Below are 72,089 nucleotides of genomic sequence, written 5' to 3'. Positions count from 1 at the left end.
AAGAATCAAAAATCATGATTTTTTTCCTGTAAGGAGATTTTTTATCATGTTCTCCATACAACATTTTCCAGGAAAAGAATATTCCTACAACCTCTTAGTGAAACAAGCAAACAAACAAATGCCAGAATGGCTTGACAAGAATTTTGTGATTTGTGCCAAACTCAGCTAGTATTAAATTTGATATTAAGAAGTATAAGCTGCAAATTCCTATGCTTATGAACTTGAGATCATTCCCTGGTCCAGTCTAAATACAACTTTGTTTACACTGATTTAGTAGCCTTATGAGATTGCCTGGTTGCTTTCCTGAGTTCCCTCAGCAGGTGAAATTACTTGCTGAGCTGCACAAAATCATGCTGGGAAATAACTGTTCCATGTAGATCTTGACAGTATTTATTTAATGTTATGTTACTGTTTGAAAATAAAAAGCAATAATATTTAAAATGTAGTCAATCTGATGATGACCCATAAAAACAGAAGAAAAGGCTGGGTAACAAATGAAACTATAAGTTACATGCTGGTTTTGATGTCATTGTTTCTGCCCCTACAGCAGCAGCTCCCTTTGAGGTTTTGAAAACCACAAACAGTATGTTAGTTTAATATGTTTTTTTTTTCTGAGTAATAGGTCTCTCTCAAAGCACTAGCATGCTCTCATTACAGCCTATGTACTCGGAACAGCTGAAGGTAGTGCTTTTAAATTACAGAGGCAGGAGATCTCTGAGAAAATTCAGGTACCAGACACGATAACTACATCTGAGGGTCACATAAAAAATCTCAGAGGATTAGCAGAGCTTCTTTTTGCTATAAAGATAATTATATGAAATTCATGTTCATTGAATTTTTACCTGAATAATAATGGACATTTTAATTTTCTGTGATCATTTGAAACTGTTTTAGCATTTATACATTCACTTCAAAACTGCCATCAATTGCAAGCATAATGCTTTGTTAGTACAGTGCAGCTGTCAGCGCAGCTATCAGACTTCAGGCAGTCATTGGGTGTCTGGAGTACATTGCAAAGCAACATAGCCTCTTTGCACTGGTGGCACCACACTCTTCACACCTTCCTTTTACCTGCAAAACAGGCAGCCTCTCCTTCCAAAAGCTGCTGCTGGTGTTGCCAAGGCCAATACCTCCTCCGTCATCTTGGGAGTTCAGCACAAGCTAAAAGTTCAAATATGTGCTCAAATATGTGAAGATCCCAAAAGCATTTACAGCTTGTTCTGACCCTTGTGTTTTCACAGCTACACTCTTATCAATATCCAAATATCTTTTTGGAAACCAGCTTGGGTATGTGGGTAAAAGCTAAAGTAATTACTCTAACCAAAGGGTAATGTCACTTATAACCAGAGAGTGTCCTTAGGAGCTGCACATCTCTCCAAGATGTGTCTAAAGAATGGTCCAAATACTTGGCTTGCTGACTTCTCTATGCCCCTGAGGAATGAAGCTTGTTATGCATTGTTTGTGCTAAAGTAGCCAATTCAAGCATAGAACGTTTAATGAAAACTTCCTTGCTCACAAGTGCTTAAAATTAGAAGCAGAGTAAAAGAGGTTGGAAGTCTTGCTCAATGTCAGAGGTGCTGAGAGCAGCTAGGTCTCTTCCCACATCATCTACCCACATGGAGGGGTATTGGCCATTTTCAATTGAAAATGGCCAAGACCATTTCCAGTTGAAAAGCCAGTTGTTTTTCATACATTTTCAGTTGTCAGACTTAGTTCAGGTAAGCGTTTGTTTTCTATGGCAGAGGGAGTTGACAGGCTTATTAGAAAATTAGCAAAAGTAAATTGGAATTAGACATTTAAAAATCTAAAGAACTTCTTATGTTGCACCTTGAAGATGACAAGAAAAGATGATGTTAATAATCTGACAGCATGAAGGAAGACCCTTCCTACTTATTTACTTAAGGATACAAGTATTAGGTTTTGATGTCAAACTTTTTGTTAAAAACTAATTTATATTTCATAATATTTTATTTTACAGTTCTAGGTTTAGTTAACAATATCTTCTGAGACTGAAATTGTAGAAGGTGTGCAATTATGTCAGTGATATCTATAAGTTCTCTTTTATAAGTTTCTTTTTAAAAAGCTAAATCCAAGATACCAGTGTCAGTACTGATTTTCATTCTAGGTCTATCTTCCTTTCTTTCTAGGAAAGCACTTCTTTCTTCATAGAAGCTTTGCTAAATCATTCATTAGCTGCTACTTCAGACCAGCACATGAAGCAGTCAGTGGGATATAAGAACAGAGAGGGTGCCAAAAGGGCTATAAAATGCTTAGGGCATCAGCCTTGCCTCTGCTTTCCCACCCCATAGTGTTCTGCTAGACATCGCAAAAGGTCCTGATGTGCTAGATTACTTTCCCAGTGTTGCACTATTATTGCAGAACTTTGAGGGAAACAAGTTTATATATCGATATAGATATATATACAGGGGTTTTTATTCTCCTATGGTTATGTAGTTAATAAAAACACAGTGAATTTAGGGTGAAGTTCTACAATACTCATTTTTCAAGTAACATACACTCATATCACTGGTTGTGGTATATCTCCACTTATGTAAATATAATTGACAGAGTATCAAATATGGTGAAAGATTCTTACTATTTAATAGAGGGACAGATGGTTGGAGTTTAAGCCATGGCACTCCAAATCTAAACTTTGAGCTTCTTAAACTACAGATGTCTAGTTGTGACACAAATCCATAGAAATATGCAGACACACGCAGCTCTTAGGAATCAACTGCACAGTGCACCCTGAATATTGTGCAGTTTAAGTCTTGTAAACAGAATATTTTCTACTTCCCTTTCCAAGGCAAACTCCAGTGATTTATAGACACACCTTTATTCTGTGATTCTGAAGACAAATGCAAATACTATTGACATAGCTAAAAAGCTGCTATCTTTAGCCAGCAGTCTTGGGTACAGTCAGTTATCACCATCTGGTGTCTAAATATTAAAGTTCTTATGGATAGAATGTTTGAAGAGCTTATCTGGCATAGGAAGGAAAATAACAATAACTATAGTAATGATACAGTAATAATAAAAACCAGGGGAAAATGTGTTAATGTGGAAGCTGAAACTTTGTCATATATAAGAGCCTCTCTCCCCTTAAAGAGATCAAACTGTGAGAGGCTGGATATTTCCAAATAATCTGCTTCACAGTAGACTGCCTATTTATGTGGTAAGCAGAATGCTTTTATTCCCTCTATATGATTTTTCCAATGTATTTGTCAAGTCATTTGAGAAGATTGCATTTTTATATGGTTTCTAATCTTTTAAATCAAAGACAAAGGAGAGAAGAGAAGCAAAGGTCAAGGATTTGATATCCCTGCTAGGGAAGATATATCCTGCTTTGGGTAAAACTCTGTGAAATCAGCTGTCAGAATTTACCTTCTCTCTAGCTGCAGCATTGCAAGGGCGTGAAGAAAGATGAGTGTCTGCTGATGGTTTCCTTAGATTCCCCTGTACCTAATCATATTCACAATACTAGAGGTTTCCTTCACTGCAGGAGCTGATGGAATTTTGTGACAAACCAGAGAAATGCCTCCTGAAGGTCTGTTCTGTGAATTACAAAGGTTTTGCAAAGCACTGCACTAAATGAGCTAGGTTTGTTCTTCACAGATCCACAAGCTGATTCAGAGTTAGCAACTCTATCCCTTTCACTTTAAATCTGAGATTATTGCTATTAAGATGCAGAAGAGGCTTTTCAAGGATTGTAGGTTTCCTTCAAATTTTAACAACAAAGAAAGAGAATTACATTGTTTGTTTACTATGTGGTTGAGTGGCAAGGAGGCTAAATAAAAATTTATCACTTGTATTTGTTCAATATTTGTTGTGGAGTTTTACTTCGTACTTTGCAACCCAGTTTAGCTGCAGTAGAAGGTCACTGTTGCTAATTTATGCTTGTTCGTTGGTCTCAGTGACAGGATTTAATTATTTCAGTCTAGTTCATAGTAGCAGAGCAGCTGCACCACTTAAGAAACTGCAGTGGAAACTAGTAAACCTTTACCTTGCCTCAACAAAAGGACCAGAAACAGAATGGTAAAATTTATGGACTGTAATCTTAACCAAATTAAAAAAAAAAAGAAGTGTATTATTACGCGTATTATGTGTATTATTATGTGTATTATTTTCATAAATGTGAAATTTCAACTGATTAACAATTGTGACATTGTTCTTTAGGTTTGAGACGCCTTCCGCTAACATCAGTGGGAGCCTTTCTAAGACTTGAGGAAGATGTTATATTGAGCACAGTAAGTATAGGGAAAGAGGAATTCCCTGAAACAGGATCCACAGCCTTTGAGATAAGGTTTGCAGTTGTTTGAGGTAAACTTTCCTTTACTCAGTTTAGGAGGAATGCAACACTGAAGCTGGTGATAACTATATAGGTTTAGCTGAATAACAGATTAACAAAAGAAGTGTCTGGCCTTTTCATTACTCCAGAGTAACTAACAAAGTGACAGGAAATCTAAGCAAGCTGTTAACTGTCTGTCGTGGTTTAACCTGGCCGGCAGCCGGGACACTGAAACCAGGACACTGTCCTACCACATAAGCATGGGACTAGAACACCGTATGGGACAGCTGTATTTTGGTAATAAAAAAAAAAAAAAAAAAAAAAAAAAAAGAGCAGCCACAAGAAAACAGCAGGTACAAGACACTCCTGGCTAGAGAGACTTGCTTGTCAGCCTGACCAAAGTCACCAGTATCACCCTGAGTACAGAATAAATAAATATTCCCCTATATAAGTGTCCACCTTGATACAATCTTTACAATCTTTTTTTTTTTTCCTTTTTTTTTTTTTTTTTTTTTTTTTTTTTTATGAAGAAGGAATGATAAAAGGTATGTAGTGGGCTGTTTATGCAGGAATCCTCTCTTGTCCAAAGTCAGATTCCTCCATGATGCAAAGTGACAAGTAAAAACTTTAAACAAGTCTCTCTTTATGATGTAACCCCTCTACTTTACATCTGCCTGGCTTCCAAAAACAGAAAGAGGATCGTAATGTTAAAGACTCATGATGCTTTTAGCAAGATTAAATTAGATTTTTCTTTGTGTGTCTGTCAAACTTTCTGGTTTTCCATTCACTCATCATTTCCTAAGATGTAAACTACATATATCTGGAAGAATTTAAGGAAATTGGAAAAAGAGTTTCATTTTTAACTCCTACTGTTGAAAACCTCTACATTTATCTTCTGAAATATCAGTTCTTTCCTGTGCTTTCTTTGGCCAAGGTACATCTCTAGCTGTGAGTAATATTTTGTTCAAAAAACCTTCTAATTTAATGAAGAAGTTGGATATTACACATTATTTAGATATCTCAAATATTACAGAAGTAATTAATAAATGAAAGTCTATTGAAAGTACAACACAAATAGTAAAGGGGGACATAGAGAGAAAAATGTGTAAATATATCAATCATGATGCAACCTGTTCTTAAACTACCTTTAACTTTCTTTTGGAACAGAATATCTCTTCCCAGATTTGGCATGGTACCTGGGAATATTTGTGTCCTTTTTTATATATGAATGAATTACAGTGTTTCAGCATGAAAGTGCTAATATATTTTGAAAATCAAATATCAAAATTGGTTTGCCTAAATTGTCTAATTTTATATTTATTAGTAACATTTTTTTTCCAGAAAAATCTCATTTAAGATTCCAAAATAACATCTGACATGTTAAAATAAAGTGGTTGTCCTTAATTCTCTAATTGCATTCTTGTTTAAGATATTTGCTAAAAGCTTTTCTGGTATTCTCTAAATGTCCTTTTGAATGTGTTTTGTGGTGAAAACTAATATTACTGACAGCATCTTTTTGTCTGTGAAGGAAGGTAAAACTTATAATTTTGTAAAAACACATCAGATATAAACTCTGAGGAAGTACATAGATTCTGTAGAATTTAGATTTTATTTATTTATTTATTTTGCTAGGTTTAATAAACTTGGTGTGTGAAATAATATTTGTTTACATTTTCACTATTAGAAAATCCATAAGCGAAGCAAGTTGCTATAAGTTCCAAAAAAAGAAGAGGATGAAAAGGAAAAATTTAGCCATCCAACAAGTCTTTAGATACCAGTGTGTAGTAGCTCCTATAGAATATTGTACTGTGATTTGTCTAATCTGTTAACCTCCAACACTATAGATATTCTGTTACCTGTCTTGGTAGACTCCTCTTCACCTAAATTAACATCAAAACATTTGGTAATTTTGCTATTTAATTTGAAGTTCCAAACCTTCAGCAGGTGACTAACTTTACAAAACTTCATCATCAGTTTTCAGATAATTGAAGAAGGGAAAGAAGGTCTGTGGTGCCAGCTTGAAAGCTAAAACATGGGTTTGTTTTTTCCCTTCTTTTCCCTTCTCTTACCCGCACCTCTGAACATACCAGTAGGATGAAAGAAGAATTCAGCACCTTGTTGATGTAGCTAACTTTCCTCTCAACAACACAGTTTTTAAGCACAACATTTGTTTAGATGATAACTGAAAAAAGTATGTTCAACTCGATCTCATGTTTGTAGTGAAGTCACTGTTGTAGATACGTAGAAATGTAAGTAATTGTTATTATGGAAAAGAGACATTACTGGATATCATTACTGAAAGCATACACTGCAAATAAAATTGTATAAGAAAACTATGGATCATAACAAAATTGCTGGAAAGTAGTTTCCAAGAATAGTCCAAAAGTTTGAAAGAACTAGGAGTGTCACACTAAAGAAAAGAGGTGGAATGATTTGAGAATATATTTGCAATAACATTAATACATTTACTGCCTTTCATAACTTGAATATAATTTTTCAATTTCCTATCTCCCAGGAGCTTTCTTTTATTAACATCATAGAAGTTCTGTTCATAATTTGCTGCCAGAATAACTGAAAACATATTAAAATTCATAGGGAATCTACCTTTTTACTCATGGGGAAAACTGTTTTATTTTGTCTTAAATGTTTTGAGATAGCAAGTAATTCATCTGCTTTTACATGAGAATGCTAAATGTTCTGTAAACAATAATTACAAGGTAAGCTACGTATGATCATGCTAGTCACAAAACATACTAATAAACCATTATATGTAATTGTTTAATTAACTACATTTGTTTTCTTGATGAATTATCATCAGTTGTTCATGAATGATTTTAAACTGCCAATATGGCCAGGCACACAACAAAAAGATTTTTTTCTTGATCTATCACTTGTTTATGATTTCTGTAACTACCCAGTGTAAACCATACTTGTTCAAGCTGTTCCTATCACAGATCTAAGTTTACAAATTGTAATTTCCAATTGTAACTTCTTAAAGAAAGATGACTTTGTGTCACTCAAATAGAGATATAAACAGCTTTGGTAATCTTCAAAACAATGTGTGTGTAGCCTGGAGTATAGCTATTGTAGTGGAATAAAGATGCAATATCATATTCTGTAAAACAGGAAAGCACCTTCATAACTGCCACTGAGTAACGTGAACATCTCTTTATCCAGTTTTGAAATTCTCATTAATGGAATGGAAAATGATAACTTTCTGTGGTGGTGTATGAGGTTCATTTTGAAGATCTTTACCTAAAAAAAAAAAAAACAAAAAAAAACAACACAAACAAACAAACAAGCAAACAAAAAAAAACCAATAAAAAAGTGCTTTGAATACACAAGGGTTTCTGCTTAAACTGGAACTCTTTCATAGTTTGAAATTAGATTAGTTTTTTGTTTGTTTGTTTGTTTGTTGTTTGTGTTTTTTTTTTTTTTCCTCACTGAATCAAGGCCTGAATGAAGACTAATTGTCATGAAGTCATCGCAGGTAATTCAGATATGTGTATGTTTTGGGGCTACCCAAGTACTTTTCTTAGTACAGAGTATCAAGAGAAATCACATCTTATTCTATGGAGAGGCTTCATATTTACTCTGAAAATTTTGTGAAATAAGCATGGCTTTATTTCATCCATAAACCTGGTATAATGAAGAAGAGATGGTTCAGAGACCTGTTCTTGCCAGCCTGAATGTTTGCATAACAGCACTGGACATGAAGAGATCATGTTGTATTGAGTAGGGAACAAGAAAGATCAAAATGCTAAGCAGAGCTCTACTAGTTTCAATAGAGTAAGTATTCTCCTGGCTGGGGAGTTAGCTCTATGACATTTATCCTTTTCCTGTCTTTAGAACACATTTTGAAGGTACAGCTTATAGTCATGAGGGAAACTCAAACGTTTTGCAGTCAGGCTGCAAAAAGGTGCTCCAGATACATGTGTCTTCACTTATCTGAAAACAAACAAAATCTCTTATCAGCATATCATGTTCTGGCCTTGCATCCATCTCCATCCTTTCTTTTCCCATATGGATAGTGTCTGATCAGGAAGGAAACAGCTGCATTTTCAACTACAGGAATGAAAACTGGCCTAATAAAAATTTGGTTGAGTTCCTAAAAGCTAAGCAGAGCTTTCCAGGAGACTCAGATCAACAGAGATGTTGATCAGTGAAAGGTGTAACATCTTAAAACACTCCCAACATGGATTTTCAAAATAAATAAATAAATAAATAAATAATAATAATAAATCTTATGTTGCAATTTTGGGAACTGAGGATTTGTGATGTTTGAAAAATCAAACAGGATTTTGCATTCATTCATTTGACATGGTCTTTATTGATTAAAAGGCTGAGTATTCCCACTGAGCCAAAACAAGCTTGTTAGGAGGTGTGAGAGGATTCAGTTGAAACACCAAGAATTGCAAACAGCAGAATTTGAGGAGTCTCTTTGGAACCTTCTCAGGTGCCACTCAAAATTATGAGCTCACAATGTGGACAGTTTCATACTCTTGCTGTCCACTTCAAGTTTCTGTACAGAACACAGAAGATTCCTCTTTTACTTTCACTTTTCTGAGCTGTTTCCTCAAAGAAAGGTATGAATCAATGCGCTGATTCTTGAATTAGTTGGATGCAGGAAATATCTTGATCAGAAAAATAAATATTTATTAAGTAGCCACCTGAACAGTAAATCAGAGTAAGGTTCAAAAGCTCAGTCAGCATGGAGGACAACTAAGCAGTCCAAATTATTTCTAGTACTTTAGCATATATGTAATGTCAATTTGCATAAAAATTTATCCATACAACTTGGGATTTACATTTGCAATTTATAAATATTTGATTTACTTTTTCCTTGGATTTGGGAGGAAGACAATCTTGGTGTGACCTCTTCCTCTTGAAGAAAATCACCATGACCTTACTATGTCTTAATTAGAGTTACTTGGAACAGCATTTGTTTTAAACAAATAGTACATAATGTCACAAGCTGTTTCTAAGAGAAAGTTTACTGTGTATACAGGAGAGTTCTTTAAATTCCTTTTTTTTTTTTTTTTTTTTTGAATCTTTCAATTTTCCATTCCCCCTTTTATCCATCTTTCCATCTAACCATGCAAACCTAGAATTAAGCCTCCAAGTACTGTTACTGCATTGTTTAATCTCTCCCATAATGCCTGCAGGGATTAGCTGAGGTGACACAATTTCTAATAAAATTTTACACCAGTAAACCTGGCTTGAAGAGCAGATGTAAAAACCCTGCTGATTGTCATGCATTTAGGCATTCATTCATAAGAAAGCACACTACTGTGCATATGTGGGACAGGATGTTTTGCTATGCCAAAAGCGAATCTTCATGCTGTTGAATTTATGCATTTCCCACTGTTACTCAAAATGCTTGTCTGAATGCTCAGGCGGAGGAGAGCTTTCTCTGTGGAAAATGCTCATCTTCTGTTTGAGTCAAGAGGTCTGACATGTACTCTATTCCCTATTCATTGGCAATTTGCAGCCAATGTTTGCTTTATCGTCACAAATTAATGAGGAAAAGATTGTGGTGCTAATTTTTACTTCAATGTGATGTTTTGAAACAGGTAGTAAATGGCGAGAAGAAAGGAGAAGGGAAGAAGAAAACAAATGAGATACTCCACAAAGATAAATGTAAAACCCCCTTCACCCTCAAGAAATGAAATTATTCTGACAGGGTCAGAGATTCTGCTTGGCAAACCATCTTAAATTAATTACCTGCTTGACATTTTAAAGGAAGGTTTCAGATTGTAAATTTAACCCAGACAAAGCATTCTTTTTAATCTTGTCAGTATGCAAACTACTTTGCACTGCAGTCTGTGAATTATTTATCAGAGAAACGACCCCAAAGGGTAAAAGGAAAATCGGGAGTATTTGATCTCAGGTTCTGCAGCCTGATGTAGTTCACTGCCTTAGATCTGTACCTGTTGCAGTTGCTTAATTTCTCTTTGTTTGATGTTGTTAATATTTAGCTTTCACACTCTGCTTCTCTAATATCTATCTATATATTTAAAGGTATTTGTGTAAGTTTTACAACTGTGCCCCAGCAAATATATTTATCTGTTTTCCAGGGGAAAACAAAACAAAGTAAAAAAAGCAAAGCAAAATAATATTAAAAGCAGAGCAAAATAATAATAAAAGATAAATAAAGGGGACAAAATTACATAACTTCTGTTCAATAAGGTCAATAAGGTTTTGTTACAATAAGTATGCAGTGTTCATGAGTATTTGTTTGTTTCATATTGCTTTTTTTTTTCTTTTTTTTTTTTTCCCCTACACTCAGGTGAAAATACAACCTGAAATAGTAAGTAATCTGCAGAGCCTGAGATTTTACATACAAACTGCATTAAAACATTAATCGTGTAATGATCTGTGTAACATTAATGATGTAGTACATTCACATAGGATGAAAAAAAAAAACAACAAACAAACAAAGGAAGATGTAAGTCTAGTTCTGACACAGCTTTTCAATGTGAAGTTGCTTAAGTTTAGTCACCTGTGTTCTCAATAAAGGCTATACAACTTCTGTTTTCCTATCTCACAGTCTTTTTAGATTTAAAGATTATTTATTCAACATTATTTTGTACAGGATTTAGTATCGATGCAAACTGAAATGATCTCTAGGTGCAATTGCAACGCAAATGATAATTGCAATTCAGGGTCCAACACAAATTGAAACAAAACATGCCTTCTGCCTGCTGTAGGTTGACACTGAACTTATTCCTTTAATTACTTTGGATTTCTATTAAGATCATTATGCTCTGAAAACATGAACCAAATAAACATCTGATACTTAGAAAAAGACAAATTTAGAAAATCAGCAGAAAAAAAAATCATTAGCCATTTTAGCAACTTAAACACATAATGTTACTATAAACATTTTTCAATCTGAGTATACTTGTTTCATGTGCAAATGTGCACATGATGTGCAGTGTCAACTTTCAATATTTCTTCTTTCAAAGAGATTCCAATATTTTCTGTTCTGTCTATAAGTAACACAAACTTTAGCTGAGCTGAGCTACTATATGAGCTGAGCTACTATATGAATCACCTTCTTTCCTAATTTTTCACCATTGTGGAAAATTCAATAGAAAGTCATTCAATCTGTGGAGAAAAATTATAATTCCCTTCTGCTCCTGTAATGCAGTATTAAAAAAGTATTTATTTGACCTATAGAAGATTCTGTATCTTGATGTCAACTGAAATGAAGCTGATAAAAATGTAATGCCATTTTGGGTTTAATGCACTGACTACATGTTTTTGTTTTATAATTTTCACTGTTTATAGGGGTGATTTTTCCTACCACTAGACTTTCTCTTCCTCTGGTTGAATGTTCCAAGAGCAAGAATTGAGAGAATTCATAATAACAATCTGTCTAAGCAAAATGTGGATGAGCTTTTATTTTACTATATGGCCCTAACGAAATAAGACAGTTCTGACAGATAATTCTCCTTTCAAGAAATATTTGTCACATTTCTGCTTAGGTTTCTTCTACTCAGAAGCCTTTGATAACATTTGAACTTGCCTTCAATTTCCTCTGATAATAAAAAATGTTAAAACTCTAATGAAAAATTATCTCTTCATGACATAAAATTAGGGTTATCACACTAGTCAGTTGCAGGGCTCCCCACTAAAGCTCTATTCACATTTCATCAGTTTTACCATTAAACTCCTGAGAAATATATAAAGGATTGTGTACATCCTCCACAACCTGTTTACCTACATGTAATTTCACCTTTACAGATTCTTATACCTATACAAAATGCACAACTAAGAAACTGAAGACTTTTGCTTACTGTATATCCCTGGTCCCTCTTTAATGAAATGTAAGTATGAGCTCTAGTGTCTGTGGATACATTTTAATTAGAGATCTTGGCTATTGTTTAACTATGATAATTTCCCCTGAGATTTCTGTTCAGCTGATTTCACTTCTCTTTCCCCCCAGCTCTTGCCCAGAGCTACTAGAACATCAGTACTATGATCAGAGTGTGTCCTAACAGCAGCTGCATTTCAAAGTGTCCTCTCTACATTTAAGGTTTCTGTACATTTCCCAACTGATTTGTGAGGGTGTTTAGGACTCATACAAAAGCAAAGAATTACCTTTATCTAGATTTAAATATTATTTTATGTTAATTATTGGTTATTCCTTTAAGATAAGTAAAATAGACGATCATTTTTATATACGTATCGATAGCAATCAAACTTTGATGTTCACTGTCCATGACTGCTTTTTGATCTGCTCTTGTTAAAATTACCTGGGGGACTTTTCCATGCTGCTAAAATTACATATTTTTCAAAGCTATAACGAATAGACTGAACATTCTTCATGTCCTAGGTAGCTGAGGCTGAACACTAGCAGTGAAATAATATAAGTACTCTATCAAGATATGCACTGCTGGTCTTGGCCGTATTCCCAAGGCCCAAATCATTCTGAAAGAAATTCACCCTACTGCAGCACCAGATAAACCCTATTTGTGCTCTGCTTGCCAAGTTAGTCACTGCACAGGCCTTTCACTACTGCTTTGCACAAAAGTGGATTTTATCCACAATATTTTCAGACCTTTAGCATTTCAAATCTGTTTCATTAACTGTGTATCTTGAGATTTTACTATTCTGATTTGCACTGAAATATTTTTTTTTTTTTTTTTGGGGGGGGAGGGTTTGGTTTGGTTTAGTTAACCTTGCATTTTCACTTATCATTTTTGTACTATTTCTTTCATTCAAACTTTACCCTTCACAAAGACCTGATACATGCATTGTGATTTCCACAGTGCTAAGCAACTAAGGCGAGTTGCTCTGGTGCAGCAAAGAATATGTAGCAAAACTTCCTGCTCTGTGCTGGAGGGAGGTGGTACTTCATGTTGTACAGGAAAAGAGGATGGCACATGATTACCATTCAACACATTATTAATATTCCTGGTTTTCCTAGTGAGAAATCATGTCAGTGAGTCCATGCTTAGCTTGACTAAAATTTTGGTACAGTAACATAAATGTTACTGAAATGTGACACAACTTGAATAAGTGATGGACAAGACCAAAGCTCTCTTTTCAGTCAGTAAGCTGGTAGGTAAGCCTAACATATCATGTAATTAGAGTTTCAAAGTATATTGGAATTTATTAAGCAATTGCTTTAATATTTGATGCTTATGCATTTTTTTTTTCCCCTCAGTTTTCATTTGTTGTGCAGCTTTCCTCACTTAACTGGTCCATTTACTTTGTCTGTGTGCTGAAAACTTGTGAAAATGTCCTTCAAAATGCATCACCCTTAACCATCCAGTGTGCTACCTTTCACCTGGGATAAAGTTTTTATTTATTTTTTAACGAATTCCACCTTAATTCTAAAACATCAAACTTCATTATGGAGTAATTTCCCTTGGTATGAAAAGATTTCATTAATTGTTCCATTCAAAACAATTATCTCTCAGAATGGGTGTTATAAAGGAAATGTAATGGATAAGGATTTTTTTTTTCTACACTTTGCTTGAGCATTTCTTTTTCTCTAGCTATTAGTTTCACTGCATCTGTGTTTGCCTAAGAACCTGAAGCTAAAATAATTAGTAACAGGTGGCTGAGGTCTTAATGATAATCAGCCTGCCTTTTAGTTGTACTTCTATACAAGGCTTTTAGTTGTATCCCCCTCCTTCTGGTTCTTTTCCATTTTTAACAAGCTGTAATGAGAAATGATCTCTGTATGGTATATTCTTTGGGCTTGTTTGATTCCAGGGGTGGTTTTATTTTAACACTTTTAGTGTTATGGCAGATATTTTACCCTTTTGTAATAACAAACCATGGTTCATCTCTTCCTGTAACTCTTCCTGGAGTTTTCAGGGTAATTGTTTTCTATGGCTTGGTTTTCTAAGGGTATTGCTTCATCGCTGTCTTATTCTGTTTTTATATGTGTTCTTGTCTAATTTTGCTCACAGAAATTTTTGGTGGACTTTCCTTTACTAGCTGTTCCCTGAAATTTTCAGATCCTTTTCTGCTGAGTATGGAGGTCTTAAGCAGTATGTCTGAATTTCTTTAAGCTTACATAGGAAGTATGTTTACCTAAAATGTGATGTTTACATATCTGAGCTTTTTAGCCACAAATGTAGTAATAACAAGAAGCTATTCAGCTGCACGTGATGGACTGGATATGGCTTATTGACATTTATGACAGCAGGTAGGAGATTGCTACAACTATTTGAATAGCAAGGGAGGGTTGTCCTATACTCAGACCAAGATGAAAAGTCAAGATTATGAAACCATCCATGCAGCTACTCAACTACCAAGTGTTTTTGACGTATGCTGGGGATATATACAGCTAGAATTCAAGAGCCCCACTGTGTCTAACTCATTCCAGGATGTTGAAGTATAACTTTCCACATTGCGAGATATCAAAGAGGATTTCTTTCTCTTATTGAAGCCATTTCATTTTCTGTAAGTAAATACTTACTGAGCTACAGAGAAGCCGAATTTATATTCAAGCGACTGTTATTCTCTTGAGGTCTCTGGGGACACTGGCCTTGAATCAGATGGTTACTGGATTTTTTTTTTTTTTTTCCTGATCTATGGGTAAATCTCTTAAAGAGGTTCTGAGTAACTTATTTAAAAACAAACAAACAAAAAACAGTTCAAAGGCTTGGGGATTGCCTTAAAATATGCAAACAAAATCAGAGGTCCTTGCTGTTATTTTGACAAGCACAGGAAAGGTCACACTTTCTGAGACATCCTCACACTAGAATCAATCAGCAGGATCTGTGCTATAGACTACACGTGGTTTATAACTGCTTCCATTCATTTACTGTAGACTTCATCCGAAGAAATGAATTTATACCCAATATTAGCTAAGAAGTCCTCCCAGAAAATATTTTTTTACAGGATGGTAATAACTGAAAATAACAATTATCTGTTGTCTTGCACCATTAGGAAATGTCTGCGCTTTATAACATGCATGATTTGCAGTCCTTACTCAAGTTCTCCTTAAGGTAAGTGATGTTTTCCAGCCACATAACTCAAGCACAAAACCCAAAATTTTTGGTTACAACATATAGCAAATACAATTTGCATACAGAAACTACATGCTTCTGCTTTCCTCTCAGTGTCCAAATTCCATTCAAGAAATATAACAGAAGTAGTCATTTAAAAAAATATATATACATTTTTTTTATTAACAGCATTTTATTCTTAAGCAATAATCTACTCTCCTCAGAATTCTGGGATGTATGAGAAAATATTTTTTTAAAGAGAGGTAATATGGATTTTGTTTAAGAGTTTTAATCTTTAAACAGTATTAGATATGTATATCCTGAGACATTACCTGAATGGGAATCCAGTTACATTGTTTGCTGCTTGAAAGTTAAATTGGATTGTGTTGACCAAAACCTTTAGGCAAGTATGCTTTGTTAAGGATAGCCCCTGTAAAGGGGCTGGATATAGGAAGTGTGATTTATTTATTTATTTATTTTTTAAATCTGCTTTGGATATGCTAGACGGCCACGTATCCCAAAGCTACTCTTCTCATGAAGCATGTGCCATTTTGTAGTCTCTTTGGCCTAGTGAGACCCCTTTTGCTAGTCCTCCTTGCCGACTGAGCTGTGAGTGCTGTTGACCCAATGGTAAGGCTGAAGAGAATCACAGAATTGTAGGGGTTGGAAGGGACCTCAAGAGCTCACCAGGTCCAGCCCCTCTGACAAAGCAAGTACCTAGAGAAGGTTGCCCAGGTAGGTGTCCAGATTGGGCCTTGAATATCTCCAGAGAAGGAATGCTCCACAACCTCCCTGGGCAACCTGTTCCAGTGCTCTGTTACCCTCACTGTGAAGTTCTTTTTGCATGTTGGTGCAGAACTTCCTGTGATCTACTTTTGGCCATTGCCCTTTGTCTTGTCCACAAGAAGCTGACATATACAAAATGTTTCAGCAGGAGAGCCTGACCAGGTACGAAGAGTGAGAATGGAGAGGCAAGGATTGCAATAGGATCTGGCAGAAATGGAATTCCTTAGAGAAGATCAGGAGAGAAAATGTCAAGAATTGAGGGCCATAAAGTGGAATGCTCATATTGCATTTTCCACAAAACATCTCTGAGCGGTTTAAAGATTGAGAAGTTCTGCAGCTTTTTTGGATATAATATGTAAACTTTATGTTTTCATAATATAAAGGTTTTATTACCACATTTGATTTAGGAAAATCTCCTTTTGTTATCCTTATCTATCCTACACAAATTCTTGAACTTAAGAAGATTGTGTGGAGGAAGTAAGATTCTTGAAGATGAAGTTGACTTCTAAGTCTTAAAAATAAGTGACCTGAGACATTAGTGTATTCTTTCATCCCCAAAAATACATAAATGGGTAACCTAAAGTGTTTCCATTTGAGAACAAGTCCAAACCTGCACCTCAGTCTACTCTCATCTTATCTGAATAGATTGCATTCTAGACTATGCTCTGGGAAAAAAAAAAAAAAAAAAAAAAAAAAAAAAAAAAAAAAAAAAAAAAAAAAAAACTTGGAGAAAGGCTTCAGGTTTGAGGTAAATTGAGGTAAGATGAGTTTACTTTGCCCTTTTGCATGGACCCAAGCACAAGCCTGTTTAGAGAAGGTTTGGTCCAACAGCATGTTTTTACATGAGGATGGTTTACAAAACATATATGAAGACAGAATTCATTCCTCAGACCTAAGCTATGAGTGTCAGAGGACTCCTCAGCGGTATGCATACACAGGAGTATGGGTAATAGAACACATAACACTTGCTCCTGGTGTAGGCCTTCATTGCACTAGCAGCTTGAACAGCTTCAGGATGACTCCTGTAGGGACAGGGAGATCACTTACCATCACAGGAAAAACAGACTCATCTTGGGGAAATTAATTTAATTTATTGCCAATTGAAAATAGAGTAGGATGGTGAGAAAAGAAGAGAAAACAAAAAGCATATTCCCCTCAACCCCCCTTTTCCCAGGTTCAACTTCAGTCCTTCATTCCTGACATCCCTGCCTCTTCCCCGCAATGCAACTCAGTGGTTGCAGTTAGCTCATAACACTTCATTTCTACTGCTCCTTTCTCCTCAGTCTCTTCCCCTGCTCCATCATGGAGGCCCTCACATGGGATGCAGTTCTTTGTAAACATAGGTTTCTCACAGGTCATAGGTCTTCAAGAACTCCAACATGGGTTCTTTCCACAGGGTGCCTGTAGTTATTCAGGAAGGGATTATTCCTTCATGAACTCTGCTTAGGGCACACCCACTTGTTCTGGAGTCAGATGCGCCACAGGCTGCAGCATGGATATCTGCTCTGATGTATGCCATGGGCTTCAGGAGAACAGCCTGCTTCACCATGGGCCTCTCCACAGGCTACAGGGAAATCTCTGTTCCAGCACCTAGAGCATCTCCTTCCCCTCCTTAGTGTCTGCAGAAGAGTGTCACTCCATTCTCTCACAGCTGCTCCACAGCATATTTACCCTTTCTTAATGTTTCCACAGAGGTGCAACAAGCATTTCTCATTGGCTCAGGTATGTCCTGTTGTGAGTCCATGGGAGCTGGCTGGAACTGACTGTGTCCTGGTGTCTTCTCACAGAAGTAACCCCTGCAGCCCCCCTGCTGCCAAACCCTTGCCATGTAAACCCAATACAAACCAATAGGATAACCTTGTATTCCAGTAGAGTAGTGTTAGTAAAGAATCAAGAGGTACTTATACTCTGAAAAGCTGACATTCTTTTATCGAAAGGTGGAAATATAGCACAGTATCTGCTCTCTTTACCGTGTGTTTAAAAACAAATGTTTTAATTAATAGTATGAGCTCTGATTTTTTTTTTTTTTTTTTTTTTTTTTTATTCCCAAGATTCCAAAGTTTTAAAATGCAGGTCACTTTTTAACTCATGATAATTTATTCCTACACAGCCCAATTATACAGTTTCCATGCTCTAATCTGAAGCTGTATGTTTGTTTTTGGTTGGTTGATTTGGTTTGGTTGTTGTTCTTGTTCTGTTCAATTCAAGTTTTATTTTCAGTTCTGAGTAAAGAACTGTTATTCCCTTATTTCTTTGACTTATTCCTTTTCTTTCAGCCTGGAGATTACTAACTGAAATATGGAAGTGATGTGGGTAGTGTGTGTGGCCTGAACGTTCATAAATGAGTTTCTCAGAAAACTCATCAATCATATCCGAATAGCTACTTGAATTTGATGATGCTGTCAGACCTTCTACTGGCATAATAATCTACATATCTTTATCTGGGGAGGGGTGGGTGGTGGTGGTGTACATTTACTGAAAGCTTGTTTTTATGTGATCCTTCCCAGGCTTAGAGATTTTTTCTGAATATCTTCTTTATTTCCATTATTAATCTGCTTGTTTTCATTATTATTATTATTATTATTATTATTATTTCTGACAGATACTGGCAGAAATACTACTAAATAGTAAAACTAATAGGTCAAAAGTTTAGTCCTAATCAGAAACCTGAATTTTCTACAGAAACATTCTAAATTTAGTTTGGAACTGACATCCTATCTGATAAACAGTTTGTAGAAGACAGCTATAAGTTTGTGAAGAATGTTTCCCTCTGCCACAGGGCTCCTGATTTTTATTTTCTGTGCAAGAAATGCCCTTCCACATACCTAATGTTAGTGAATCAAATATAAATTAGTTTAACAGCCTTTGGAAAACTTAACTTCAAAAGAAGATGGCAGACCAGATAAAGTTATTAGAATTGCAATAGTAAGCACATAAAAGAAAACTTTTCATTAAATACAAAGAAGCCGTCCTGAGAGGACAGACCCAAAGCAAGCTCTGTGCCTTCCTGCTGTGCACTGAGTTGGAGAAGTTAGGGGGTTACCTGCTGTTTCCACCTCTGTTTGCTCACTGTCTTTTGTCCAGCAGTCTCATTTCCTGCAAAGAGGCACAGCTTTTGCTGGCAGTGGGAAATATGTTGCTCTCCCTAGGCGAACCTACTGCAACACAGTAAATATGAGACAAAACACCACAGAATATGAAGGTCAGTGAACCAGTGTCTCACTTTCTGAGAAAGCTTTTCATTACCCCTGTTAACAATGTTGTTATCCCTTAATTATTGTCTAGCAGTTAATAAAAATAAATAATCACTCTAGTAATGTTATCTGAGGGGACTGATCCTATTAGTTTGCGTTAAGCTTGCACTGAGAACTCCTGTCAGATCAGACCTCTTCTCAAGCAGTCTTGGGTTCCTGATAAGGTTCACAGAGTATTTACATACTTCACTGCTCAGGCTGAGTGAATTCGGTACAGAGACAGAACAGCAATGCTTAGAGAATGGGTCATATTGCACAGAGTCTTCATTTGAGGTGGAGCTGTGCTAGGGATGTTTTGGATATCAGTTTGGTTGGGGAGACCTAGTTCTACCTACATCTATGTTCAAGCTCCTTCATCCCTTAAAGGGTTTTAGCACTTAAGCATATACAAAAATCCTAGCTGCTGTGCTAAACTCTTGTTTCAATATCTTTGCTTCCAATGTAGTTTGCTTAGAAATGAAGTTTGTTTTCTAGTATTTTATTTTTATGTTAACTATCAGGAGAAAATAAAATGTGATTTTTCCAGAAGAAATTTAAATATGATAGATCTGGGAGAAACCTCTGAGGATCTTGTTCAAACTTCTGCACCAAAGTGAGAGGTCATAAAATGTTATTAGCTATTCTAGAGAGAAAGTTGAGGTAGTGTTTAACAGAGATACATGCTTTAGGTTTGCAGAACATTCACACAATGGCCTTGTTAATCCCCTGGCTCACCTTCATTGTTTTGCTCACAGAGCCTGTGGCTGCAATTACTTCTGAGCAATGTGTTACAGTGTGGGCAGAGTGGGGGCAAAAGCAGTGGGTGACAAAAGTAGGTGTAAATGAATCTAGATATTTTCATTACATTTTGGTAGTGAGCTAGGAAAAAATAGGAGGAAAAAAATTATCTGTCTAGCAAGGGATATAAACATGACATTCTGTGCCTGGCAAGGCAGAGAGAAAGCATTATAAGGTTTGCTGAGAGCCGAGCATCTCAGGATTAAACTTGTGATGAAGCTGCATGGAGGCAATCAAACAATACTGGTGATCCTGCTTTGAAATACCTCTAAATGTCATGGGTAAGAGACAGCCATTTTATTTCCTTAGTGTCTCCAAATAAGCTGCCTGTTTTATCCCAGACTAACTTTGAGGCAGTATCTCTGATGAAGCTTGGAAAGGTATTTATTTCTTGAAGAATTACATCCTTTTAATTATATATCAGATTAAAGATGTTTTCTTTTATTCAAGAAACAACAGAGCTAAAGGACTTACATGGCTAAGTTGTACCCATCAACTTCAATATATGCTTCTTTTTTTTTTTTTTTTATTTTATTTCCCTCATTTGCTTGGTGGGATATTCCAAGCCTTCAGTGGAGTAAATACAAGTGACTTTTCCTTGTACTTCAAAATATTGTCACTCACATGAATTTTTACATTCTGTCCAAGCTGTGATCAAAATCATTCCATAAATGAGTTTGCTTTCATTATCATTATCCATGGCGGTCACACAGGACGATGAGCTGTGAGATAAATCAGAGTGGCAGACACCTCCTACAGACTCCAATGGCTTTTCTCATGAGGTCCCCTGTATCCTGCTGACATGTCTCAATCTGCTTCTCCCCAAGGGTCACGAAATCAATTTGTTGCCAAGAACCTTGTCAGCTTTGTTCTACTACTTGACTTTCAGATTTACTGTGACAACTTTTTTAGATGAGATGGCATGACCAAACCAGTTTTTGATTCCAGGATCTGGTCAAGCCAAAATACTCAATATAGTACTCTTTTGATTATAGGGTTTTTACATGCAGAAAAAAATTCCACAGAGCAACTGAATAAAGAGCAACAGATTATCAAGGCTGAGGGATAGATTCTCACTCTTAGGAGAGAGGCTTTGCCTGGGACATCTGCAAAAATTCTGGCAGCATGGTCTGTTATGTCCAGAAACAAATGGAAAGATTTCTGTGCACAGAAAGCTCTGACTGCCTTAGTGATGCCCCTGGAATTATGCAGCTTTTGCAGGATACACAGAACTGCAATATATCTTGGAGGAAAATGTGCCATTTCCCCAATAGGGAAGATTTAAGGACCAATCTCCCAGCAGAGCATTTTCAGTCTCACAGGTTTTGGCCACTTAGGGACTAGAAATATAGGGTGGAAGTGCACCAGTCTGAATGTTCTGGGCATTTCTGGCAAATTACCAGCTGGTGCCACTCAACATAGTCTACTAAATCTATTATACTGTACATGTAACTACTGATAGTTACATATTTTTCCCACTCACTAACCTTACAAATTTTCCTCCCTCATGCTCAGTATCTGTCTCCTGACATGAGCAGCATTTTACTAGGAACCTAATTAAAAAATCATGAGCTAAACGATAACATTCTTAAACAAAAAGTTCAAAGGCTTCTGACATGCTATGATATGCCTGTTGTCATAGCATGTGGATTTATGTTCTATTTTTGGGCTCATAAGTTAATATATTGAGAAAGCATCAAGAGAGAAACCTGGGGGCTGTATACCAATAGTTGTGGGACATTGTGCTTGCAAGATCTTTCACTCTGCTCTCCCAGTGGAGGTAAAGGATGGAGAACCATGCGACAAAGACACAAGGGATAATGGTGGGTTAGAAATAATGGAAGTGCCTGAGAATGGTCACATAGGCTTGTCCCCCCAAAAAGGCGACTAGATCACTAACCCAACTAAAGTACATTACAGCAATGCGTACATCATGGGCAACAAACAGGAGGAGCTGAAAGACATGGTGAAGCAGAAAAACTATGATATAGTTGCCATCACAGAAACATGGTGGGATGACTCACACAATGGAGTGTTGCAAGGGGTGGCTATAAAATCTTCAGAAGGGATAGGCTAGAAAGAAGAGGTGGGGGGAGTCCTGTATGTTAGGGAATGTTTTGTCTTAAGCTTAAAGATGGTGACAACAAGGTTGAGTGTTTATGGGTAAGAATCAGAACCCACTAGATCAGGTGGCCAAGGGCAACATGGTCTTGAACACCTCCAGCAATTGGGGCAACCACAACTTCTCTGGCAACCTGTTCCAGTGCCCTACCACCCACTGAGTAAAGATTTTCCTTCCAATATCTAATCTAAATCTTCCCACTTTTAGTTTAAAGCCATTACCCCTTGTCCTGTCATTGTCTGCCTATGCAAAAAGTTGTTCTCCATCTTCATGTTCTATAAATGTTTTCTATGTATTTATATGTACATACTTGTATACATGTATATATAAGTAGACTGATTTTTTACCTTCATGATCTCCTCAACTTAAGTTTAAAAAGCTAAAAGAAGGCAGGAACAGATGAATATCATAATGCAAATTATACAGTTATAAAAACTATATATATATTTTTAAATGAAAACTATTAAAGAAAGAAGAAAAAAACATTTGGAAATAAGAGATAAAAGTAATGGAAGAGTCTGTTGTGATGAGACCTGTCATGGCCTCTAAATTCACATTGCATTTTCCTGTCATCCTAATGTGAACTTTTGTTTTGAAGTAACTAAAATAAGAAGCTCTTAAAATGTTGATTATGTAGTAGCCATATTGAAGATATAGATTTTGACCAAGATCTCCATGAGGGAGGAAAATGCAATGTTTTAAGATAGAACAAAAATGTATTTATTTTATGAATCTGTAGTTTTTAAGTCATACACAGAGTCTGGAAGATAACAGTTTGCTTTCATGCTTACCTAATTGGAAGTCTACACTTTCTATTATTTAGTAGCCCTAACTCTCAAATGGTAATCTGTGCTATGAAAACAAGCTCACTTCTTTGATCAGGTTTTCAAATCAATAAATCCGATGAAGATGTCATCCTGAGAATGGAGGGTGGTGGGGGAGTAGGTCTGAAAGCCAAGACAAGGAAAAATCTGCAGAAGAGTGTTTGTACAAATGTAAAATATGGATCTTATTTATTTTTGGATCTGCTGACTGATATCCTGTGTTAGGTATACACTATCCTTTGCATACAAAAAAAAAATCCCTCCTTATAATCAGTTCTCCTGTGACACTACACATCTCTATTTGCTTTATGAGCTGACACTGAAATAAGCATAGTCTTGGAATTGTCCGTTTTGCCCCAGTGTCCCAGACATACTGCTCTGGGCATATCCAAAGCTGCATATATCTCTACTCCACCAATCTGCTGAACCCACAGATCTGGGTTATGGGAAATCTGGATTCAGATACAGATGCCACCATGATCTTGAACACCTCTAGCCATGAGTGGATGATGTATTGCACACAGACCAAATCCACACTGACATTTATGTATCGGAGTCTCCCCTCCCCCTTTTTTGTGTGTGTGTGTTGGGGGGGGGGGGGAAGGGGGAGAGTCAAAGAAGAGGACAATTTCTAATCAGAATAGTTTTGTATTTGTCATATATTTAGAAATACATGCTCTTCCTATATCAGCTTGGTCATCGTAGTCAGTTTTCAGATTTATATCTGGTTTCTAACACTGGAGACACCACATTATTCTGTCTCCCTGTGTCTTTAATTCTACGTTCTACAGAGTGAAGACAGCAACACCTACTTTATCTTGCCCTTTATCAGCTGATAGAAAGAAGTTTGTACAAGAATACATTTTTTTATGTTTACATTTTTTATACCACCTTGCATGATGCAGTTCAAGTCTTAGGTGGGGATTCTAGGAAGTAGTCTGCATGCATAAATACTGCAAATAAAATGTAGCTAAGAACATCACAAGACATCTATAAAAAGTAAACACCTATAAAAAAAATAAATTCTGTCCTACTGTGTTTCATCTAAGGCTTGATCTAAAGTTCACTGAAGTCCAAGGGAGTATCTCTGCTGACTACAGTGGCCTTAGTATGCCCGATAGAATCCTAGTATAAAAGCCCCATCTTTTGTTGGATGATTTTTTACTTTGGAGTAAAAGTAACCTTTGCCACATGAAGATCTGATGTACATACTGACCTTAATCCATATTCAGAAACATCTTAAAGAAACCTTAACCTTTTGGAGGGCTACAGAAATGATTGGAAGGCTAAAAAGATGGTCAGAGGACTGGAGCACCTCTCCTGTGAAGAAAGGCTGAGAGAACTGGGGATGTTCAGCCTGCAGAAGAGAAGGCTCCAAGGAAACCTCATTGCAGCTTTTCAATAATTAAAGGGGTCTTATAAAAAAGTTGGAGAAGGCCTCTTTACTTGGGTAAATAATGATAGAACAAGGGGGAAGTTGTCTTACACTAAAAGAGGATAGATTTAGACTAGACATTAGGAGGAAATTCTTCCTCCTAAGGAAGGGTAGTGAGGTACTGGAACAGGTTACCCAGAGAAGCAGTGGATGCCCCATCTCTGGAGATGTTCAAAGCCAGGCTGGACAGGGCCTTGGCCAACCTGATCTAGTGGGTGGCATCCTTGCCTATGGCAGGGGGGTTGGAGTTAGGTGATCTTTAAAGTCCCTCCCAACCTGAGCTATTCTATGACTCTATGAAACTGCTTTTCAAGCTGTCTGGATCCAGGGATAGCTAAAAAGTTATACTTCCACTTTTTAGTCAACATTTTGACTATGGATATATAATCTAACTTCCTCTTTGTTCAGAAATTAAGATGAAATAATGTTACTTTTGTAAGCAAAGTGGAATGATACCTTCTTAAACAGAAACTCAGTATTTGTGTGTATTTGTGACTTTATTTTTTTTCCAAGAGATGCATGAGTCTCATTCCTTTTGACTCAATTTGCACTTTGAGATACTGTAGTAAAATCCTTCTGACTTTCTTGCACAATTAAGTAGCCCCAGTGGGACTTCCTTTTCCAGGTTAACAGCAGCTTTTTTGTGTGTGAATGTGCAGCTTCACTGTTTGACAGTCACTTTAAAAAAAGTCTCTGAAATGTATTTTTCCTCCTTCTGTTACAATGAAATGCTTCATTCTGTACATTAATAAGATGTGCTAGAGCAGATCACATGAAAGAGACTTTTAAACTGAGAAATATACCTCTGCTATATTCTTCCTAGTACTCGACAAGATATTGAATAAATCAGTGAACTTGAGATTTCCATCAGTGCCTAAGAATAGGATGAAGAATGATATTTCATTAATATTCTATGAATGGAAATGTGGATAATAAAGCAAATCATGAAAAGACCACTTATTTTACGTGGTCACAACTTTTAGGGAAAGCAGCTTGCATTACTCACAGGTTAAGTCTATGCTACTATCCAAAACTGGCAAGGTGGCCAATCTCTGGCTCTGATGGCATGTTTCACAGTTCAGATCATCTTCTTTGGCTAAGCTTGTCTCCTGTCAAATATGTAGTCCTATCTATGAACAATCCCTGGCCCAGTCTGTCTCTTGTGCTCAGGTGTTGCCCTGGAAGTGCTTGCTGTGCCAGACCAAAAGAGAACCCACTGCCAAAAACTGGGCAAAGAATTGTGGGACTGGATGGCCTCCATACTTGATCCATGCTCTGGCCTTGTTTCACTTACTCATATAGGTCCAGCCAAAGCTGATAAGAGGAAACATTAGGCCATTCTGCTAATCAGCAGTGGCGTTCTGTATTTCCCAAGGCAGGTATTTATCCAAGTAAGCATAGAACATGAAACGGGTTTATTTTTCAAGGAAAATTGTCCTTTTCCAGGAAGAATGCCAGGTGGCTTGTTTGAAAGGATGATGAATTATATGGGTTATAGAAACTCGTTGTACTACCATTGCCTTCTAATGTGGTTATATAGGTTGAAACACATTCTTTTACAGCTAGAATATCTCAGGAGCCAATAGTAAATTATCAGCTGTATACAGTATCTATAGTATACAGCATGCTCAATTACACCATTCAACCTTGGGACAGAAAAATGGGATTTCCATATGATGCAAGGGGAGTACAAGCCCTCTCAAAATACAAGAGTCTGGGGTACACTACTGAGTACTGAGTGTTAAGACTAGGCAGCACCAAACTCAGAGAAGGGAGGCCAAGTCTCTCGGCCTGTTCACATAACAGAACAGAAACTCAGATTTTAGTCCTCAGCAACAATTCGTAGTGACAGGAGAGTAATTTTTTTTTTTTTTTTTTTTTTTTTTTTTTTTTTTAAAGCCAGGGATGATTTCAGTATCTACAAAGCTAAAGAACTGGTTGACGGCTCTGAGGCATCACGTTCCTGGCACAAAAAACCTGGGGATCATGACTGGGGACCACTCTCCCTGCCATGCATAACTATCCTGCCTCACAACAGATCTCTGGATGACACTTAAGGACTTGTTTAACCTTAGACAAAACCTCAAGTGCATTCTGGAGACATACTGAGAAGAACAAGCTTGTCTGAACGTCCCAAGTATAGTCAAAGCTTTGGAAAGCTACCATAACTCATCTGGACAACAAGAAAGGGAGAATCAACGAGCAGGAAGACACATCTTCCCCTGACCCTATTAACAATGACACCTTTCACACTTTTTCCTCAGGGTGCCCGTCTCTGGGGGAGGAAGATGGCCAACAATAATCTCTTTCTTTCAAGTTATCTCTCTGAAACTCTACCTTCTCGCAGATTAAAGGCTTTTGACTTGCTTGTTGTGAAAACAGCATTTCTTTTATGAACAGCACATTCTCACAATTGACACTTTGCAAAAGTAGCGATAACACCATCAGTATCTACCCAAATCTGTTTCTTCTTACCACAAAGCAAGGTAAGAATTCACAGTAAGGCACCTTTTTCATACAGCCTGTTGTTCAGTCTTCACAAATACTTAGAAACATTTTTCAAGGTCAGCCTTACCTGCATACGCTTGAGCTTCTGAGGTTGGGTTCCTTAATTTATTATTATTATTTTTACTTATTAAGTTTTAAGGAAGGAAACTTAGAATCCATGTAAGTTGCTTCACTGAAAACAGGCAAGGGGAAGGAAGTGCTCAAACTCCCCGATGTGAAACAACTGTAGAACCCAGGGAACACTTGCCTGCCAGCCTCTGAACTTGAGTCACTGCCAATCTACTTCCCAGTGAAGTAGTACCACCAGGGTTTTATTGTACTGAGAAGGCACCACCAACGTAACTAGCTCATAGAGTCTCTAATACTATTTTGCAGAGACAGTAGAAAACATGAAGAAAAAAAGCAGCCAACTGGGGAACGCTGAGTCCATTTCACCATGATAGTAGAATAGCACCCTAGGTATCCTGAGCCTCAAACTCCCCGGGGAGGCAATTCTTCCCATCAGTCCTCATGCTTCCTATATAGCAAAGGTCAAATGATCCCCACCTGGCAGATTTCACTTCACAAGGGTGGAGCCAAAAGCCCTTGTGGAATAGGCTCATCTACTTGGCTTCAATGTTTTAAGGTCATTTGCTCCTTATCACTAAGAGAAATAACCTGACAAGGGGCTTAGTGGTTAAAGTTGACCTAATGAATTAACTACAAAAGGTGCGTAAGGGTCATATTTCTGTTAGTCATTCTGTGAGGAAAATTAGTGCAGAGCCTGTTAAAATAAGATAAATAAACATAAATAAAAGAATAAAGAAAATGACCTTAAAGGCAAAAATGCTGTCATAGATTTTCATCTGTCTAGTCACGACAGATAAAGAATATAGCAATCAGAATGACTTTTCTTGACTTTACTGTTATTTAAATTAGCTTTCCTGAGATCTCTTCTTTATGCAGGACTTTTCAAAATCTAGCACCATGACCTCTGACTACAGTATTTACTTTGGCTGCATACAAACTGTCATGTATAAATGCCAGGATCTGGATCCTCACTCCCTATTCAGGTCAAGCACTGGGTTGAAAGTTTTGGCTTTAATTTGGTTACGTGACTACATTGCTGTTGTTGTGGTTTCCCCTGGCCGGCAGCTAAGCACCACACAGCCGTTCGCTCACCCTCTCCCCTCCCTCTCTGGAATGGGGGAGAGAAATAGGAAAATGAAACCTGTGGGTCGAGACAGAGACAGTTTATTAAGACAGGAAAGAAAAAATAACGATAATAGGACTGCTACTACTAATGTGTACGGAATAAGTGATGCACAATGCTCACCACCCACTGACCGATGCCCAGCCTATCCCCAAGCAGACAGCCCCCCCATCCTGGCTAGCCACCCCTATGTATTCTTTAGCATGACGTCAGAGGATATGGAATAACCCTTTGGTCAGTTTGGGTCAGCTGTCCTGGGTCTGTCTCCTCCCAGCTCCTGCTGCACCCCTAGACTGCCTGCTGGCAGGACAGAGCGAGAAGCTGAAACATCCTTGGCTTAGTGTAAGCACTGCTCTGCAACAAGTGAAACATCAACGTGATATCAACACTCTTTTCATCCTAATCCACGACATAGCACCCTACCAGCTCCCAGGAGGAAAATTAACTCTATCCTAGCTGAAACCAGGACAGCTGTTTTCTGGCAAGTCATAGGAAGAAGATTGGCTGGCTTGGCAGAGCTTCTGTACACATGGCTTTTAGGCTGCAGCCAAAGTGTTCCTCTAGATCTGGAAGTCTGAAGATGGCTGAGTGGTTAGAAAACTGCCTGGCAGAGAAGGACCTGAGAGTATTGGTTGATAGTCAGCTGAAGATGAACTAGCAGTGTGCTCAGGTGGCCAAGAAGGCCAACAGCAGTGTTGGCAAGAAGGCTTGCATAAGAAACAGTGTGGCCAGCAGGGCTAGGGAAGTGATTGTCCCCCTGAATTCGGCTCTGGTGAGGCTGCACCTTGAGTAGTGTGTTCAGTTTTGGGCCCTTCGCTACAATAAGGACATGGAGGTGCTGGAGCAAGTCCAGAGAAGGGCAATGAAGCTGGTGAGGGGTCTGGAGAACAAGTCTTATGAGGAGTGGCTGAGGGAGCTGGGATCGTTCAGCCTGGAAAAGAGAACGCTCGGGGGCGACCTTATCGCACTCTACAGGTACCTTAAAGGAGGCTGTAGCAAGGTGGGGGTTGGTCTATTCTCCCACGTGCCTGGTGACAGGATGAGGGGGAATGGGCTAAAGTTGTGTCAGGGGAGATTTAGGTTGGATATTAGGAAGAACTTCTTTACCGACAGGGATGTTAGGCATTGCAATAGGCTGCCCAGGGGAGTGGTTGAGTCACCATCCCTGGAGGTCTTTAAAAGACATTTAAATGTAGAGCTTAGTGATATGATTTAGTGGAGGACTTGTTAGTGTTAGGTCAGAGGTTGGATCAAGTGGTCTTGGAGGTCTCTTCCACCTAGATGATTCTGTGATTTTGTGACTTTGCAGTAGGATTAATATGATGCAGAACCATATTGAAGGTCACCATGAAGATGGAATCTTGTCTTGAAAAGCGAAGAACATAATACACATGCCCTCAGCCTGTGATCACTTCAAGCATGGCAATAGAAGTGCAGACTCCTTCTCTTCCCCTAACCCAGACTTATAATTCAAGTAAAAATAAATAAATAAATAAATAAATAAATCAAATGAAGAGATGGAAACTAGAATTGTTATTTATTTATTTGTTAATTTGTATATGTATTTATTTCTATTATTTAAATTCAGAGCAAGACTGAATGGAGGCCTAACAACTAGAACAATTTAATTATTTCTATGTGCATTTTTTTCTGAGGTAAATATAACACATATCAGCAACGATCATTGCACATTGCAGTTGTAAAATTAGTTTTCCTCCAGATTTTGAACCACATAGAGCAACTTTTACATGCCAGCAGTATCTCCATTCTCGTTCTCCAAGTTCAGAATTATTTTTTCTTTAAAAAGGGCATCCTCCATAGGACACGAATGGTCTTTGAATGCCAGCTCGGTTGGATCTGAGTGAAACTAGACTGTAATTCCATACCAACAAAAGAAAGAAGTCAAAGCAGGGAAGAAAAACAAGGTTTTGAAATGTATCTTGCATTTATGAAGAAACTAGGGGAACCACATTGAGAAGGTGATGATCTTTAGACTCACAAACAGGGTCTGTAAATCTGTCTTTTGTTTGTTGGGAATGAATCACGGTAGGATTCCCAGAACGAAAATACAGAAATGTTCAGTATGGGTACAAATCCTCAATTTGATGCAAAAAGGCCACTTAAAGTGTACTTTGACTGCTAGTGCCATTGAGTCACAGTTGCTTGGATGCCAAGACATGTTTTCAACAGAGGAAAGCAAACGCATTGAGCCAGCACAGTAGCTCAGCAACCTGATGATAATGCTTCAGAAGATTGTGACTCAAAACAGGATACTCTAGGTTTGGTCACAGATTTATTTTTTTGTGTCAAATGGCAACGTTTTTTTTTGTGTCGGTCACCATGGTGACGAATTTTACCATCACCCCTGGGACACCACTGAGAGTGTTTTTACAAAGCCTGCCTTGGCAGATTTACCATCACTGCTATGTATCACAGAAATCAGTGACAGCAAGTTATTGACATACTGAACTGCAGAAAGTTGCTATCTTCCCACTTCAGATATATTAAATAAAAAAAAAAAAAAAAAAAAAAAAAAAAAGCATTTACTCATCTGGTAGGCCATCTGAACTGCTAATTACTGGCAAAAATGCTCCCTGTCAGATGTTATCTAGCCAACTACAGAATAGAAGTCAGTCTTACTTTTGCCAGAGCAATTAAAAGGGAGCTGACCTAGAACATATCAAAAACTGTAAAACACAATTTGCTGCTCTTTTACCTAGCCGAATACCTTAATCTCTGCCCTTCCATTTTGCTCATTATCCAAATTATATGGTCAATCAAAAAGGGAGAGGTATACCAAATTGAATTAAATCACAAAGTAGGTGAGAGAGAGCAAAAAGTAGATGTCAGTTTGACTGTCAGAGCTGATACTATTGCATATCCCAGGAGAACTCAATATTCTGGATGAGTGTGTGGCAATAACATATCAGAAAATTATTTATTTAATTAAGTACATAGAAATGTAAACAGTTTAAAATCAAGGACATTTTAATTTTACTTTGGGAAGAATGATGTGTTTGTTGATGTGAATTAGGATTTTCAGCCAGCTGAGACTCTCAGTGAAAAGTGAAAATTTTATACAATTTGCTAATGCAGTTGAAAAGTACAGACAAATCTGCCACCATGCCAGGCCTTTCTGTGGGACTGTGAATAAAAGCAGCAATGAGCTTTAGGCAGCATTTGCCTGGGCAGAGAAGTCTGAATGCATAGTGTTTATAGCAGTTTGGTGCCAAAATTTGTAGCAGACCATGAAGATCTCAGACAGCTTATCTTCCCCACAAAGCCATTAGAGCAATCTGTGCTGTTACTAGATTGCTCTGTTAATACAGAATGTACAATGCATGTACATTGAACTACACATAATATGTATAGTACATGCATTTGTTGTTATATGAGGATACTTAAATACAATGATTTGATGGTCATACATAAAAAGCTACGTGTAAATGTGTATATGTTAGCAGACCTAAAACGTAACAAGTTGAAAAATGCATGAGTGGTTTCTGGACTTATCAACCCCTCCTGAACTGTGCACTGTACGAGGAGATGCCTCTAACTATGCAGGTTTTAGCTGCATGCCATCTGTTTAGATCCTGGAAGTAGATGTGTGTGGTTAAACATTCCTGAGCTTTGCAAACCTTAGTCACAGTATATTGAGAAATCAGTATATGGATTCCCACACTGCTGAATTCTTGGAAATGCTGAAGGTTTCACAGAATGCAATAAAGCTTTGCAAAATGTGCCATTTGCTTCATCTGTGACAATTTTTGAGTATGATTTACATACATCTACCCTTGATATGAAGATGGATTGTGCACTTAGACCACACACATTTACTTTTCTGTATTTTTTTCCCAAGAATTTCTTATATCAGCACTCTCATGCTCTGGTAAAGTTTTATAGAGTGTCTTGCATATATTCAATGTAGGTAGAAAATATAGGCTTTTAGGGCTTGAGCAGAAGAAATTCTCAACATGTTAGCATGCTTATAGCTGATGGGTCCATTAGTACCGGGAGATGTGATCACAGTCAGATGTTAAATACTTTACACATGCAAATGGTTTTGAAAAATTGCTTTGCATGATTACGATAGAATTTGTGCAGGCATGCGTCATGGAGCACATCAGGCTTAAATTAGGCTGCTTTGCAGTAGTCACAGATTTTCAGTTTTATCTGACTCTGTGGAAATGCAGTTATACCCAACGGAAAACAATCTTCCATCATATGGTACAGAATTAGCTTCATCTGACATTGCATTTTTTAACTGATGGAGTGTGCACAAATGTGACATCTGTGTGTCATGATATATGGCATTTAACAGACAGAAAATATGCACATATTTCTTTGTGGAAATTTACGCATACAGCTTTTCTCTGGCTTTTTGAATTGGATTTGGCTCTGAATGAAAAGCTCTGGATGGAGGTGCTGGTATGCAGGTTAGGTGTATAAACTACCACTGAAGGCTGTGGTGACAGAGAGCTCAGTTCATTTGCCCAGACTTAGCTCTTTTGTGTCATCCCAGTGGTGCCAGGATATGCCCATCTGACCTCCAACCAAAGCCAGATCTGCTGCTCCTGTATGTCATCAGGGACATGACAAGAGTGTCTCAGGTGTCACCACAGTGACATTCAGGTGGCATCTAAGGTCAGAATTCTAGACCTCCACTGTCTGCATTGGAGAACCAACTCGCACAAATAAACTTGCATTTAGATACCCACATTCAAATATCTTGATGCTGAATTGAAGTATCAATATTTTGCTCTTTTGAGAAAATATAAATGAAACACATGAAAAAAAAAACAAATATTTGGATTCATTCCTGTTGTAGCATATATCAAATTTTGAAATTAATATAATATGTTTTCACATACACACCAGTATTTATAGAAAAAAATGCTTCCCTATTTCTTTAAAAAGCTTTGTCTCCTACCAAATTTCATTAGTTCACCCCCCACATGCATTTAACAAGTTAAAAAATCATCTACAATCATAGCAAAATAGATTACAACCAGAAAGATTTGTGATCTATCTTCCTTTTAATAATTATTTTTAGGATTGTTCTTCAAAATGGATTCCTGTAAGAAAAGAAACATAGTCATTATAAGTACTATACATCTTAAAAGAAAAAAAATATTTTGTTCAACTTATTTATTCATCAATGACCTGGACGATGGAACAAAGTGGACCTTCTTCAAATTTGCTGATAACACAAAACTGGGAGGGGTGGCTGATACCCCAGAGGGCCATGCTGCCACTCAGAGGGACCTCGACAGGCTGGAGGGTTGTGCTGAGAGGAACCTCATCAAGTTCAACAAGGGCAAGTGCAGGGTCCTGCACCTAGGGAGGAACAACCCCAAGCACTAGTACAGGCTGGGGGGTGTCATGCTGGAAAGCAGCTCTGCAGAGAGGGACCTGGGAGCCCTGGTGGACAGCAGGCTGACTGTCAGTCAGCATTGTGCCTTTGTGGCCAAGGGCAATGGTATCCAGGTCAAGGGGGGTGATCTTCCCCCTCTACTCAGCCCTGGTAAGGCCACACCTGGAATATTGTGTCCAGTTCTGAGCTTCCCAGAACAAGAGGGACATGGAGCTACTGGAGCAACTCCAGAGGAAGGCTACAGAGATGATGAGAGGACTGGAGCACCTGTCATACAAGGACAGGATGAGGGATCTGGGCCTGTTTAGTGTGGAAAAGAGAAGACTGAGGGGAGACCTCAACAATGTATATAAATATCTGAGGGAAGGGTGTCGAGAAGATGGAGATGGTCTCTTTTCAGTTGTGCCCTGCAACACGATGAGAGGCAATGGGCACAAGTATGGTTTAATGGCGGACTCGTTAGTGTTAGGTCAGAGGTTGGACTCGGTGATCTTGGAGGTCTCTTCCAACCCTAGATGATTCTGTCATTCTGTGAAACTGAAGCCCAGGATGTTTCAGCTGAATATGAGGGGGTATTTCTTTACTGCGAGGGTGACAGAGCATTGGAACATGTTGCCCAGAGAGGTTGTGAAGTCTCCTTCTCTGGAGATATTCAAAACCTGTGTGGATGTCATCCAGCACAACATGCGCAATGTAGGGTGTTTCCTTAATAACATTTTAGATATGTAGTTAATGCTTTTAAGTGTAGCAGTTGCTGGGTTTTGCCAGACATCTTCTCAAAATCGTTTTTGATTATGTGAATATGTTAATCATTTCTCTGATGATCTCTAATGATGTCTAATGAGCTCTAATAAAGGCAAAGACCAGTTCAACAGAAGGAACAGAATCTTGTGATTGTCACAGCCATCTACCTGGATCAACAAAGAAAATGTATTTCCCATTCAAATACAGTATCTATATGCAAGCTGAATACTTACCACTAGTGAAAAACTATTTTTTCTAAAACACCCACAATACCCTAAAAATGTACATTTGTTACAAAAGGGCTCCACACCTGCTGCAGACCATTATACTGTTTTAAGAATACAATAAAAAGGAGAATATGTATTTCCAGCATATGTTAAATTAAAAATAAGCATAAAAATTTTGTATTTCTATATCTCAGCAATGTAAGATTGTAATTAAAATGATTAATAAACTTCCTGCCTGAGTCACAAAGACTGAATAAGATTTACACCTGTCAGTCTTTGAAAACGGCACAAAAGTGAGCTTAAAAAGTTTCTTGAACTTCAGTGTCCTCTGCTGCAGAAGGGAAGGTTCAAGCTGCATGAGAACCAAATGCCTAACCAAATGCCAGCTCTGAAATAAGGGATAAATATCATAGTTAAATCTGTAATACATTGTGCACATTTGTTACAGACAACAAATTAACTCTGAATCAAACTCCCATTACAGACAAAATAATGCAGTAGGTTAATGGATAACTTGAATCAATACAAGTGATATAACTGTTTTACTAAGTAGAAGAAACTACATTAATAGGAATGAAATACTTCAGCATGTAGCACTGCACTAGGCTCCGAAGAAGACTTTCACAGATGTTAACAAGAGCTTTGTGGAAGCAAGGATCAGCTTGCAGAAGATAACTCCATTGAGTACATTTAAATGAGAAATTCATAACGCTGCTTTGCTTCCATCATGAACTGCAGACACAGGGATAAAATTTCACTCAAAGTCCCCTATTAAAGAACAGAAAACCAGAATGTCATCAAATATATTTTTGTCTTAGTAAATAATATAGACAAAACATCAGGGCCCTGAGTGCATCACCCTTGTATGTACAGCTTTCTCTAATGACTTTCTGCAGCTTCTCCAACCACTCATTCCAGAGCTAGAGGTGCTTGTGTTCAGGATCTGCTCTGATCTGGTGCAGATGTGCAATCTCAGAGCTGACTGGTTTGAAAGCAGCTCTGTAGTGAGAAGGAGATGGGAGAAGCATCACCTGTGACCTCCACCTCTGCACCTTCCATCCGTGGATCAGGAGCTGCATCTATTCTGCCAGCCACAAAATTGCCTGAGTTCCTTGCAGTCATGCTGTGCCCACATTGTGCCCGGCTTGCGTTACCTGGCTGGCTGGACCTCAGACCTGCTGTATTTCTGCTGATATGTCTGACCATCCCTGGGCTGTGCCAGACTTGCCTTGCCTTCCATCTTCAGGCAGAGTGGGACCAGACTCCATGGTGGGAAGGGCTGTCACCTCAGCTCCCAGCTCCCTGTCCTTTGCTGTGCAGCTCAGCCTTAATCTTCCTTAACATGAAGATCACGGGCTACATTTTTAGTTATTTTGATCATGGGAAGTGCTTTTGCTTATCAGATGTTTAGAAAATGAATGTTTGATCAGTACTATAGATATCACAGGGCATCAGTCAATAGGTCTAAAATGTACCTCATCTTATTACAGGTGGTGCTTGATTATTGGTGTCAATAATCTTTACCTGCATTTATTCTTATTAATTAGGCAATACAAACTTAAGCAGTTCTAAATGATGACTACGTCTCTAGAAAAAAATGTTCTGCAATGTTGAAAGAATATTCATTAAAATTTTCAGAAAAACAGTCTTCTGATAACTGAATGCTCTGAAGCTGTCAGTGTCATTGCAAAGGAGGAGACCTTTCTAAGTTTTAAATTACTACTCAAGTAAAAAAGAACTGTAGTATGCCCCTGGCAGGGGGGTTGGAATTAGATGATCTTTAAGATCTCTTCCAACATAAACCATTCACTCTTTGATTCTATCATTTTAGGGCAATATGGGTAGGTGGACGAAGGTGACTTTCCCCTTTACTCATCACTGGTGAGACACACCTGGATATTGATCGAGGTTCCGCAGTAGCAGTGGACAGATATACCGGAGAAAGCCCAGCAAAGTGGCATGAAAATCATTGGAGCATCTGTCATATGAGGAGAGGATGAGAGAGCTGGGGCTGTTCAGCCTGAGAAAGAGAAGGCTTAGGGGGTTCTTACTAATGTGTATAAACATCTAATATGGGAAAGGAAAGAACTCCTCCATACTCTTCTCAGAGGTGCTCAGAAAAAGGACAAAAGGCAATAAGCACAGCCTGAAATGCAGCAAATTCCATGCAAACATGTGGAAAGTGTGGTTTTTTTTTTTTTCTTTCTCCCAGAAAAGTTGTGGAGTGTCTATTCTTGGAGATGTTCATCCTCCAAATGCACACAGCCCTGAGCAACCAGATCCCAGTGGCCCTATCTACAAGCAGGAGGCTTGGACTTCCCACTCCACAGCTCTCTGATTCTACCACTACGTTTTTTGTAGGAATATTAAATTGTTTGTAACAATCTCTCCTTTTACTACAGAACATTGAGTGCCACGTTTATTTATGTGCCCTTCAATAGCATGGACATTTCTAAGCCTTCCTGCTGAAGTCCTCTGCTGTGAATATTACTCAACCTGAAATCATTTCTGTTCGAATATACTGCTCTGCTTGACACAGGTATATATTTCATTCTAGTAATTTTCATTATAAAGATTTCCCTCTGTACTGAGTTTACATGGCAAGGTGTGTGGTTTGTTTTTTGTTTGTTTGTTTTGGGGGGTGGGGAGGAACTGCAGGAGTAGGCTCAGTGAGAAGAATCCAGAAGCTGCCCCATGTTAGATAAGGGCCAGTTTCAGCTGGCTCCAAAGGCACCCACTGCTGGCTAGAGCTGAACCAATAAGCAATGTTGTTTTTGCCTCTGGGAGAGCAGATTTAAGAAAGGGAAAAAAACTGCTGGGCAACAGCAGCTTAGAGAGCAAGGAGTGAGAAAATGTGAGAGAAGCAGCCCTGCAGCCCCCAGGGTAATGCAGGAGGGCAGGAGGTGCTCCAGGCAGGCAGCAGCAGTTCCCCTCAGGCCTGTGGAGAGGCCCCTAGTGGAGCAGGCTGTCTCCCTGCAGCCCATGGTTCCCACATGGAGCAGATCTCCACACTGCAGTCCATAGAGAGTCCCAGCAGGAGCAGGCCCTGGAGCGGAGCTGCAGCCCATGGAGAGGAGCCCACGCAGGAGCAGGGGGTCTGGGGGGAGCTGCCGCCCACCTGTGGGGGGCCCGTGCTGGAGCAGTTTGCTCCTGGGGGATGGACCCCGTGGTACAGAGCCATGTGGGAGCAGTGCTTGAAGAGCTGCTTCCTGTGGGCAGCCCCCGTAGGCTCAGTTTGTGAAGGATGGCATCCTGTGGGAGGGACCACACAGGGAGCAGGGGCAGAGAGGGACCATGAAGGAACGACGGAGATGAAGCAGCCCTATTCCCCATTCCCCTGCACTGCTCAGGGGGAGGACATAGAAAAGGGGGGATGGAGAGAGGGTATTTTTAGTTTTGTTACTGTTGCTTTTTCTCACTGCTCTAGCTTGTTAGTAGTAGGTAATAAATTTTATTAATCTCACTACATTGAGTCTGTTTTGCCCATAAAGATAATAGTTGAGTGATCTCCCTGTCCTTATCTCAACCCATGAGCCCTTTTGCATCATATTTTCTCCCCCTTTCCCTTTGAGGGTGGGGAGTGAGAGAGTAATTGTGGTGGAGCTCAGCTGCCCAGCTGAGTAAAACCACCACACCCTCTCAGCACTTTGATATTTTTATCTCTCGTTTTCCTGCATCTTACTGACATCACTCTGGACACTTTGGTTTCTCATTTTTTTTCTATTCATCACAATGTTACAAAGCACCCAAACCCAGAACCATTCTTAGTTCTGGGTAGTGTGTTTTATTGGTGTACTGTAAGATCAAATAGGGAAACCCTGATCTGTCAGATTCCTTCCTGAGCTATAAAGCAATATCTATGTATTTTCTAAGGCTGTCACAGGAAAACCGATGGAGTCTGAATGAGTTTCAGGAAAGTTTCTGCTGTTTTAAGGACAAGGTCCCTTCCCTAAGGACAAAAAGAGGTCACAAAGTTATCCAAATTTAGTATTATCATTTCTTCTTGGTATTGCTATGGATTGGCGAGTACCATGCAGTGCCAGACAGACATTTTCCTTCCAATGTTTTTATAGTTTTATCACTCAAAACTGGAAAAAGCATCAAAGAACATTTCCAAGGTTGCAGCAATGTTGACAGGTAAACACCTAAGTTTATAACATTGTCTGAAAACAACATCTGGGACTATAAGCCTGCGAAGTACGAAGCAATTTCTAGTCACTATTACATATTCCTGAAATAGTGGCCTCAATTTACCACAGGCTAAAATGAAAATCATTAGCTTTGCATGTGTCAGGAAAATTAGAAATATAACCAAGAAAGTACTGAGGCCTGATTTTTTTTTTTTTTTTTTTTTTTTTTCCATCACTAATATCCCTGCAAAATGAGATAGAGGTGACTTTGTTTGTATTCCTGTTTCAGTAGCCGATGGTAGGAATGAAGACGGATCTGCCTTTTTTTTTTTTTTTTTTTATAAGCAAAAGCTTGTCCTTCCTGTGTTTGTGGCATAGGCACACCTGCAGAAGAGTTTAAACCAAATTGTCCTGAAAGACATTAGGGGAGGGATTCCTATCTCCAGGCAATATATATGCAACCACAGCGTGGTGAGTGAGAGGAGATCCTGGCTGCTCACACCCCAAAACACTAGCATTTTGGATATCATCTGCAGCAAAGACACTCTGATCCAGAATTGTGTGAGGGTGAGACCTGGTTCTTCTGCTCTCCCACACACACCTTTTCCCTTCACAGCATCTTGCTGTCTTGGCAATAAGTAATCTAAATGTGCAGGGATTACCCAAGCAAACCGAGCTTGCCAGTTCACACAATGACATAGACTAATCTTGGAGGGAAAAGTGAATCCAATTTTGTTCTGGTTTGCAGATTTCAGCTGTGAAAACAACAAGAAAAACATGTTATCTTGGTCTCATCATTGTTCTCATGTACGTTTTAAAGGTGTAAGTCTTTTTAAACTTGTAAGAGGTGATTGGGGAAATGGAATGTAAATAAAAGAAGAAATGGAACAAATTCCCAGGGGAATAAGACTGGTAAAATATGTTATATTCTAGCTGTGCTATAGCTTTTCTTTAAAAACTGTTTTAAAACAGCATTATTCAAAAAGTTTACTGAAAAAATTTAAGGTGACAAAAAAAAAAAAAAAGCAACCCTGCCAATTATACTACAATACATATGTTGGCAACACTGAAATATGGACAAAAAAAAAACTATAAAATACTTTGAACAGCAGCCTGTGGGATTGCAAAGTCTTTGCCTTGCCTTCCAAACTAGATACAACTTTAATAGCGTTCCCATGGCTACCGCCATGCTGTGTTCAATAATAAACCTGAGGAATGTGAAAAATAATAGGAAGGAATCTCATACCTTTGCCTATGAAGAGTAAAACAAATTTTACTGATTTACATACTCAGTTTTATTCACTGTCACTGGTGTCAGAGCATTTTCTTTCCCTTGTTCTTCTCTTCAATACTGCTGAAGTACTACCTCACTACTCACTGCAACATGCCCCTCTTGAGAACCAGTGTTTCCAACTGCTGTTCTTTTACCCAGCTGTACCGGGTCTGGCTGGAATGTTAACTTTCCCAGCAGCAGCCCATACAGTGCCGTACTCTGTACTTGTAGCTGGAACAGCAGTGTTATCACACCAGTGTTGTGTCTACTGCTGAGCAGCAGTGGCACAGCATTGGGCCTTTCTCTAACCCTCCTAGGGGGTGGGCAAAAAGTGAGGAGAGAAACATCACTAGGGCAGCTGACCTAAACCAATCAAAGGGATATTCCATACCATGCGATGTCACACTCAGCAATAAAAGGTGGAAACAGGAAGAAGAGGGGAGGGGTGGGCTCTTGTTGAGAAAATGTCTGTCCTCCTCTTGAACACTGACTGCGTGTGTTGAGGCCTTGCTTCAAGGACGTGGTCAATCATCGCTCATTTGTGGGAAGTAGAGAGTAATTTCTTTCCTCTGCACTTCCATATAGCCTTCATTTATTTTGTTTGTTTGTTTTCCTCCCTTCTTTTTATTTTTCCTTTTCCCCTCCCTTTTCCCCTTTCCCTTTTTATTTCACCTTAGTTAAATTGTTTAGTTCATGGTAGTCTTTATTTAATTATTATAATTATTTCCCTTTAATTAAATTATCCTTATCTCAACCTGTGAGTTGTTCTTTGCTTTACTTCTCCCCCTCCTCATCTAAAGGAGGGGGAGTGAGAGAGCGGTTGTGGGGTTTAGCTGCCCAGCACGGTAAAACCACCACACCAGCCCAAAGTAAAATTCATCCTTCCATTTTTTTTCTGTTAACCAAGAAAATAATCCAGCTCTCTGTGTTCTCAGGAACAGGGGAGAAATAAAAACAATAGAACTTGTCTTTGTCACTGAATACTTTCAGAAAACCTGAGATAGTGACTGTATTCCATTTTTGCATTTTATTGTTTCATTTTCATTTGCCAAGGGCTGGCAATATGCTTGATTTCATACAACACGTAGGAAAAAAAATGTTCTGTCCTGAGGAAATCAAATGTGTATAAATACTAGGCAAGTATTAATTTGTCTGCTATTGTACAGAACTCACTGCTGGCAAAGAGAAATAAGTTGGAAAGGCTTGCATCATTCCTGATGTCTCCCAGAGTCTTTCTTGTGAGCACTGATGTATACCAGAAGTGCACCAGACAGATATGGATATGCAGGCTTACTAACCACATCAGAGACTTCAAGGTTCATGGAAAAAAAAATATATATATATATAACCATTTTTATAACTTTATATATAGCTTAAGAGATGGTGAACTGGAATCTGGAACAGTATCAAAATGCTCAACAGGATTAAAGAGAATAAATACGATATGAAAAGTAGGATAAAGTGGAGGGGCATGGACAAAATGGAAATGGGCAACCACAGAGATTTACAGCAGCATCATAAATGAAGGCATAAAATGAAAGGATGCTGTGGCAATCTAAGGAAGAGGTTACTATACTGGGATGCCTAAATATCTTTGGTAAGGAGAATCAGAAGAGAGAGAAAGATCTCCCTCATGAATCCTGCTGGAAAACTAGAGAGGAAAAGTGAACTTCTAAGACCCATCTGAGTGATGGTTGTAATGGAAAGTGAAGAATGAATCGAAGGAAAGGGAGGGAGAGCTCACTTTTCAGTGTGGGTTTAGAACTGTGCTGTTACAGCTGTTATTTAAACATATATATTCATGGACATATATATTGAGAGAGCACAAGTGCAAGAAAGATGAGGATAAAGAGTCTGATTTTTATTTTTTATTTTTTTACTTTGAATGACAACATCCAAGTCCAGGAATAACGTATAGAAGGGAAAGGAATAAAATGAATAAAAGTGGAGCCCCATGGGGCTTCAGGGTTAAGTGCAGGAGAGGGGAGGGAAAGGCAATTGTAACATACAGGTGAAGGGCATTAGAGAGGAGCCAGGAAACTGAAGTGCCATGGAGGATTAAGGCAGGAAAAATGATAGGTTTTGCTGAACACAGCCAATAGACTGAGATGGATGAGAGTAGAAAGGAGGTCTAGAGAGAGAATAGGTCACTGCTGACCTTGGCAAGGGCTGTGTGAGCAGAGTGGAAATGGCGTAGAGCAGCCTGGGAGGGTCAGAGGGAGGCATCAAGTAACCAGGGCAGCTGGGGCAGGTGGCAGTTGAAGGAGCTGCGGCAGTTGGGGGGAAACAGCAGCCACTGAAAACTATGGGGCAGGAACTGAATCACATAGGAAGATATTAAAGACATAAAGAAAATAAGAATATAAGTGCAGGCTGGCTTGAATTAAAACTCACGAGTGACTGTATCTTAAGAGTGACTGTATCTTCAGAGTAACTGAGAGTGTGAAGGTGAGAGAGAAGCAAAAAGGTAATAGAGAAAACAGAGAGGAAAAAAATTTCCATGCCAGAGGCTCTGGCAGAGGACAGACAAACTGTGACACTTGTCTGGGCGGGGAGATTGGGACCGATAGAGAGAGAGATAGTATACCAGCTCAATGAAGGCTGAATGACATCCAGTCAAAGCATAATCTTTCATGCTGTGTTGTGTTATTCTAAGATGTGATACAGTTTACACAGCATAAAAAGAGGAACTTCAGAATGTTTTGTTACCGTTTACAAGCAAAAGAGTTCATCTAGTCTGCCCTCTGCTGTATCATTAGTTTAGAGGTCATTAAAATTCAACTAGGTATCCCTGTATTGAGCACAGCACAGACAGACTAAGGCATCTGGAGAGATGAAACTGGCATATGGAGAACTCATTGAGAAATACCCGTATTACAAAGTTTTTCCAGTTTCATTGTTTCCTGTTCCATACTCAGATGAAAACCAAGTGTTATTGATCTCTGTTCTAATTAAAAAACAAACAAACAACAACAACAACAAGCAAACAAACAAACAAACAAAAAAATCTCAACTGAGAAGTACAGTTTTTCCAGTCCCCATGATCATAGAAGATCCAGATTCACATGTCTTTGACTGCTGCAAACCTGGACCAGTAACTTTGCTGTTCCTACTTGCTCTGCTGTCACTAACTACAGCAAGAGTATGAATGGAGACAGAGAGGAGCTGCTTCCTCGCCTCTCCTCGCCTCCCCTCGCCTCCCCTCCCCTTCCCTCGCCTCCCCTCCCCTTGCCTTTTCTCCCCTCCCCTCCCCTCCCTTTCTTTTTATGGAGTTTACACAAATTATACAAATAAGCAACTGTTAAGAGGAAAAGAGGACAGAAGGGCATATTGAGTCCAAGGGCTGGAGCAGTCCTTTAGTGTGATAGAACAGATGGATGAGAACTAGAGGTTCTCCCACCTCAGGCAAGTGAACAATATCAGACCATGGTCTCTTCTTCTTCTGGACACGATCAGAAATTCCTTTTCATGTGAAAGCTGTGACCATACACTACATCGTAATCAAAACCTTTGAATGTGCCCTTCTCACGCATCTTACTGAAGATATGCAGATATGAAGCCAAAAGGCAAGGCTCACAGAATCAAACAGTGAGACTTAAAAGAAGAATGAATGTCATATAGTGAACATAGATACAAAAATCTTTCTATCTTCTTTGTATAAGTCATTAAGTTATTGGCTGTAAGTGAGACAGCATCAAAATCTTATTTCTTCTTGTGGATGTGCAGTAATCATGAGCACCAGGCTTATGTTTAATTAATCTTCTGCTCAGTTATGACCTTGCCCTAGCATGTTAGATTCTGACTATATATTTGCATACATAGAAATAAGTATACGTATATAAGTATGATTAGATGTTTAATTGATTTTTTCACAGTTTGTAATAAGGTGGCATGTTGGACCAGCAGGGAGCAAAGTAGTTTTATTCCCAGGTTGGTGCTTTGGCTCAGGCAGAACCTGCTGGAACATGTTGGCACAGAAGGGCCCTCTGAGATGCCAGGTGAGGAAGGGAGGGGGGGACCCAGAAGCAGGGCCTGCAGAAGAGACACTCTGTGGGATTCCCAGAAAGTGCAGGGCAATCACCTAAATTAAAAACAGCTTCACAGCAAAACATCAGAGATGATAGTGTGGGATTTCATTTTCCTAATGAGTAAACAAGATTGTTGTGGAGTTTGCTCTACTCATAATACTAACAGATAACGAATATGGACTTGAAAACTTCCCATGCATTCTGGATTCTTCCCAAACAGCATTGATTTTGGGAGGCATTATGGCTTCTTTTTGCAGGGTTTCAAGCTGACCCAAAGCAGAACTATAAGGGAGAAGCATCCAGCTTCCTGCCCAACAGTCCAGCCACAGCTATTATAATGACAGGCATGGTAATATCAGCTATGTTGTAAACAAGCATGTTCAACAGACACCATGTGTCACATTTTCTCTGTGTGTATACACATACTACTTCTATGAACATTTATACGAACTAGCCAACTAACTGTTGGACTATTTGCCTTTTGCTGTTACGGCAAAACTTATATTTTCTCTGTCACAAAAAAACTGCTGAGGACACAAGCAGCTTGTGACCTGACGCTGTTCTTGGGACACAAATGTAGCTACTGACTTCACAGTAAGAGGAAGAGGTCCCAGCTCAACCAACCAAAAAGGAAAGCAATGCGTTTGACTGGAGAAACTGATCATCAGTCTTGTTAAGGAACTGCAGTTTTACATGTACATGTATATATTGTTTGTTTGTTTGAATCAAAAACGCTTTTCAATAAATTTTGAAGTCATGCTTTTACAGAAACTATTTACACAACATTCTTTCTACCTAATATTTTGGGTTCTCAGTCTTGCCTTGAAATAACTTTAATAGAACTTTTCTACATATGCATTTAAATCAGCTTGCTGTTATAGGCCAATGTGTGCCTTGATTCCTGAGCCTGTCCAACAACCAGAATGTGCCCCCTTTTAGAAACTTTAGTTACAGTAATTGTTAACAGCATAGGCTTATTGTCAAGCCATTTGTCATTCCAAAATTATAACAAAATCAGCAACTTATATTGGTTTTAAAGTTCTTATCACTGGTTAGAATTTCTTACTTGTTTGTAAAGTCTTCTTCTATTAATTAGAACATTGATTATGTTGCCACAAATTTCCCTAAAGATCACACCTGCAAGATTTAGATTGCTAAAATAATAAAGCACAAAGGAAAACAAGGGCTATGGAAGGAACACTTCTTCTTGCCTGCTGCTTGTTTGCTGGGATTTTTGCTGGCAATATCTATTGGCAATATGCTTTATGTGCTACTGTTTCATGAGGTTTACTATTTAGTAAATGAAAAAGTCAGAACTGATTAAACACTGTCAAATTTTAAACAAATTTCTCAGAACTATTAATGTGCCTTAATTTAAGATTACTTAAACATCCATGTTGCTACTCTGAGGTGCTAGAGCAAGGCTTTGTGGTGTGGTTGTATACTTGCAGATATTTTTTCCTGCTCATTTCACACTATACAGTGATGATGATGAAAGGATCATAAATCCCTCCATAAATCTATCTCTGATTGAACATTATTTTATTTTACAGTGTACAGATGCATTACAAAATGGTTTCATTCTGGAATTTTAATTAGTACGATCCATAATTGTATATGAAAGATGAGGAACTCAGCTTCTCATCTTTGCTCAGAAAAAGGAAATATTCTCATGATTCTCCTGAAGGCTGTAAATGCCTTGTAAGAGGCAGAACACTTCAAGTTTCAAAGAGGTCAGGGTCATGCTTAGACTGTGTTTCTAGCTGTCTGAACAGCATGGAAATGAGTAACATCTAAAGGAAAAAGGGAACTTTCCAAATGTAAGATATATCAAATATCAAGCTGTTTCTACAGAGTATGGTGGAAACCAGTCCTCTATATTAATTGTCCAAATGACATAAAAAAATCCATCAAGGAAACCCATTCCTTGAAGCTTTAATGAGCACCTGATTAATTCACTCTTGACATACCAAACAAAGTAACATTCAAATAACTGTTATGCATGCTTACTGCAGCAGAAATTATCTATATGAGTTACATCTGGAAAGAGTTAATATGTAGACCAAGAGCAGAGAAGAAAAATTGGAAGCATAAATGCCCAAGAGCAGAGAAGAAAAATTGGAAGAATAAATACAGGAGAATGACTGAAGATGAACTTGAATAACAAAAACAGATCAATTCTCCTGTGAATGTGCTCGCATAATCCCGCTTAATGGAAATTATATGCATGATACATCAACAAGAAAAAATAACTTGATTTTTTTTTTTTTTTTTTCAGTGATAAAATGATCCTTATTTAAAGATTATAATGCTGCAATGTGTGGTCACTGATCTTTGCTTATGGTTCAAGAAGTGGAATGTAATTTTTTTTAAAAAAAGTACCATATACAGTAAGCAATTGATTTTTGTTTGTTTGTTTGTTTTCTTATTTGAAACTACTATAGAAATAATAAGATAACTGTTTATGTGAAAGAAAAAAAAAACGTGCTAATAAGTTTTTAAAGTTTAAACTGGAACTAAGAAACCAGTGATGTTAAACTAGTGGATACTAAATTTAGGTGTTAATGGTATAGTGACAAAAAAATAAAAACAAGTAAAAAACAAGTAATTTACAAGAATCAAAATATCTAAGTGTATCTCAATATAGATTTGTAATGAAACATGAAGACAAAGAAGTTTGGGGCTCTGAGAAAGGTACCTACAGATAAGAAGTTGTTATGTGTATTTATGTAACACATAGTGTCATATTGTTATACTACTCTGTGAAGACTAATACAATTAAATAAATAAATAAATTACAGGCTGGGATTTATTTAGCATGTGGAACAAATAATGATTAAGCTTTCAAACAATCAAGATGGATGACAAAAAAAGACACCTTTAATAGTGATGAAAAATCCAGATGGAATAAGAGAAAAGTACCACATGGGTAGAAACAGAAAATGTGGCTGTTCAAGATCTGTGGTACAGATGCATGACTTCAAGCCCATGAAATCCATGCAAGTATTGCTTACTTCCCTCAGCAGTGATTTGTATATTTACTTCCACAGCAAGACAAAATTATGAAAAGCCAGACACACTGCTGGTCTCTGTGGAATATCATTTCCAACAGCAATTCCTCATTAATAACTATTTCTTGATATATGTCAGTCCTTTTTGTTTAAATCAATATTAACACATGGTTTATTGATGTTATATAGCAGTAATTAATCAGAATCTTAGGTAATACATACAAAACTTATTATGGTTATGGAGTTACTTTCAGCAAGCAAAATTTCATCCTTATCAGAAAATGAAATATTAAAAACTACCACACTTCTGGTAACACTTTTTATTCTTTATCTCTTTATTAACTTGAACTAATTTCAGATTTACTGGTATACCTTAGATTTACATCCTGTTAAATAAACATATGAACACTATATGAATGGGATAGAAGTGTTTTTGTTTTTGTTTTTTAAAGATAAATAATCATCATTAACATCTTTAGCATCTTCGTGCAATAGTTGGCACATAGTACTAGATTTTGTTTAATGGTACTGCACCCCTCTAAATTTTTCACAATAATTTCAGTATTACTTCTAAAAATTTATTCTTCAAACAGACTCATTTATATAGTTTTCTCTTTATTCCATGTTAAATATAATTTATTTTTCTAAATTGCTTGTTTATTTAGTTAGATGCAGGGATGTTGCCATCTTTTTTATTATTTTTCAAGTTTTGTATTCACTTTAATAAAAAAAATCCTAATTCATACTTCTGTGGTTTTATTTTTCTCCCTCAATGAACTTTTTTTTAAAAAAATATTTATTTATAGTTTTCATTAATTTTGAATTTTTTATTATTATTATTAATCTAGATGGACAACCTGCTACACAATCAATGAAAAATAAAAATTACTTCAATAATATATTTGGGCAAGTCTGAATTTTAAATTTCTGGTCCAAAATTATAGCCTCCCCTGGTATATTACTTGTACTCCAATACTAAAAAAAAAAAAAAAAAAAAAAAAAAAAAAAAAAAAAAAACTAGCTTAATTTTCAACCATGTTCATGGAATTAGGTGGTTCTGCTCAAGATCTTTAACACAATGAAATCTTGAAAAGAAATAAAAGCACAGAATGGGGTGAGACCAGCAAACCTATAATTTTGTATCTGCATTTCAGTAGGAACTTCTTTTAGGAAACTACTTTAATATTACTTTCTGCGTCTAATAAGATATTATTAGACTTTGAATGATAATAACATGGCTCTTTCACTCCCATTTCACTGTCTCCCTAGCTATATACATGTGTGGCGATTTTGAGGCCAGAGTCTTAACAAATCTGTGATAGAATAAGATACTTTTTAACTCTGGGATTCAAATACTCTGTCAGAAATGCAGGCATCAGAAAAGACATCACTAGATAGGTATAGAAAAGACATCTACCAGAAATACATATATTTCTCTCTATATTTCTCTCTAGTTACCTATCTTTTCAGGCACCAAAAGATCAGAAACTTTTCTCATTAAACAAGAATCAAACCCAATATTAATGACATTTAGAGACTGTTTTCTTTTTGTTGTTTGTTTGTTCGTGTTTTTGTTTGCTTGCTTGTTTCAGGTGAAATCCACCCTTCTGTGAAGACTGGACAATTTCTAAGGGTTTACTTCTTCTACTGTGTAGCTGGTAGGACAAGACTCTACAATGACAGCTGTGTTGCCATCACTCACAATTCAGTTGGTGGGCATAAAAGAAAGGCAAATGGAATTGTTAGCTAAGGCTATGCTTGCAACAATAACCTTGTGTCAGTGGCACAGTTTCTAGCAACCCTAGATCTCATTTAAGGACAGAATAATTATAATGAGAGCTCAGTATAAAATTTCTGCCAATGGTCAAACCTGCCAGTGGTCCACATTGTTTTTGTGGTCTGGCTCCTTCAGTCAACTGGCTCCTTCAGCAAGAACAAGGACCTTATAGGGAAGGACCCTTACAGGTCCTTCAGCAAGGACCTTATAGGGATGACTATCCCTTAATTCAGTATAAATCTTTATCCGGGACAGGTTCAGACTAATTTTTGGGATGCTGTGGCTTATCCTCTGGCTTGTTCTTCTCATCCACACCTTAGGACTGGAGAACAAAAGAAAAATCTTGGAAAACACCTATAAGCCAGCTGAAAACAAAACAAAACAAAACAAACAATAACAAAAACTGCTGCAGCATTGCTGATAGATAAAAAGATTGTTGAGAATAAAAACAAACAAAAACAACAAAACAAAACAAAACAAACAAACAAACAAAAAACCCCCCCCACACAAAAAACCACGCCACAATTATATCAGTTAGTTTAGTTTCAAACAGAGATCACAGACTTAAATGATGGTCTGGTTCTGTATAGGACTTTAAAAATGGCTGTCTTGAAACTAAATTAAAACATGAAATTAAGAAAAGTGACTGGTAGACCGATTATTTTATATCTGCAAATCAACACTGTCATTTCAAGCATGATGTACACAAAATTAAAAACTCCATTTAAATGGATTTCTTGTGCCCTTATGAAACACAGAAAGTATATTACTGCAATTTAATAAACTCTGTTCCTCTGCACCTATTTTAAAGTAAGCCATATACTCAAGAGAGTAAGATAGGTTCTTAATATCAGTGAAGCAAACCTACATGAAAAATGTGCTTTCCAGCTCAGAGACAGTTTACAAATTAAAACAAAACAGAGAAATTAAGTAAAGGATGGTGCATAAGTTAACAGTGCCTGGAGGCAGCCTTAGTTTTAATGCCAACAAATCATGCAGGTTTTACATAGTTATTCACTCTGGTATTCAATAAAAAATGAGGCTCCTGTAACAATGCCAAACACATCCTTAAAGAAACACACTCAACAATAAGTCGTAAGAACTTTACAGTGCAATGAAGAGAGTAAATGCATTATACATTTAAATAATGCATGTTTTCTCAGGGGTTGAAACTTAAATATGGGTTGTAAGGTAGCCCTGGCGAGTTATATTCAATGACATGAATGAACAGTTGCTATATGATAGGACAGTTATAAGATGAGCTCACTGAAATATGTGGTCCTATTTTATTAAATATTTTGGGATGAAAAAATAATTGTTCCCTAAAATAATCATTTATTTGTAGTAAATAAATGTTAATGATTTTTCTCTCTTTCTTTCCCTTTATTTAAGTTGAAAATAGAATAAAGGTAACATACAGAAGAAAGAGAGAGAGAAAGAAAGGGAAAGAAAGGAAAAGAGAAAAAACAGAGAACAAGAAAGAACAAAAAGAAAGGTGGAAAGAACAGAAATAAATGGATAAGAATGAATGAAAATACAGAATTCTATCTAACAACCTTGAAATATCCTATTTTACAATCCTTTTTAAAAACTGTTTTATAAAGGTCAGTGTTTTGGTATGGATTTAAAAATCTCAACAGTTTTAAGAAATATTTGCCACAGAAAAAAATAATAAATATTGTCATTATTATTGTTGGTGTTAGTTTTGTTGTTACTTCTGTTATTTTAACTAGTGTGTATTTTAATATTCATGCAAAACACTTATTTCCAGCAAAAGTCTTATAATAAAATAAACCCTTACATTTTTAATCATGTAATCATTTTTATTGCTATCGTAAGACTTGTGTATATTCAAATGCTTTAGGAATTGTAAGAAAAACAACAAAATGAAAATTACTGTGCCTGTGCTATACTCCTTAGGCAAACAATTAGAATTTAAATATTAAATTGAAGGAATCATTTTGAATAATTGAAGATTACAGTTTTCACAATTATTCACACAAATAGCTAATTTTATTTTGATATTTCAGCTCGACTTATTCTATGCCAGAAGAACAGAGGATACATAAGGAAAATGTCAGGCAAGAAACAGTTTATTGGGCTTAATTCCACCTCTGTATAAAAAACTTCCATGTGGTGCCCTGCAGGGGCAGAGTCAGGACCAGCTAGCTACTCTTCTCTTTTCCACATGTTATTGGTATGGTGAAATTGTCTAGGCTTGTTTGTTTGTTTGCTTGTTTCTGGCTTTCTGGAATTTGCACAAATGCACACCTTCCATGACATCTGGAAACAGTAGACTTTGTAGAAAAAAAAAAATATATCAGGGCCTGTTCAGAAGAAAAGAATGCTGCATGTGGCATTAGGAAGAGATTTTCTAGTTCTATATAACCAAACTGTCTAAACAGGAAGAAAAAGAAGGTGTTAGAGGGGATAATAAGAGGGGAAGGGTACATAACATGAGGCCCGAAGTGTCTGATTTTAATGGTGTATGCAATTTTCTTAGCCCTCTGAGAAGGGGGATGAGCACTTGAGAAGGCAGCAAGGAGCCAGACCTCCCCAGCTTTGAAGAAGAATGCTCTTCAGGTTGGGAAAGTGCATTCAGCTTGGGGTCTGTGTTCTGCACTGGAATAGAAAGAAACTTCATTTCTTTTCCTTCTCTGCAAAAGTAGTGTAATTGTCATAGCAGCTTGAGACAGAATTTTGAAAAATCTCACCTGTTCACCTGTATGGTTCATTTGTGGGATGGTTATGTATCTGATGGATGCCAGCTATGTGATTAGAGCACAAGAGCAGGTGGGATATGGGGTGGCTTACACAGACTGCCGAACCCACTGCATCAGAGCCTGGACACATTCAGATCATCTCGGTAATTTTCCTGCTTTGGGCTCAAGGGTCACCTAAGCTCCATGGACAAAAGACAGCTTGAGGGTTGAGCATGCACTTGCAACATGATATTGATGTTCTAGTGGAAACTGCGCAGAGAAAACAGAATACCAATATGCATGCCACAGTGGAAAAGTAACTCTGTTGTAGTGTTGTGGCTGAGAAAAGAAAGAAGAAGAGGCAGAGGTTACAGACTTCTGCTCCTTCTGCCTAAATGACAATCAAATACTTTTCTTTGCACTGAAACTTTACTTAAAAATGGAAATCCAGAATCTTTCATCAGTCATCACTAATTATGGCATGAAGATTTAAACTTTTTCATAAGAACCTACAGCCAGTTGAAACACACAGAGCTGAGATGTCAGCCTCCAGTTTGCTGCATAAACAACACAATGATTAGGTGAAAAGCAGCCACTTAAAAAAAGTTTTTATGGACCTTGATACTTTGGATGTCTATTAGAAACATTGAGAAGTCATTAATCAGATCAAAATCCTTGGGGGACTTCAGCAAAAACTAACTTGGCAGGATTCATCTAATCTATTTTACATGTCTACAGTGCAGACAGCCACTTGGGCACATCTAGGATGTGATTCATCTTCCAATATAGACATTGAAAACAGATCAGTTGAATCCTGCAGCAGAAATGCTTATTGCTTTTTGTTGGTTCTAAAGAGATTATAAAATCTATCCCATTATAAAGCATTCTTTCCACTGGTTTGCATAGAAGTAGGATGCACATTAAAGACATCTAAACTTAGTGGAGATGACTTACATCCCTACTTTGGCTAGACTCAGGTAAGAGTGCTCAGAATTCGGTGGCTTTAGGCACTTCCAAAAGCACTGTTTGAAGGGGTTCGGGTTTTTTAAAAGGAAGGACCCAGCAAGTAAATTTAAGCACCTCCAGGAATAGGTAACAGCTGGGCGTGTTTTTCAGATCATTTGGACCCTGGGCAAAGTTACATTTCTACTTTTGGCATTCAAACCTTCATTAGAGACACTTTTAGACTCACTATTTCATATAATTATATTTGGTTGTTTGTTTAGAAATTGTTTATAAACTTCAGTGTAAAACTCCCTGTTCATGCAAATTTGTCAATATTTGACTAATTATTTTGGCATCCACCAGACTACTTGCCTCTTCATGTACTTCTTTTACTAACAGGCCACAGTATACAGACTTTTTTTAGGAAAAGATCTAGAAAGAATTTGACCAAGATCACTTATGACTTAGAACAGCCAACCAGTGTTTGTTCTTCCATACCCCTTCTGCAGCAGTCTGAATCAGCTGGTGCTAGATTATCATGTTTTTCATATGCAGAGGCCAAATTATGATTCATTTTGAAAATGACAACCCCATCCTTTGCTATTTTCATAACTGGCCAAACAGATATGACAAAATCAAAATACAGACATAGGTGTAACTTCAACTGATGAGTCTAAAGAGGCATATCACAATTTTGCATTTATATGCAGATATCATAACTAAGGCAGAAGCACTTGTGCTATGTAATATCCTGAATATAATTGACTGTGCTTTTGTATCTTTCTTCTTGTTAATTTTCTTTGTCTTGCATTTCAACCTAATCTGAATGCATCTTGTGTGACTTGAATAGATGAGACTGAACTGTGCCCCCACGTGCTGACATCCTTCCTTATCACTAAGCCACAAATATGTATTAGCTTATTTTGGTTCTGAAAGCTGCACAAATGAGTGCCTAGTTTCTCACTGAGTTTGTAGCACCATGAATTCTGCCTTCCACAACTCTTGCTCACATTTGATTTCCATGCTTTGCGTCCTCCACTGGCTTTCCTTTAAGGTCATATAAAAATATTAACAGAGAGGGGAAATCAGCACCTGACAGCTTTTCAGACAGTGTGATTGAAATCACAGTGTCACACACCTTCCACAACTGAGCCCCAAATCACTCGGTGTTTTCCCATAGGCTTCAGCTTGCAGGACTGCTGTCTGCTCCTTATTGTAAAAGATGCCAGTTTATGTTGGTCAGAAAATAAATTATTTGATCAGTATCCTGTCTTCTTGTTTCTTCAGTCACACTTCTGGTATTTGTGTCTAAGCAGAAGACCTTTTCCTCTTTCAAAGTTAACCTTTTTATCATTAAAGATCATTTCCCTTTAAGCAAGGGGATTTAAAAACTGAGATTCACTCTTAGAATTAGCACTACCAAATGTCACTTATTGTAATTGGAGCTGAACTTTCGTCTTCTGGTTGTTTTTTTGTTGTTTTTAAATGTCTATTTTTAAATGTCATCTCCTTTAGTTCGACCTCAAGACTAAAATGAAATGTCTTCTATAACTAGAGAAAGTAGTTCCTGCTAACATAGGTAAAAGACAGCCCCACATGCTGGTGACCTTGGAAGCAGCATTTTATAGGTAGAGAGCAAAACAGCTATCAGGAAGATGCGAGGGCTTTTGAAGCAGCCACCTGAATTTTAGTCTCACCAGTCTTTTCAATCTCATCAGTTAAAAAGTGATTCTGAATTGTTGGATAGACATAGCACACCATTTTCTTATTTTATTTATAATCTTACAGACAGATTCGAATAGTGCTTCAGGAATACGGTTAACACAATTCATCTGGTGGTGGCATTAAGCAAATCCTTGTAGATTGTAGAGGAGTGGTCTTTATGCCTGAATGCAGGTTGCCAATATCTCAACTAGCATCAGACTACTTTTTTTTTGGATTAGTGGATGTCAGAGCAGGTTGTTATTTTGGTGATATGCAGTTATTGATCTCTTTTGCACCATTTCTAAGTGTATTTCAGAAACCATTTCATCTTGACTGCCTTTTTACAATTATGGTAATACTGTGTTTACCTCAACATATTAAAAATAACTAAGTACAACCAAAAGCAAGTGCTCTCAAATACTTCAATAAGAAATGATAAACACATATGGGTGAGGTACAAATAAACACTACTTAATGGCCTGGCTTTAATCATTGTGATGCCAGTTTTATTTTAGGGCCTTCCAATTCTGTATCCAGTGTCCCACAGCAATCACCTAACAATTGGTCTGAGGGCTATCCTGAGGGTTATTGCATGATTTCCATCCAAATTTTACGCTGCTTTAAGAAAAACTCATCATAAAAACTGACACAAAACCCCTATAAACTTTAACTCATGTAAACTAATATTTTCTGAAGATTGTCATTTTATCTGAAGAATTTTGACCAACTCTAGTGATTTCAGATAGCTTTTAGATCCATGGTGTTTAAGAGCCTATGTAAAGAGACAGAATATCTGCATCAGAGGATCTGATCTCATCCCCTGAGACCTGTACAGGTTCCCTCCACTACAGCTGGGTGGAGACTGGGGGAAGGGGGGGGGGGAGGGAAATATATTATAGATGCATATAATGTTCTATAGATGCATCTGTAATATAATATTATAGATGCATATAATTTTTCAATTTTTCATAATATTTTTCCGTATTGCAGAAAAACTGCTTGTCTTGATAATTATACATATTCAGAAAATGACTAATATTAAAAGAAAATCAATTGTATATTCCTGCAACATTTCTCTCTCTCTCTCTCTCTTTTTTTTTTTTTTTCTCTTAGAACCAGTGAATCTTTTTTCAAACACTCTTGTTTCTCATTTGTCAGAAACCATGCATTTCTATAACTCTATATGTGTTGGAGCTTCCACAAATTAGTGTCTCTGAGTAGGGCACAGAGAGAATTGGTTCATGCAGAGTATGTGCACATCTGACTGTGTTATTAATTGATCTTAATTCTTCTTTACTAATGAGCTCTTCAAGCAAACATCTCTCTATCCCAAAGGAAAAAAAATTATAATTTAAACAATAAATAAAGAAATAAAACTATTTTCCTTGGTCCAAAATAGGATTGGACAGTTGATACAATTTCATATTTAATAGTACACTAATCAATAAATTGACAGAATTTGACATCAGTAAATCCTATTTTTGTTTCTTCTTTAAAACAGAAGTATTTTGATTGTTTTCGATGTGAGTATCCATTGTGAAAGTACTATAGTGCTGAGGAAAACTGTTCTTTTGTATTAAAGAAACCATTTTTAACACTTCCCTTAAGTTTGCTAAAAATAACGTAGAATGCATCACCACCACCACAATTCTTTTATTAAATGAAGAGCAACATTGCCCCCTAGTGATATAAGAAATATTTTAACCCTGACGAAACGAAGGTTGTTTCCTGCACTGGAGTATTCAGAGCCGTGGATTTCCAGAGAAGAAAACAGTCCTCAGCAAATATGGACGGTGCTAAAATCTCTAAGGGTTTGAGTATACCGGTTTTGCCAAGAAAAGAAATGTGCTTTCAGTATTCAGTAGGATATTCAAATGTCACAGAAAATTAATAGCTTTTTAACCCAGTCTGGACTTCAAAGGGAGAAGCTATATCTATAGTCATATAAGCTATATTCATAGTCATGAACATACACATGCACATGCATGTATATAAGATGCAGTGGAATTTCAGGAAAAATATAGGTAAACCATAAAAAAAACTGTTGAATATACTATGGGATAAAGCATGTCAACATTTTGTCTCATTATAGTGGGACCAGAAATTAAATATGCAAAGATGTTTGATTGATGTGGTCTCATGACATGTAGCCTTGAGTACTGAACCAAAAACTGTCCTAACTGGAGAGAGCTCTGATGAATTTAAACTTTAAGCATTGTTTCACTGAATTAGGCAAAGTTATTAGTTTTCCAAGTTTTTCTACTGTCTTTCAGTGATGTGAACCAGTAAAGTTGACAAGAATCAGATAACCTCCACTTGTAAATTTCAAGTATTTCCCCTGACCCTGGATTCCCAACAAAAAGACTGACCCAACAAACTGGCTGCCCAGGGAGAGGACCAGCTAGTCCTTGCTCTGAAGCCAAATACCTTCAGGTTGCCAAGAGCACCACTAGAGTACTGTTCAAACTAGGGTTCATTGAACCGCTGTTAAAGAAAAACATGCATGGAGAAAATTCCTTGTTCAAGAAATTGACATTTCCTGATTAAATTGGTTTCTGCTTGAAAAATCCCTGCCAGCTCTAGCGATGAAGTTGTCAATGTCTGACAGCCTTTCATAGATTTTTCTGGGACATGTTCTCTCCTTCTGCTATCACTAAACTTGTTCCTTTTCTTCCCCTCCCTCTGCACTTTTTTATTTTATTTTATTTTATTTTATTTTATTTTATTTTATTTTATTTTATTTTATTTTATTTTATTTTATTTTATTTTATTTTATTTTATTTTATTTTTCTATTTAATACTTTCTCAAAGTTCTATTGAAAGACAATAAACGAATGAGAAACCCAAAGATGTCATAAAACTGGCAATGTTTCCAAATATCACAGTGTACACTACACCACTTTGTACTCCCTTTTCTTTAAGATCTTGTCTTCTAGCTAGTTTAGGTGTATTGCAATCTGCTTGGAGCTAGAGCTGTTCCTTATTTTGTGTTGAACATAGGACAGGAAAAGAATGGAGACTAATCTTCTTTGGTATTCACAAGTGTCATTACAGGAGGAAGCCAGAAGCACATTTAAAAATTAACAAAAGCAAAATAAAGAATGAAACTGCGCAGCGTACTGTCTTCAGCCACAGAATAGCCTCCTCCTGTCATTAACCTACAGCTTACTAATTAAAGCATTTTCCTAGAGGTTAATAAACGTCAGGATGAACCCTCCTATAAGGGAAACTTAATTCAGCTCTTCCACATGCTGAGAGAATGCACAAAACAAAAAGCTATGATTTAAAATTATAGTGCCACCAGCAACATCTAATGCTGGGTCTATCGGGAGACAAATCTCTTTTTCTGAGTCCTGTAAGGCTTCAGTAGTACATCAGTGATGAAGAGCTTATTCCTTGCAGGAAACCCAAAACAGAACCGCAAGTCCAAGTCTGTGCCATACATCAGCTGTTTGAGGCTGGGAATTGCCCTGACTTCACAGACCTAAGTCCTTTTTTCCAAATGGTCCTGCAGACAGCCTGATCAGAACATACCATTTTGTCCTACCAAAATCAGGGCCTTTGCAGGAAGAAATATGGTTATCCTGTTTGTTTAGAACTGGTAATGTAATTTCGTCAAAAGCAAATGGGGTAGATTGGGTTGGCCAGGGAGTAACCTGTTTACATATTATTTGTGTGCCTAAATGCACTGTAGCATGTATTTTGAGGTTTTCCCCAAGTAAGTTATCCATATCACATTAAATCCAATTATGAGAATATTTCTAAATGTAAACAATATGGGGATCTGATGAGAACCTGAAATCAAGTATTTAAAGTCTCTCTTGGAAGCTATTGTAGACCTTGTAGAGGTTTACAATCAGATGGAACAACATATTTGAGTGGCAAGATGCTCCAGGAGGTTGTGGCATCTTGGTAAAAGTTGTGGGCTTTGAATTTCATTTGCATTGAACTTGGTTCTTCCTCCTTCTAGCTCTTTGATTTTAGTTCTGTTTGGATCCAGTCACCTGTGAGTAATATGTATAGGAGTGGAGGCCCCAGAGATTCACTAGATAAAGTGTTGAGACAGTCTGTCTTTTGCTGAAGTTTCTACTGATGTATTTGTATTAAAGAATTCATATGAGGAGCAGGGTAAAATGTCAATTGCAGCTTATTGCTATGCTATAAAAAAGGACATTGAGAGTTACAGTGTTATTAATCCTTTGTAACATGCTCTGCTATATGAGAAAAAGAATTGTCAAAAGCAGGTAGTTTTTACTAATTAATCTGGATTCCAGCTACCGGCTTACTAATGTTAACTTTTTTTTTTTTTTTTTCCCCCAGTAAAATCATGCTAATTTTTCCTAGTTTCGTCCCTTTCTTAATTTAAATTAGGATTTAACATTTGTAAGATTGTTTTGCTATGGAAAAAAAAAAAAGATATTTAATTTCATATGATAAATTAATTGTCAGAACAGTTTTTAACGTGTTTCTGTACATATTGTACTGATACTTAAAATTACTTGAGTCTTTTTCCAAAGTGTCTGCAAATCTTTCTTAATAAGTGTAACTGAGGCTTTGAATGAGAGTTTATTTCTGCATTAGGTATGGCAAATAATTCAATTTATCATTTCCAGAAGTGGTAAGTATATGGTGAGCAGATGGCAAATAGCAATTTACAGCTAACTTCCTAATGCTAAATGAGAATTTTTAAGGTAAGCCACTAGTTGTATAATTCATATTTATGCTGCATCATAAAATGAAACTTGATTTGCATAGATTTGAATACATCCTCTATACAATATTAAAGAGTCAACTTTTTTAAACAGAAGAGCAAATGTTTTTCAGAACAGCAAAGCAGGCTACAGTGAAAAAAAAAAAATAATCCATTGCTTAGCATCCTTCAAGAGGTATATATTTAAAATATATGGAAACATACTGACTTCCAAAACAGCCAATGACATTATGGGAATGAAAATGTGCCAGTAGCAATGGATTAATTATCGGTACAAGCTAGTAGGCTAAATATGATCATTGTGTCATGGTTGTGAACGATGTATCTTCCATTTCACTGAAGGATCCACAGCAAGAGACACATTGGAGAGGGGCTATCATTCCTGTTATCTTTTTGATCTCTACCAGAATCCATCATGAACCTAAGGAACTTTTCTTTACTAGATGGAAAGTCTAGAGGCCATCTCATCTAAACCTCTGCACATGATAGGGCAATTACAAAATTTGGTCCAACTTAAGTCAGAGCAGATTGCTAAGGGCCATATCTTGTGAAGTGTTGAATATCTTCAAGAACGGGTTTCTGCAACATTTCTGGGCAAACAGATTCCAACCTGAAAAACTCTCACAGCTACCATCTAAAAATTGTCATTTGGAGAATGAAAGAAGAATGAAATAAAGTAAGGCTATACGGAAGTGAGAGCAAACTGGAAAAGACATAAGAGAAAATGAAATTATACTATTGATAGCAGAGAGAAATAAAGAATTGTATTACCTAAAATAAACAGGTGGTAAAAAAAAAATGCAAAAAGAAATAATAATACAAACTAGAAACAATAATGTTTTGAATAGTATGGAAAGAGTTTTGGTATTTGTTGTTACTGAATCCAAGAGCCTACAACCACAAACTTCAATTCCTCATTTATTCTGGCAAATGTAGATTTGTTTGTTTACAAGAGTACTTATGCAGACTAGAAACTGTTTCCACTGTATTTGAAGAAATACTAGAGCATATAACTTATGAAAATATTGCAAAAGGAGAAAAAAAATCATAAAACTGTATGATTTTCTTAAAAAATAGAAAGAGGTAGGTATGGGAAAGAGGAGGGAAAGGGAAAGGGAAAGGGAAAGGGAAAGGGAAAGGGAAAGGGAAAGGGAAAGGGAAAGGGAAAGGGAAAGGGAAAGGGAAAGGGAAAGGGAAAGGGAGAGGGAGAGGGAGAGGGAGAGGGAGAGGGAGAGGGAGAGGGAAAGGGAAAGGGAAAGGGAAAGGGAAAGGGAGAGGGAGAGGGAGAGGGAGAGGGAGAGGGAGAGGGAAAGGGAAAGGGAAAGGGAAAGGGAAAGGGAAAGGGAAAGGGAAAGGGAAAGGGAGAGGGAGAGGGAGAGGGAAAGGGAGAGGGAGAGGGAGAGGGAGAGGGAGAGGGAGAGGGAGAGGGAGAGGGAGAGGGAGAGGGAGAGGGAGAGGGAGAGGGAGAGGGAGAGGGAGAGGGAGAGGGAGAGGGAGAGGGAGAGGGAGAGGGAGAGGGAGAGGGAGAGGGAGAGGGAGAGGGAGAGGGAGAGGGAAAGGGAGAGGGAAAGGGAGAGGGAAAGGGAAAGGGAAAGGGAAAGGGAAAGGGAAAGGGAAAGGGAAAGGGAAAAGGGAAGATATATTTTAAGAGCATAATTTATTTATTTTAAAACTACACCATCTTTTTAATTCAAATAGCATGGTAACCTTCCACTAAGAAAATCTTGCACCCATACATTTATATACATCTGCCTACTTGCATGCAGCCAGTGAAAATCCTTTTAGACTGATTACTTTTCATTACTTGACTGCCATCTGAATTTTGCTAGGTTGATGCCAGACTAATATTTGAGTTTTGCTTGCCTATATTGCAGATAGACTTCTCTAGCTGTTATGAAACTCTTTGAAAATATCCTTAGCATACTTCAGAAATAAAGTAACCTCACTGATAAATTTTACAGAAGATTTTGCCCTCTTAATTGACAGAAATTTAGGAGAAGAATACTTAGGCTGCCAGGAAACCACTGAAATGATTTTCTTCCTACTATTAGTTAGCAATGATGTTACAGTTAATGGATGTTGAATGGGATTGGAAATTTCTAGCTGTTACATTTACTCTCTAAGCATAGCAAAGAATCTTATGTTTATACTAAAATATCGTATCTTGGCAAGTTCTGTCTGTAGTTAAAAGGCTGTTAGCCTTTTCATTATGAACATAATTAGAATTTCTTCATCTTTATCAGTTTCAATAATATTAAGGATATTATTTAAGCATAGTTTTGTATTTAATCATAGGTCTAATTTGAACTCTAGGCAGCTATTGCATTTCTTCTTTCCCTCTAAACATTTTCTCAACTTTCTTAATTATGCATATCCCCCTATTTTGCATTCTGGTGACAGTCTGCGGTTTGGACTCCAGTAATTGTTTATAGACTATTACGTGCTCTAGGATTTATTTTTTTACTGCCTTACAAGGAAAGGAATAACACTAGAAGAACTGTCATACAGAACAGCACATCTGCCCACAGTCTTAAATTCAATCTTGTCTTCCTTGATGACAGTCTTGTCCCTCCAGAAAAAAATTAGGATGAATTGTCAATAAAGCTTGTTTAAATCATTTTTTAAGAGTGATGACAAATGAGTTCAGGTGACACTACTTTTAGGCGTTTAAGAAATTATTTCTTGGAGTGTTTATGTACTTCATCCACAGCACTGCAAGCAGTATTTAACTTGTACTTTAGCCTCAGACTTTTTGATTCAAAGTCTTTAGTATTACCATAAACATGCCTTCTTTTCAGGTTAAGCATCACTCAATACCTTCAACAAGCTCTTTATTTCAGACCAAAGTTTCAGTCTGCAAAAGAAGTGGGAGATCAGGTTAGGTTAGCCTTGTTTGGGTTCAGCTAGGTTAGGTTATGGATCTGATACTCAATGGTAGAAATAAAATGTACATATTTTAGTGTGTAAATTTTATACAAGAATTTAATTCTGTGTGGTTTGTCTGGGTTTGGATGGTGGAGAGAGAAGTGAGAAGAGTCTGCCCAGGCAAGATACAGGACAGCAGTACTTACACAGAGAACCATGCAGTTCTACCTAAATTGTGCAAGATGCCTGGATATAAGCACAAGGGCCACCATATTTAATTATTTATATACAAATGAAGGGAAAACAAACAAACAAACAAACAAAAAAGCTATCCTAGTTCCATGATGTCTTGTTGTCTTTCAACAAAGTTCATAAGTGTTTTATATGATTGCAAATTTATGCATATCAGTAGATATGCTAAATTGGACTTTACTTTTACAGAATCGCAGAGTTACAGAATGATTAAATCTGGAAGGGACCTCTGGAGGCTGTCTGGTCCAGCCCCACACTTAAGCAGGGACATCCAGAGCAGGCTGCCCAGGGCCACGTCCAGGTGGCTTTTGAAGACCTCCAAGGAGGGAAATTCCTTCCTAGTCACCAAGACTTCAACCAGAAAATGTCTTCCACAAAAAAGCAGTTCATTTAATGTTCATTTATCACTGTCTAGATTGTCTTAAGGACAACTAAAAACTCCTCTGAAGGCTGAAGTCATTGCCTGTAAATACAGCAACCAAAGTAATACCTAAAAGCACCTTTAGGTGCATTTGAGGCATCTTTGGGAGCGTGGTACTCTGCAAGCCTTAGTCCAGCTGTATGGCATTAAATGACCTCAGACTTATATCATGATACATTCTGAAATCATTCACTTTCTTCTAAAGGTCTTTTTTATATTTCTTCTTATGAATAAATAACCTATCAAAATTGTGGTCAGTAAAATCATGATGCTAATAAGTCCTTTTTTCGGATAGAAAATAATTCTGTTGGTAAATTTCTGGTTACTCTCATGTTAATGCTTTGCAGATAAGAAGAACAAACAAAAAAAGTCAATAAAATGTAGGAAAAAAAAAAAAGCAATTCGATAATCAAACAGGAACACCATTATGGTTAAAACTATGGTCACAAAATATCTCCATGTACCTACCTTTTCTTACAAGACCTCCTACATATAACTGTAGGAGAACATTTAATATTAATGACTGTGTATTTGACAAGGTAACTTGTATCTTAAAACATTAATTGTAGTTGAAAAAGTAGTCTGCAGTCTGAATTGTCTCTATGAAGAGAGTCTGGGGAAAAATATCTCCTAAAGAAAATAATAAAAAGGAAATATTTCGTGGACAACCTATTGAGGTTAGTGAAAAAAAAAAAAAAAAAAGAAAATCACTCAGCAAATTCTAGACAGGAGCATCAAAGAGATGGTTGTATTTTAGTATGAAGGAAAGAGGGCCTTTACCACACCTGGCTGCCTGTTTAAGGTCCAACTAAGATAAACTGACAATTCTTTTTTGCTCAGGACTGAAGCTCTGAGTGACAAGAAAAGAAGCTGGACAGTCTCAAGGGAAGCAGGGCCATGCATGTTCATATAGGGTGAGGAAATGAAAGCAGAAGGGTGTGGTGGAGGCCCGCTAGGATGTCTGCTTCTAATCTTCATGTATTTCATTTCATCAACACTTAAGCTCTTAAGGTTTCTGATAAAAGTATTTTAAGTGATAAATAGTGGCCTAGAGTAACCACTCTGTACTAATAAGTTATTTAAATTTAAATAATTTAAGTAATAATTATTAATTATTAAAGCTGAACATTTAAATTAATAATGGCACTGTGAAAGTGTTTATCTATCAAGGCGAAGCTGTGCTTCTAGCAAATGTCACTGGTTTTAGGGGATTGGGACTAGGAAGCATGACAGAGGATAGATGGAGAAAGTAAAAACAGTTTGTTAAGTTTAGAAGAAAATCAGCTAAATTTTGTGTTTTCAGGGCCAACATGCAGACTCTGTCCTAAAGCTGAGGAAAACATGTTTGACCAGACATGTTTTAAATACCTAACTAGAAGATCATTAGATGATTCTTAATCCCTTTCTAAATGTTTCATACAGTTTCTCTGCAGACAAGACTCAATTTGGAAGCATTATGCACAGTTCTGCTAGTAACTATTACTTGTTTATCTCCAATTTTATCTCCATTAACCAAAGTAAGAAAACTATTTAGACTGAAGTAGGGTGGGTTTTTCTTCTATCATTATTAGAAAAAGTACAAAAAAGAGAGGACTGAATTAGTACAAACAAAAATGCATTAATACCATCTAGGGGTTTGAAATACGATGGGTAAACAGGAGGAGAATGGAGAGGAAAAGTAATGGATCAAAATCGGGATGTTGTAAATTGCAGTTAATTGGGGAATGAAATAATGTGTTACTTTCTCTTGGTTTCCTTTGAAAATGATGTCCTGAATGAAACAGGTCTGCTTAGCAACACACTGCACTCCTGGCTTTGCAAAAACAAAGTGGAACTGAGAAATAAATTCTCATCTCCTCCTCCCTTCTTCCCTCCATCCCCTGCCTGACATCTATTTCTTCTCTCAGCTCTCTTTTTCCCTTCTCTGGAAGTAGTACAGTTTTGTTTCAACAGTACAGACTCTAGCTTTAACAACATAAGCTTATGACTACAGCCATGTTAAAGCCTTCAAACAGCAGAAACTGATGTACCAGTTTGACAGATGGGAGAGTGGCTGATAAAATTGCATCTGTCTGGATTCCTATAGCAATGAAAAACTACGTTAAATCTGACATCAGTGCATTTGGTTTCTCTTCATCTCCTTTTTTTTTTTTTTTTTCTTTTATTGATCTTTTTTTATCTTTCATTTTCATGAAGGCAGAAGGCTTCAAAAGTCTCTGTCTTTCTCAATACTATTTGTTTTCTTCCTCAAAGGGACATAAGAATTAAGGTCTTTAAATTATCTCAAAGATATTCAAATAGGATATCCTGTAAAAATATCTTGGTTGATGAAGTAAATTTTAAACTGCAAGTTTTACTGCAATGAAGGAAATAATAAAAATAAAAATAAAGTTAAATCTGCATTTGTCTGAATCTTAATTGTCAAGTATTTCATAACTGGTAATGGACTATATAGGTCAACATGTCTATTTCAGTGCTAAACTCCATTTTTCCTATAGCCAATGGAAAGAGAAAGGTCACATCCAGAGAATGATTTGTCACACCTCTGAAAGACATTTATCTTGAAATAGGCTGAAATGCTTGTGGAAAAGCTTATGTCTTGAGACAGTTGGGAAGGGGCCTGCATGACTTAGGAAGTTTCTTGTCTTTCAAAAGTCTGGATCATATCCCTCATGGTCTACTACAGAGGCTTATTCTTATAAATCTATCTTATAAATCTTATTTATATTTTATCTTATTCTTATAAATCTATCTGATTTAATCCTGAATATAGAAAAATGTGTTTGGCTGTTAACTGAAAACTGCTTGACTATTACTATTACTAGTCATAACTAGCTTTGGGATCTCTATACAACTATATCCACTAAGTTCTACTTGTGGATTCTCCGCCATTGTGACTCTGGACAGGTCAAATTCAGGTAGAAATACAATTAAAAAAAAAATAATAATATTTGAAATATATTAGAATTTCTCTCTCCAAACCTTACAGAAATCATTATTCTGGTCTAATACCAGTTCTTAGTTTACAGTCTACTAATACAAGTATTATAATCTAAGTTAACCTTGCACAGAAGCTATATTATATTTTTGTGTGATCTGCTTTCTGTTTTTGTGAGATGAACCAGCTCATGGTGGGACAGATGAGAGCTAGATCTGACATGAGAGAGCAGATAGAAATAAACGTAAACCCTGGAATGATTAGGACCAAAAAGATGAGGTTGATGGTTGGAGCACGGACTTCTCAGTAGTAGTAAGCCATTAAATTATTTCAGCTAAACATTCTAACCTTATTTACTCAGAGCAAACAAAATTTTGTGGGAGATTGCAGTAATATCAGGTCTATTTTCTTTTATTTAATAGTTATTAATTTCAGCTTGTCATAAATTAAATCCCTGGATTTTTATTTGCATGTACAAAATAAGATACAAATTTTTTTAATCCCCTTGAACATAAAATAGTTGTAATCAATCTTTTTAAACTGACACTATTCAATAAATAAATTTAAAATTGCATACACTGAAAATGTATTTTGTTGATTGGGTCCTTGATCAAGAAAGAAACTAAACGTATCACTGCTGCCTGTGTGTAACTAGTATGCCATTTTTTTTAAAGAAAAAATCCTTAGACAGAAACGTACACATGACATCTAACATGCTTGGAAAAACTGATTGAAAAGAAATACTTTTGTGAACAAACTAGTTTAAAGAATATGTTTCACTGACACAATGGTACAATTTATTTTTACTTAGTTTAAGGAATGGTTCCCCTTCCCTCCTCCTTCTTTTCCAGACTTTCCTTTGGAGACTTCTTGAACTGGAAACCTTGCACAACCAGTTATTCTATGGCAGCAGTGATATAGTTATTCTATGGTCCATCTCTGGCTGCAGGAAATGAGATCACAGACAGCATCATACAGTCAGTTTACAGATCTTTAGGGGATGTCATAGTCAATATGAAATAAGAATTATAGCAAGTACATTCATGTGTAAAACAGATATAACTCTTCTTATATCACTTTTAGATGACATACACTACATCACTTACATCACTTACATCCACCATGCTCAATGTTTCATTACATGGACTGGGGACCTTCTGGAATAGCTCAACATTCCTTTCTGGGTGTGCCTGGAAGGCAGGATCAGCAGGATCTGAGGAGCAGTGCGCACCACCTCTTTACCACATGGGTAGTTAGCACAATAAAATTATGGTGTCCCCAGACAGTGGGGGAAAGAAGAAACAACAGAAATAAAGGAATGTATGTGAAACCAACTCATTTATATATCTTATACTGTTAATGGTATTAACATTGTCGGTCATGGTAGTCAGTATTCAGACCTCTAAGCATGTCCAAGTATGAATGTGAAAACACAGTTTACTTACACTTGTAAGCTTTTTGCCAGAGAACTACCAGTTGAAAAGAAAAATTGCAATTCTATAAGATGGGGAAGAAGCCTTGTCTTCTCTGTCCTACCTATACTTGATATGGTTCCATATGATCTCTCACTTAAAAAAAAAAAAAAAAAGTGAGCAAGCTGAAAATATTTCAATAAAAGTTGACAGTTTGCTAATAGTAGTGAGTTATATTTTATTTAAAAGTAAGTAGATGTTGAACATAATTGTGCATAAATTTTGTAATCTTATATATCACTTGTGAACTATAATGAAAGACCTTAGACCTTGTGGAACTAGGACAGTTCAATTTTTTCACTTCACAGAATCACAGAATTGAAGGGGTTGGAAGGGACCTCGAAAGATCATTGGGTCCAACCCCCCTGTCAAAGCAGGTTCCTCAGAACATGCTGTGTATGAAAAAAAAAATATTCTAGCTGTTGTACTCATACTAAGGCAATGTTCTTCAATCTTTCTCTCCTCAAACAGTACCTTTGACATATAAAACAAACAACAATCATAAGCTTCTTCCCCATAAAGGAAATCAAATGTGTTCTGTATAAATATGTCATGATCAATTCTTTAACCTAGGCTAACTTAAAATTACTTTTGTCTTAGGAGAGTGGGATAGTCAAAATCAAAATGCCTGAAAAGATGTAGGGGACAGCTGCTGCTCAACATACTGGTATAAAACTTTATGTATCAAGATAATTTTCTTTCTATATGAACCCATAAGTGTAAAGGAACAGGTACTCTTGCTAGTTTTTGGGTGCACATATTACACTGGCTAATGCCTATAGGAATTAGGAGCTATAGTCATTTTAGATCTCCTATCCTCTTCCAAAGAAAGTTAGATGTTAGTGAAATAAAGTAGGAGAAGAAAGAAAGAAAGAAAGAAAGAAAGAAAGAAAGAGAGAGAGAGAGAGAGAGAGAAAGAAGGAAGGAAGGAAGGAAGGAAGGAAGGAAGGAAGGAAGGAAGGAAGGAAGGAAGGAAGGAAGGAAGGAAGGAAGGAAGGAAGGAAGGAAGGAGGGAAGGAAGGAAGGAAGGAAGGAGGGAAGGAAGGAAGGAAGGAAGGAGGGAAGGAAGGAAGGAAGGAAGGAAGGAAGGAAGGAAGGAAGGAAGGAAGGAAGGAAGGAAGGAAGGAAGGAAGGAAAGAAAGGAAAAGAAAGAAAGGAAGAAAGGAAAAGAAAGAAAGGAAGAAAGAAAGGAAGAAAGAAAGGAAGAAAGAAAGGAAGAAAGAGAAAGAAAGAAAGAAAGAAAAAGAAAGAAAGAAAGAAAGAAAGAAAGAAAGAAAGAAAGAAAGAAAGAAAGAAAGAAAGAAAGAAAGAAAGAAAGAAAGAAAGACAGAAAGAAAGAAAGAAAGAAAGAAAGAAAGAAAGAAAGAAAGAAAGAAAGAAAGAAAGAAAGAAAGAAAGAGAAAGAAAGAAAAAGAAAGAATGAAAATGGGTAAGGGTAAGGGTAAGGGTAAGGGTAAGGGTAAGGGTAAGGGTAAGGGTAAGGGTAAGGGTAAGGGAGGGGAGGGGAGGGGAGGGGAGGGGAGGGGTGGGGAGGGGAGGGGAGGGGAGGGGAGGGGAGGGGAGGGGAGGGGAGGGGTGGGGAGGGGAGGGGAGGGGAGGGGAGGGGAGGGGAGGGGAGGGGAGGGGAGGGGAGGGGAGGGGAGGGGAGGGGAGGGGAACATTTGCAAAGAGGTAGGTTGTGCAGAGGCCGATACTGACAATGAGACATGAACACTGGGAATCAGAGTCTGTTTCGCTGCATACCCACCACCCTGTGCTATACTTTATGGAGTCAGATACATAAGGGCATAGTGGGAGTAATATGGTGTTATTATGAGCTGATGTAGTTTTGGTTTATGCTGGGTGATTAATAACAGCTGATTTTCTGGAGGAAGCTAAGAAGAATTATCAGTCCCCTTAACACTACCTATTACAATTTGTAGTCTCTTCCATTAACACAGAGACTATGGTAATGTAATTAATGCCGTTAGTATGATAGTTCACTCTGTCCTCTGGAGTAAGAAAAATGATTCTGTTGAAATTCAAAGGAAAAGGATAGAGCAGTCATCATCTCAGTCTTTGCTCCCTGAAAAACATAAAATCCCTCTAATGTCACTCATTTCTTGTTACACAGTCAGAGGAGATCTAATTTAAAACACTTCATATATTGTTTCTGAATTTTATCTAGCACCCCATGCTCTAATTTTATAATCTCTGTCTCATTGTTTGATCAATTTGCCACAATATTAACTCTTCACTTAAAGATAACAGTTCAAATTCATGAATTCACATAGCTCCTTTGCCTCTAATGAAGCTGTGATGATTTGTCAGTCAAGTACAAGGCTCTGCCTTCTATTTTTAAAACTCTTCTGCTTGATTCAGATGGTATTTATGTGGTTTATGTACTGCAGTGAGGGCCAAACTAAGATTCATACAGAAAATACTTATTATTCCAAAGCTGGATTGTTTATGCTAAATACCTGAGTTTTCAACATATGATTTACCAAGGGACTCTAAAGAGGATTTTTATTTATTCACTGAAGACAGCTTACTATGTTGTTTTATAACATCACATTTACTAAGTATACTAAAATGTACACCAAGCCACTCCTTGCTTCATGTATGTAAACGACTGGGTGTAAGGAAATACATTTTTATTTCTAATATTTTGAATTGCAACAAAAAATCATTGTTTGCCTATAACCTACTAGAGGGACTCACAGCTCAATCTTAAATGCAGAATATTGATCTTAAAAGCAGAATATTCTTAAAACAGCTGATGATGACTTTCTTGATGTTTATTCAAGGCTTTGAGCAAGCACAATGTTACCTGTGTGTTAGGCGACACCACATGATTTGCTCTATCCATAAGGTCCAAATCCTCCAAAAGATACGTCTAAAGTTTATGTTCTAACACTGTTCTAATTTGCAAACATAAAACAACACAAAATACCTTTTTTTTTTTTTTTTTTGGAGAATCCTATAAAAATATTACAGTGCCATTTCAGTGTAAAATTCCATTCCTTTCAATGTGAACCTGTATGAATTCCAAATAATAATATCTAGAAAAATGGATGCAAATACTGGTATACTTGAAATACCTGGGCACTCATTGCTCTTAATTTCACTACAATTTATGCTTTGAAGATCTGTTTGTAGAAACCTGTTGGAAAACATTGATTTGTGAGCTAGGGAATTGCTTGTTATATATATATATGTATGATATATATGTTTATTATATATTTATATATATGATATATTTTATATATATATGTGTATATATATACATTTTTTTTCCATGTGGAAATGTACCTGTCTCAATGCGATTGCTTGGTTCCAGATGGAACTTAAGAATGACTCAGGTTGGAGTAGTGTTGTGAAAAGTCGACTGGTGTTCTTTTGCAGGAAGATTTAAGAGACTTTGTTGTTTAGAAGTACTGTTGACTGTTTTGTACCTAATCAGGGACGGGATAAAAGCTGGTATTGTGTATAAATTGAAATTGTGAGGAGAGAAATGGGATTGAAATTGAAATTGTGAGGAGAGAATGAGGAGAGGAAGGGGATAAAAAAAAAGTATTTAGAAAGGAATGTATATGTAATTAACACCCTCTTGTTACCCAGCAAGGAAGCCAAATAATGAAGAATACATTCAGAGGCACATCAAAAAGTTGCTTGAGTAACACGTAATTACGAGGAAATTCAAGTTAGAAAAAGAGTCTCCCAGCACAGTGTAAGCAATCTCTTGTGCTGCTGAAAAAGAAAAACTACCTGCAAGTCACAGTAACCTTTGGGGATTGCTTTAGGTGTTTGGTTTACAAGGTCTGGAAATATTCAAGCCAAAGACATGGTAAATCTGACAGTCTTTGTGGCTGTTGTTGCTTTGAAAAACAAGCTGCTAAAGGCAGAAAGTATGCAAAATTCTTGACCTTCTGTTTTCGTGGCAACAAAGCATTTTTTTCCAAAGAATCACCCTTAGCCTGTTATTGGTCTAAAGATGTGGCCACAGAGCAAAATGCAATGCCCTGAGGTAGCAGACCTAAAAAAAAAAATCTGCACTGAAGTACAACCCCTGCAGACAGTTTGATTTCCAGAATGGTGTGTATTTCTGTACCTATGATATGACCACAGATCCCAATAGAGATTATTAATTAGGCCTGGTGTACCTAATAGTAGTATTATTAGGTCTGGACTGACATACACTTCATTGGGTTAAAAACTGGCTGGATAGCTGGGCTGAAAGAGTTGTGGTGAGTCAAATCCAGTTGGAGACTGGTACTAGTGGCATCCCCCAGGGCTCAGTACTGGATCCAGTCCTCTTTAATATCTTAATCGATGATCTGGATGAGGGGATCGAGTGCACCCTCACTAAGTTTGCAGATGACACCAAGTTAGGTATGTGTGTTGACCTGCTTGAGGGTAGGAAGGCTCTGCAGGAGGATCTGGAAAGGCTGGACCAATGGGCTGAGGCCAACCATAAGAAGTTCAACAAGGCCAAGTGCCTGGTCCTGCACCTGGGACACAACAACCCCAAGCAGAGCTCTGTAGCTGGGAAATGAGTGGTTGGAAAGCAGTCTGGCAGAGAAGGACCTGGGAGTATTGGTTGATAGTCAGCTGAAGATGAGCCAGCAGTGTGCTCAGGTAGCCAAGAGGGCCAACAGCATCTTGGCTTGCATAAGAAACAGTGTGGCCAGCAGGGCTAGGGAAGCAATTGTCCCCCTGAACTCGGCTCTGGTGAGGCTGCACCTTGAGTAGTGTGTTCAGTTTTGGGCCCCTCACTACAATAAGGACATGGAGGTGCTCGAGAGAGTCCAGAGGAGGACAACAAAGCTGGTGAGGGGTCTGGAGAACAAGTCTTATGAGGAGCGGCTGAGGGAGCTGGGCTTGTTCAGCCTGGAGAAAAGGAAGCTCAGGGGCGACCTTATTGCTCTCTACAGGTACCTTAAAGGAGGCTGTAGCAAGGTGGGGAATGGTCTGTTCTCCCATGTGCCTGGTGACAGGATGAAGGGGAATGGGCTAAAGTTGTGCCAGGGGAGATTTAGGTTGGATATTAGGAAGAACTTCTTTACCGAAAGGGTTGTTAGGCATTGGAACGGGTTGCCCAGGGAAGTGGTGGAGTCACCATCCCTGGAGATCTTTAAAAGACATTTAGATGTTGAACTTAGTGATATGGCTTAGTAGAGGACTTGTTAGTGTTAGGTCAGAGGTTGGATCTTGGAGGTCTCTTCCAACCTAGATGATTCTGTGATTCTGTGATAGGTGCCATCACGCTTCAAATATGGTCACGTCTGTGGACTGTTTACTCACATTCAAGAACTCGTTTGTTAAACCTTATTTACCTGATAAATCATATAACTGTAAACTAAGTGAACATCAGCAG

Source organism: Aythya fuligula, chromosome 1, assembly GCF_009819795.1.
Source record: "Aythya fuligula isolate bAytFul2 chromosome 1, bAytFul2.pri, whole genome shotgun sequence".
NCBI lineage: Eukaryota > Metazoa > Chordata > Aves > Anseriformes > Anatidae > Aythya > Aythya fuligula.
Note: the sequence above shows the minus strand (reverse complement) of the source record.